The following is a 60,948-nucleotide window of genomic DNA, read 5'->3' as shown; positions in this document are numbered from 1 at the left end:
GCCCGTCGAGCTCCCCCACCCTGTAGCTGCACCCAAGGACCTCTCGCTGTCACTGAAGTGTGCCCAAGGCTTGAGTTGGGACTCTGGCCTCTGCGGTGCAGGAAGACAGGGAAACAGTCTCCGAGGGTGCAGACACTCTCCGGTTCCTCCTCAGCGCCGGCCCTGTCCGCCTCGGAGCCCTCGCAGCGGTGCCGCCTGTGCACCCCGGGACGCCCCCAGTCCTAGCGCGGAGCAGCCCCGGTTTCTCTCGCCTTTCAGTACAGGCTGTACGGGCGTTGCTATGGCGCTTCGATCCCGGTAGCAGAGTTATGCACTGCGGTGTAGGTACCACGCAGTGCCCTTGCTGGCTTGGGTGGGTGGTGCTGGAGGCCATTTCTGGTGAGGTCAGCCCAGGCACAGTGCTTCTTACCAGTGCCTGCTGTGTGCTTCGGAAAGGGCCTTATGCAGTCATTTCGTGATTCACTTCTACCCCCTGAGCGAGGGTTGTTTTTTGGTCTGATAATGGTTTGGGGGTTTTTAAACTCTTTACTGGCTTCTTTGTATCTCTCTTTACACCTGATTCTTAATTAAAAACCTTGGCTCTAAACAACAGAATTACTAAATTGAGCAGATCCTGCCGCAGAAACTAATAATGAGCTGATAGCACTCTCATAAAAAGACTGCTGAATTATATCGACTTTCTGGCTGCCTGATACCCTTATAGCCTGCCCCTGCTGTGGCCTGCTGCCACCTCCTCTAGGCAGAAGTAAAGCTGGTTGCATGGTTTCTATAGTGGTAAGCAAGAGGAGTGGGCTGTGCCTGTCACTAACAGAGCACCTGCTGAGGGACAGGCACTGCATAGGGATTGTCTCTGGTTATCTCCTTAGACTGGAGAAAAGGGGAGTCCAAATGCTGTCTTGATTTGCAGTCTGCCATGTGCTGAAGGGAGTCTTTCTCCCTGCATACCTGAAGAGAGATGAATAGAGCACTACTATGAAAGACCTGAAAGAGGATCTTCACATATCTCTTTCCTAGAGGCTTGATATCCATGAAAATATGCACATTTTATTTGTTGGGAGAATTAAAAAACAAAACCAATAACTGACAGTAATTTACAGACATCTAGTGCAAATCTGACCTGTAGAATTTTATTTCAGAAAAATGTGATATTATTTGTATTTTCCATTCGGTCTGCTTGTATTCCTTAGAAGCACCTTTGATTTATTCTTTTTATCTCTGAGAAGCTGTTCTGCATAGCTGAATAGTCCCAAATTCATGAAGGAGTCCTTAAAGGACACATTTACTATAAATGCTGTAGGACTTGCTGCACTGTGTGACATTCATGATGATTCTAGCTTTAATCTGAGCTTTACTTTCTTCATTTTGTTCTACATAGTGCCCACATTTCTTCTTCACCCGTAGTATTTGTTTCATAATTTCTTTGGAAAATGAGCTCCATTAAGTTGTGGGTGCAATTCCATGTTTGTTCTGTTTTCACCTGTGCCACCCTTTCGCAAATGTGTTACCACACAAAGTTTCACATGCATGCTTTCTCAGGCCTGCCTGAAGCTCTGTGAGTCCCCTGTCCCACTAGAGCTGTGGCATGCACAGATTATTCAGCTACCACTAAGAATCATAGAATCAAAGAGTGGTTTGAGTTGCAAGGTACCTTCAAGATGACATCTAGTTCCAACCTCCCTCCCATGAGCAGGGACACCTTCCACTAGGCCAGCTTCCTCAAAGCCCTATCCAGCCTGGCCTTGCACAGTTCCAGGGATGAGGCATCTACAACCTCTCTGGGAAACCTATTTCAGTGTCTCGCCACCCTCACAGTGAAGAATTTCCTCCTTACATGGATGAGTCTGAACTGCTAATCCTGCAAGTCTGTAGTTAGTTGGTGATGGTTTTCCCCACATGAGTAAAAGTGACAGGCACAAGTGTAGCTAACCTTCAAAACAGCAAAAATCATTATTGAAGTATTTTATCAATGGTTCTTTTCTCTAGAGATCTTCAAAGCCTGCCTGGACACCTTCCTGTGTGACCTGTCCTGCATGGTCCTGCTTTGCAGGGGGTTTAGACTTGATGTTCTCTGGAGGACCCTTCCAACCCCTAGCATTCTGTGATTCTATGATTCTAGTTGCAATGGAATGGCTCAGGTGCTTTTCTAGTCCAATATTGGCATTGCTGTGAAGGTCCCTGTGCTTTGGTGTCATACAATCTAATTGCTCTTACATTCAGTTGATGACAGCAGCTGTGGTGGTTGCCTCCACTGCCTCAAGGAAAAGAACCTGCAGACGAGCAAAAGCTGACTTGCCACTTCTTTTCTTGCAGTTTTTCAGCCGTGGGCCAAATGTGCTGTGTCAAGACAGCAGTGCACCGCAAGCCATGTTCTTTTCACCTCTTCAAAAAGTGATGTTGTCACCAAATAGTTTTCAAGGGAAAGTGGCCTTGGTAACTGGTGGAGGTACTGGGATTGGCAAAGCAATGACGACAACTTTGTCCAGCTTAGGTGCCACGTGTATTATAGCAAGCCGGTAAATATTAGTGGAGTAGCTTCAAGACTTTCATTTAGTACTGAATGCTGACCAGATCTGTTTTCTTCTTCATAATGGAGCCTGCTTTCTTCACCATAAAATGGATACATTTATTGTATTTACTCCATTCCAATGCACTTTTAAATTGTAATGTCATATTGTAAATACCAGAAACTTTCAGATCCATCTGCAAGCATCTAATGGTTTATCCAGAGATAAACTAGAGTCATTACCATGAAATGCAGCATCAAAATAAACAATCCAGAATATTAGACAGCAATTCAGCTAAAGCCTAAAAGAGAACACAGAATTGGAATGGCCATTGCTGAACTTTTTGAATGCATTATCACAGTTGTTGCCGATACAGATTTGAATTGCAGTAAAGAATTAAAGTTGTTCCTCTTAATTCTTACAACTTTAAAGCCTTGATTTTCCCTTGATGAGGATGGTCTTTATACAGCTCTCTTCAGTAGCACTACAGTGAAGATTAGAAAAATAATCTCCTTTTTAATCAAACAAAAGTGTTGTGACATTCTCCCAAGTAGTGGTTTAGGTATTTATGTTTATATCTGAATTTATGTGTCCCTTCTAAAATACTCACAGTAATATCTAGAACTTCAGTTTGTGATGATTATGTGCTCACAATGAAAATATTTTTTGTAGCTTACTGTATTTGGTTAGCTTAAAATGGCCTTTTCTTGTAGCAACTTCTGAGTTGCTTTGAAGTGGTAGTGACCAGAAATTACCTTGATTAAATATTTTCTTTTAGAAAGTTAGTGGCTAAATACAGGTTTTGTCTTAAAGCTCAGTTTTTGTGAAAATCAGAAACACACATGCACACACACATACAAAATGATGTTTTAAGGTTTAGCTGATACTTGCTCAGAAAAAAAAAATCCCTAGGTTTTATTAATCTGAATTGTAATTGCATTTAATTGAAATGTAGTGACATTGTGTACTTATTTCTAGAAAACTTGATGTACTGAAAGGAACTGCGGAAGAAATTTCTTCTAAAACAGGGAATAAGGTAAATTTACACAGAATTGTGAATGTGGTGGTGTACTGTAAATGATTGTAGGTGCTTCTGTGGGCTTCTTTAATTTATGAGTGGTTCTAAACTCTTACAGCTGCTTTTCCATCATTTTATAGGTTCACGCGCTCCAGTGTGATGTGAGAGATCCAGATTCAGTTAAGAATGTTGTTGCTAAAGCAATCCAAGTGGCAGGACATCCTAATGTAAGTGTTACAGTGAAAAGGATTTCAGTCTTCAGTACTGAGAGAGGGCTAGAGAAAGTTAATGAAATCTGAAGAGACCCTAGAGAAGTGGCTGTATTTCAAGATGAAGCTGACATTCACAGTTACACTGCTTACTCTTTTCCTGTGGTTCTTAAAATACTTAGCAGCTGAATAGACAAAACATTGTTGTCCTTATTGAAAGGACTAATAGTCCCTTTGTAAACAGTGGGCTAATTCTGATGGGATTCTTTGTGAACAGAATATTGCCCTTAAATCTTCCTAAGAAGGTGACTTAGCTTACTGGTACTGTTGCTTGTTAACAGAGTGTTTCACAGCTTAGAAATAGAAGTAATCATAAACATCATCTTTGGCCCTTGCTTAGCTTATTAAAATACACAAAGAAGGTTCCTACTCGATTACTAAATTCTTATAAAGTCAAAAAAGAAAGACCCTTAGTCAAGCTAAGCATATGCTCTGTAATAGTTTGTCACTTCTACAGAGCTAAAATAAATACACTGAAATACAGCGCTCTTCACATCAGACTTGCTTTGAGGAGGATGGTCTGGTGGAGTCTGAGCAATGATAGGCACCAAAATGATCTGATCATGAGAGAACTCAGATTCTGCTAACTGATAGAAAGTGATAAGGGTATTACCATTGATGTGAAGGGCAGTCAATGAGATTTAAACTGGTTACTGTGGATTTAAAACTGTCATCCCTGTAGTGTAGACACTTTGCATTCACCAATAACTTCCTATGCACATGGAACTGAATTTTGAAATTTGGTACTATGTTACTGAATTCTAGATGTGCTAAGAACTGGAGGAACTATTTCTCACAGCTATATGCTGTAACAGTGCTATAAAATAAGACACCTCACTGTCCTGATTTGTAGACAGCATACTTGGGGTATTATTTTGACTACTAGTTACTGCAGTTTTGGGCCAGAGCACATCTTCTGGTTTTATGTGTCTGCACAGAGAAGAGGCTTCTTCCTATGTATTATTATATTTTAAGTGCATCAGTAATTTTCTGAGTAAATATTACCTATGACTTGTTCTTTACAAGCATTTCCTTTCTATTTAATTCCACGTAGTATGTTTAATTAAGAGAGACTGCAGAGTCTGAATACTCAGTTATTTTTGTCTAGTTTTTCTCACAGTGACAGACATGACACGTGAGTTTATGAATACTGCAAGCCAGAATGTGACTGCCACTGTGATTGTGAGGTGAGGTTTGGAAGACTGACATTAATGACAGCATCATATTCCTTCTAACTTTATTCTGTCCATTCTGTCCCCAAGACTGTTACTCCCAATTAGGAAGCAGTCGTTTTTTTGTTATATGGATTGTTTTGGCAGTCATGTATATCTACATACCTTAAAGATTGTGTCATGCATGCCTTAGTGCACTAGTTCTATTGCTATGTCTTGGCTGTATTTATTCAGTGATTCAAGTAACCTCCTTACTATCTCGAGCTGTTTGGATTTTACTTTATTTTTTAATTCAAATTGTAGGGAGGTCTTTAAATTGTATTTGCCATCTGTAATTTGTCTGTTGCATTTTGTTTTACATTCCTGCAATATGTACTGTGTTCTGTTATTAAAAATTCTGATGTCTTAATTTAGCTCAAAAGTTCTTCAGGACAAAGGCTTTGTTTTATTTGCAAACCTACTTAAATGTAGTTGCTATTCCATAAGTAACTCTCCATTTTACTGCTTTAGCGTGTTATATTATTATTAAATACACAGGATCCATCAACATAAGTTTTGTCTTAAAGGCTTTTTATGTGATGCTTAGTCCCCTTAGAAAATGTATCTAATTTGCTAGCTTCAAGGGCCAAGCAGATGATCTATCAAAAGTACCCTCTGCCTAATTATTGTTTGTAGAAAGGCAATAAATGACAGATCTGTTCCAATAAAGTCTGGTGCCAGTTGCTTGTAGTCCACTAAATCATGATATTCTCTTTGTCAGGACTGATTTGACATCCTGTTATGCAACAGTCAGATAATCCAGACTATAGTCATCAGGTTACTTGAACTACTTTTGGTTTTATTGCTGTGCATCCATTACATTGGAACTTGGTGGGAACAAACTTTTTTGTTAGGATGCACTCGAGACACTAGGGACAATAGTAACTTAAGTCTCCCTCTGCATTTGCCGTCCTCAGTACTTTTAACCACAGCAGTTTGGAAGTACAGCTCATTTTGTTACTGATATGTATCTGTGCTGCAGATGTTAAAATTTCTGATGGATTATTTCCTCCCTGTCTCTCTCTGCCCTAGCCCCATGCCTCATTTGATGAGGGTGTTTTTACTTTTCTGCTTGGAAACACTTAAGAAGTTCCATGTAAATTCTTTGCTTTTGTGTCAGGAAGAGTTTTTAGTTAACTGTTAGATTTTCCTCCATGTGTTTCAGGTTGTGATAAACAACGCAGCTGGAAACTTTGTTTCCCCTTCTGAACGACTTTCTCCAAATGCATGGAAAACAATAACTGATATTGTGCTTAACGGTACTGCTTTTGTAACTCTGGAAGTTGGAAAGGAGCTCATTAAAGCACAAAAAGGTATCTTAAGATAAATGACAACTAAACATTGTGACATAATATTACTACTTACTTTCCTTGCCTTACTGTTTTTGTAGCTAGTTTTGAGAGCTTGAAAAGAAACACAGGTTTTTACAAATCCTACATCTTTTCTAGGAAGAAACTTCATTTTCATAAAGCTGTACTTAAATATCACACAGTGGAACTGGCTAGCAATTATTTCATTGTAGAATCTGCTGTTAAATTGGACTCAAAGGCCATGAGGCTGAGAATAAAAATGTGATTGCAGAGCTTGTACTAGTTATAAAGTGTTTCTAAAATGTGAAAAATAAGGGTTATTTAAAGCACAGACTTTGAGTCTTCTATATCTGTGTCGGTTTCACTGAGCAACTGAACATGTGGCATTTGTTTAAATGAACAGCAGGTCAGATATTACTTTGAATTTTCCTTCCACACTTAAATAAAATTCACACCTGTAGTATTTGACTACGAGCAGTAGAGAATATTATCTTTGAGATAATTTGAAAGATCATTTTGAAACTTAAATCAGGATTAGGCTTTGTTTTCCCAAGTATAAGTCTTAGTAGTAGTTCTTTGATATACTATTTAGCCAAAGATTTACTTAACCAGATTATTGTCTTTAAGGGAAAGATAATTTTTACCCTTCTATGTCATGTCATAAATTATATACAAAGAACTGCTTTTATTTTACATTATCCTCTAGTTATGAACTGAAAAACAGTGAGCTTAGTTTTAGATCAGAATAATATAATGTCAAATAGCATTTAAAAACAGTGAGGTGTTGTATAGTTTTCTGTGTGCCCTCACTTGTGAATTCTGTTTTGTAGGTACAGGCACTGTTAAAATAAAACACTGTATTTTTCCAACTCCTGAATTAGCTGAATCTCATCAGAACTTCTCTCCAAAAAGTACTGAGTGGATTTGTACCATTTAATGATAACAATATAAAGTTAATGTTGTTTCACTAAGTGCATATAGGTTTTGGTCAGTTGACAAAGTATTTCCCACATATTTTTTATCTCCACAGGAAAAAATAATTTCCACCATTCTAGTGCTAATATTCCCTCATTAAAAACCCATCCTCAGCTCTGATTTACTGTATTGTTATAGCAAACCAGGGTAACAGTTTGCTTTATGGCCTTTCAGAAGCATGCAATATCTCCCTGGAGTAATATGAATACGACTTTAAAATGCCTTTGTCTCTGCTGCTTTTGAATGAAAAACTGTTTTCCTTGCTTCCACCTTCAAACTCAGAAAAATCCAGTAGTCATTTACCTTAATGTTGTCTCTTCCTTTCACTTCTAAGCTTCCCAAACACATTAATTTCTTTTGCTATTGCTTGCCTTCTTTCCAGGGAACTCTATCTGTAAGTAAAGACTTATTTATTTAAGGCTTACTTTAAGACATGTTTTTGCAAGTAAATCAAGTGCACTGGGTGGTTGTCCTCTCCTTCCCCAACTTTACTTTCTTTTCATTTGCTTGGATTTTTCCATTTGAGCAGACACCTTAGCTTCCAAAATGATGGAGATGCTGCCCAGTGCAGGTATTCTAGAACAATCTGTGAGGATGATATACATCTGACAATTACTAGAACCCTGGCAGATGTTTTAGGTCTGCAGCATGACCTACATTAAACCTAATTTAGTAAATAATAAAAATGCTGTGATTTTAGGCTCTGAAGTTTGTACTGGTATTTAAAAGGCATTTCTAATCTGCTAGCACATTATTTATTTGTGCACTAAAATTTTACAAAATAAGAAGATTTCATTGTTTAGATACTATCCATTTGAATAGAGTCTTTAGACATAAAAACAGTGTGACCTGCAGTGTACTTTAAACTTAAAAGCTGTGAATTTTGAGTCATTCATGTTACTGTGTTAGGTTCACCCAACTCACCTGTATTTTAAAAATTCTGTGGTTTAATTCTGCAGAGTGTTTAATGAACAATCATCTCTAGATAATTTCAGAGTTGCTTTGTGTTTTGACCTCTGATACTTCTTTTCAAAGTGCTTCTCACTACAGACTCCTTTTTTTGTAAACAGGGTCTGTGGTTTCTGAATATCTGTTGACATTTCTCTCAAGCCTTGTTTGTGGTTCTCTTCAGTTTCTCTTGTGTAACATTACTGTGATTTTTTTAACTGAGTCTCTAGTTCAGCATCACGTACATTCTGCCAGTAATGTATATTGTTGTAGAAATATCCCTTGGGTAACTATTCCAATTAAATTATGTTTAAAATACAGTAAGTAGCACAGTTATTTTAGTTACTGTGGCGTAAGTAGTGAAACTGTGAGCCTTTGTCCTCCATTTCCCACTTGAAGTAAGTTCATGCTAGTCATTGGTCAGACAATCAGAATTTCCAGGCTTCTATAAAAGAAAGATGAAGCAAACAGTTGCACTTTCCATTGTTTTCCATAATGTTTTTGCCAAATCTGTCATGAAATACAACATAGTGAAAGAAAGTCATCTTTCTATAATACAGTTTGTTGTGATGAAAGTTACAAAGGTTAACTTTGTCACAAGCTCTGCTGCAGAAAAACCTTCTGAAAATTTCTTTTAAAAACTCCTTTCTGCATAAACATTAACTCAAGGCCTAAACTGTGTCATTTTAAGGTTATGTCAAACCTAATTGTTAAAGTTGATTTTTTTCTTTTAGATTTTTCTTTTTAGCCAAGAATTGATGAAATCAAGGCAAATTACCTGGCTTCTGAAAAGACAATAAGATCTTAGCCTTCAGTCCAGTTAGACTGATCTGTGCATAGAAATCCATTATCAGTAGAAGTCAGAGGATTTAGACCTTTGGAGCCTAATCAATAGCTATTTACATTTATATGGACAACCCTTAACATTCATGGGAAAGAGGGAATAAAAATAAAAAGACTTGAAAGCAGAGCTTCCAAGACTAGATTTTTAAAATACCTTTTTACATCCAGGAGGAAATGGCATCCTTAGCACTTGAGCTGCAAACTTTTCTACCCTGAGGTTGCTTTTTCCTTAAATTCAGAGTTTGATCTTCATGCATTTTATGTTTGTTTAGTGTGGTTTGTTTGGTTTTTTGTTTAATGTTTTTGCAACTTCCAGGAGCAGCATTCCTGGCTATAACAACAGTTTATGCAGAGAGTGGTTCAGGATTTGTGTGTCCGAGTGCCGCTGCAAAAGCTGGTGTAGAAGCAATGAGCAAGTGAGTAATATAGCAAAATATGTTACTGCTTTTCACATCCTTGAGATAGGCTAGCTGGGCTATAAAAATGGAGCTAGTTTGTATAGTCTTCCTGTATAATAAGAGAACCTTCCTGCCTCCAGTATCCTAGCAAATAAAATGTCAGTTATAGAGTGCTGATAATCAGAGATGCTCTTGCATTCTCCTAGGCAAGCCAGCTCTTGAAGACAGTTGTTCAGGGAACTGTGTGAGGTCTGTAGTGCCTTCCACTTTTGTGTCAGGAAGGCAGGCTTGTATTTGAGTATACTGTTGCTTCACTTATCTATTTTTATAAAGAAATGTGTTTCTTACCACTGTTTTAAATTAAGATCTGCAGTTACACTTAATTGAGAACATTATCATGTGATGTATCCCTGTTACTCGACAAAAAGTTGTCTATCATCATTACTGTAGTACAGTCCTTAATAGCAAACAGATCCTCCCCTTCACTTTGGCAGAAGGAATTGAATAGCTTGGCAGCCACTTAGCAACCAGAATTCTTTATCCAGAAAAAGATGAGGGAATGAGTGATGGCCTTGATTTCTGTTCCATAGAGCTGTAACTGAAGTGTGCACTTTTGAGAGACTTCATGGCCCAGCTAATTCTTTCGCTGTAGCAGATGATCTATCTGAAGTGTAGCTTATGCAGAGCAAATGCTGCCATAAAGCAAAAATTATTCTTCTGGTCCCATTTTAGAATATAACCTGTTCCGTGTTATCTCAAAGCATCTGATGTGAGAGCTATGTTGAAAATGTTAGAGGTGTTTACTTGTGAGATAGTCTGAATTACCAGAGAGAAAGGGAGGCCCAACAGCTCTTTGTCAATGAGTTTAGGTGCTCAAATCATCTGCAAGATATGCAAGGGAGAAAGAATTGCTCCTGAATGTAGCTTTATCCATGATGCATCCTTTAAATCAGTATTCCATGGTTTGTGAGTGTGATTTTTTTTTCTTCTCTGGAATATTTTTGTTAAGAAAAAAAAAAAAACCTAAACCCTTAAGCAGAAATACCAGTTTCAGGAAGGCTCTAGCATTTACACCTTTGATTCAGTTTGAAATATTATTTTTGCTGATTAGCATGATTAAAATATTGTATTTAAAATGCTGATGCATTCTGTTAATGAAATTTTAGGTCTCTTGCGGCCGAATGGGGTAAATATGGCATGAGATTCAATGTGATTCAACCAGGTCCAATAAAAACAAAGGTACATAGCATGAAGTGAAACAACCTTGAAAATGCTTTGTAGTGCTGACTTGACTTGAAGATGGTCTAACCTTTCCTGTAACTGGTAACTTTAGGTATGATTTTCTTGGTAGTCAAGACTTTGCTGGAATATTGAACACACTGCCTCTTAGTTCTTCTGTAAAACAGAATTTACCCACTTCTGAAGCCTGCCACTGCCTCTTCCATTACACTAATACTAATGAAACTTCTTTTAGTGTTTCAAAGAAATGATATATCAAAATATTTAATGTTGATGGTTATCAACTGCATGTGCCTAGTTTGTCAAGTGAAGTGAGTTCTTACACTTGGTGGAGTGGAAGTGCCTGTTTCTACCTGATTTTCTGACTTTTAAATAAAGTATCTCATCAATCCCAAAACTTCAGAATCTCTTTTAGGTATATGAAAACAGAATCTCACTAGTTTTGTTGAAAATCACACAACTAAAAAGAGAAAAACTAAGTCACCAAGGAAATGTGAAGGTTTGATATGAATAAAAAGGAGGATTGGAGGGTTTGAAGGAAGTAATCCAGACCAGCTGGACCAGGAAGAAAAAATAAAGCAGTCCTGCAAGAAGAAAGAGGAGGATCCATTTCACATTGAATCAAAATATTACAATTATGAGCACTAACAGCTAATAATGGTAATACTACTACCTATAAAACATTTAGCAGTTGGTTTTGCTGTTTTTTTGGGGTAGGAATGTAGTTTTACTTTTTTTAACTGTAAGGAGAGCTAAGTGGCAGTATTGGCAGGGTTATAAAATTGTTGAAGCAATGTTACTGGATCAGTCCAGAAGTCTTCCATGTTTTGTGTGTGGCAAGAGTAGAAGGAAAACGTTTAGTGACATTTCTTCTTTACATCTCCAGCCCCCAGCAGCCTGTGGCCCGGATGGTTTGATACAGTTGCTATCTCTTCATGTTGTAATCTTAACAGATTGGTTTTCTTCCATTAATTTGTCCTATTGCTTTTTGAACCCACATAAACTTTTGGCATGCACTGTATGATGTCCTGGTATCACTGACTTACAGATTCTTACAATTTTGGGCATGTTAGGTGCTTTAAACATTAATACTGCTACCCATTAATGGTTTTAATTTCAACTAATAATGTATTTCCCACTTGAGACACTCTGTTCTTAATAAGCAGCTACTTAGAACTTCCCTGAAAGCATCCAAATGCAGACTTGCCTTTACTTAGCATATAGCAAAATTTGGGCTTCCTGCCTTATGTGCTGCATTCCTGTCTTCAAAGAGCCCTCTTGTGAGTCATGATAGGAAAAGGAAAACATGTAACAAGTGCAATGCTGTACCCAGGACATAATCTTATAAACTGGCATGAAAAAACATGGCAGTAGAGGACTTAACTATCATAATTTCATTAACATAACAGAAATGTTCCTAACACATTTCTGGTTTTGCCTTAGAAGGTTGTTTCCTTGTGGAAGAGCCAGGAAGAACAAAAAAAACCCATGCCATTCTAAACTATTCAAGTACTAAAACTTCCAGTGACTGACTTTAGTTCTAGCCATTGCTGCAATTAACTGAGCTTGATTTCTTTTTAAGTTTTACTTACTCTTCATGTAATTTATTTCTGTCCTTTTCCCACTTTTCCCTTCTTGTTTTTTCTCCCTTGTTTCTGCTGCAGTTAACGCAGCAATTTTGAGTCTTGCTTATTTCTTCAAATATTTGTCAAAGGCACTTGGGAAACAAAAGATTGTTAAACCCTTCTTTTTTCATGGATAGATGGTAGGTGACTCTCCCAGAGGTGTTAAATTCCAGCATTCCATGCTCAGTAGATGCCTATCAGTGCAACAGGGATAAATTATTTTGTTTCCTACTTTCTTTTTTCATCTTACTGACAGTCAGGGTGTAAACAGTTTACTCACAAATGTTAACTTCCATAATGTTTATGATTAATAACATCTCTGTAGCACTTTAATTTCTGATGTAGTTATTTTTAAATATATTTATTTTTCTATGTTTCTCTTAATTCTCAGGGTGCCTTTAGCCGCCTTGACCCCACAGGTGCATTTGAGAAGGAAATGATTGGGAGGATTCCCTGTGGACGTTTGGGAACTGTAGAAGAAATTGCAAATCTTGCTGCCTATCTCTGCAGTGACTATGCAAGCTGGGTTAATGGAGCAGTGAGTTTTGGCTGATCTTGTTTGTACAGTTACCCTGCTGATGTTTTTTAAGCCCTAGTTTCAGAAAGGAAACAAAACTTGCTACTTAGAAATTCCTCCCAAGCAGTCTGGAGCATTCTGGGTTCAGAAGATGATGGAAGGCTGGAGCACTTCCCCTTTGGGGACAGGCTGAGAGAGATAGAGCTTCTGGGAGTCCTTATAGCAGCCTGTCAGTACCTGAAAGGGGGCTACAAGAAAGCTGGAAAGGGACTTTCTACAAGGGATAGGATGAGAAGGAATGGATTGAAGCTTGAGGAGGGCAGCTTTAGACTGGAGATGAGAAAGAAATTCTTACAATGAGGGTCCTGAGACACTGGAAGAGGTTGCCCAAGAAGGTCATGGATGCCTCCTCCCTGGAGGTGTTCAAAGCCAGATTGGATGAGGCCTTGAGCAACCTGGTCTAATGGAAAGTGTCCCTGCCAATGGCAGGAGGTTGGAACTAGATGATCTTCAAGGTCCCTTCCATCCCAAACCATTCTGTGAATCTATGGATTATTTACCTTTTAATTATAGTGATTAGTACCTTTAAAAATAGCTCTGGGATGTGATTGATTTTTTTTTTTTCTAATCCAGATTGATAAAAACTACTTTCACAGTTCATAAACAAGGGAGTGCTACAGAACCCTCCCTATTATTAAATGCCTTGCTTATGCTTTTTTCTAGGTTGTCAGAATGGATGGTGGAGAATTTGTTTCTATGGCAGGAGAATTTAATGATTTGAGGAAGGTATGAAATTCCTTGCTTACTACTTTACATTCAAACAAAGATGTGTAATTATTATATGAAATTTTAATAAAACTGGTTTTGTTTTTTATTTCCTTTTATTAGGTTACCAAGGAGCAGTGGGATATAATGGAGGCAATGATTAGAAAAACAAAAGGCTCTTAACACTGTGAAAACTGTGTAACTGTACAGTGGAGATTTGTGGAAATGAACCACTACTTCTTCATCAATATTTAGAAATAACCAATTGAGAAATAGCCTTCAAAATCTTTTGTATGCTGATTTCAATAAAATACTTTGAAATTACCATACTTTGAATAAAGCATCTGTGTTTTTCCCATCTACAGTATAATCTGTTGCTCGTAGTGAAAAACAGTTGTACCCTGGTATTGTTACTGGTCTTTAGCTTATGTCTCATAGCCATGATGTGGTCTACAGTTTGTTTTATTTTAGTCTTTTATATTTCAGAGGATTTTTGTGTTTCTTATTATCTCACTGTTGTAAATCCAGTAGCAATTGAGGGCTGTCATATTTAAATATAATTGTTAATCTGAGGGAAAACTATCAAGTCCTAAATTTCACACTTCAGAAATCAATCTTAAACCTGCAAATAACAAAGCTTCAGGTTATCAGCAGGACTGCATGCACTGAGATGGGAAGTAATTCCTCTGGTTACTTACAGAATCTTGAAATAACCTCACTATCATAGTCTCATCTTTGGCTGACATTTTCAATCTGTTAATTATTTTATGCTGAACTTTAAAACTGGCATTTAAGGACCAGCAATGCTTTTCTAAGGAGCTTGCTCTTTGTCATGATTAAGTCAATGTTCTTGCAAATTAGGATCTGTGGTTCTATGATTCTAAAAATCATTTGCTATGCTAGTCTGTGTGACTAGGGGAGTCTTCATAGACCAGTGAAGGACATCAGTAAATCTGGATTGAAAACTATGAAACCTCATTGAGTGAGATTGACAGGAATCCCTAGGTTTCATTTGTGTTCACAGGCTGATACTAAAGAAGCTTCAAAAAGACATTACCTCTGAATCTAGTCAGTTTATCCATCCCAAATAAGCAGGTGATTGAAAAACAAACCACCAGACAAACAGTATTTATTGCTGTCCTTCTTTTAGTTGTACGTTTTCCAGATTAGGGAGTTGCCAGTTGTTTTTCCCTCCTCCTTCAAACAATGTAGGCACTTTTAGGGAGCTGGGCTAGATCACCTTTAGAGGTCTCTTCCAATCCAGTGCATTGTATGATTCTATGATTCTGCAAAGAAACAGCCAGGCAGATACACCTGGCAGCATTCCCCTGGGATCTGGTCATCTGAAGCAGCAAGACTAGCACATCCTTTTAGCTCACAAAATACAGGTCCTGGGTGGAGTGCAGGTGGAAAAGGTTAAGAAAAAAGGCACATTCCAATCTCAACATTAATTTAGGATTGATTTTATAGTTTTAATAGTCCTGCCTGCATCATGTATTTTTAGGTATGGAAAGCAGGGACACTTTTTTGCTGGGAGCAAGGTGAGATGGAAAGATGGGGGGAGGGAAGAGAAAAGGGAGGTAAGCCTAGCTCTGTTAAATTATTTTTTTCCAGCAATAGTTACCATGGTACTTGGGTGTAAGGTCTACTGACATAGTGAAAGCCAGAAATCCACAGTATCCACATTGAGGACACTCTCTTATGCTGATTTTCCCTGAGATTGTTGCACTCCTGGTGCTACCTCAGACTGCCAGTGAGCCACAAGGTAAATGGGAACATGAAAAAGGTATTGCTTTGAGTCATAATAGTCTCACAGAGGTGAAATTGAAGGAACAAGAAAGCAGAGGAATGGGTCAGTGTACAGGTGTGCATGGAAAGCATGGAAGAAGTCTCAGGGTTGCAGAGGCAGTTTAATTTTCATCGATGATGAGGAAAATCTTCCTGGAATCCAAATACCTTTTTTAAAATGACATTTGTATGACCCATCAGTCAAAGATGTTATCACTCGACTTAGAGGCACTCACAAAGGAGGATTCATTGTCTGTTTGCAGCTAAAAAGTACATCTTGTCTGCTCGATTAAGCCTTGACATTACTCTTTGTATTTCAGGTGATGATTTACTGTCTTTGAACCTGTCTGTTACAACTTCTTTGATTAATTCCATGCTGTAGAAGTGGTATTGTATTATAATACAGGCTTATAAACAAGTTATGGAAATCATAATTTGAGGTTGCAAATAGAGAGATCAGTTGTATTACCTCTTTGCTATGATACCAGAACTGCTGCCAATCTTTGCTTCTCCTATTTCTGGGTATTCCCTCTCCCTGAATATATCACTTACTGTTAAAAATATTGCTAGTATTTACCAATTCAAGAGTCTGCTTTACAAACAGAAAATGACACTGTTTGAGGGAAATCTGGGTTCCTGCCTGTCCATACTGACTTCCAAATTTATTGGCATGTGAACTGCTCATTTATCTTTTTTTTTTCCATCTGCTGGTAACACACAAGTAAAACCACTGAATTGCAAGGAAATTTGTACCTTTGTCTAACTCCATGGAGTTGTGTTGCTGCTAAACATGTAACCCCACTTTAACCAAGGTAAAACCACCAGGTTTCTTATGTGCTAATTTAATATGCAGTAAAATTCATGGGTTCACAGATTGCATTGGGTTGGAAGGGACTCTCAAAGGTCTTGTCCAATCCCCCTGCAGTCAGCAGGGGCACCTCCAAATAGATCAAGGCTGCACAGGGCCACATCAAGTCTGATCTTGAGTGTCTCCAGGGACAGGGCCTCAACCACATCCCTGGACAACCTGTGCCACTATTTTACCACTCTCATTGTGAAGAACTTTAATTGGTGCAAACAGCTCCAGCTGATTTCAGTGGGATTTAGAGGTGCTCAGCACTTCAGAAATCAGGCCACATATATTTGGGTGCCTAAACACGGATGCTGAGTCTCCTCGTAGACACAGCAAGTAGATGTGGATTTTGCTCTGCCTCTGCAGCCTGTGATTATAACCATGATTATGATGAGAGCTTAGCATGAATGCACAAGATGTCAGGTGGAGTTCAGCAGCAGCCTCTGCCTATTTTGTGAGACCAGGTTTGTCTGACACAGAAGCACTGCTGTGTCTCAGCATTTGACACGTGCACAAGGAATGTGCTGGTTAGGAATTGCGTGAGCTCGTGTGGGTCAGCTTTTCAGAGATGCGTAAGTTGTAAACAGGGGAGATTAGACCAGAGCAATGATACTGGGCATCCATTGCTCAGGATAGAGCAGAGCAGCAGTGAGTGAAAGCCAAATCACTCACTTCAAGACCTGTGTGCAATCCTGACTAAATTGCCCATGAGAACGAGCCTGGTGTTCTCCATAACGTGCAGTGGTTTGTGTACTGCTCAGGTTTATGTGTCAGCAAACACTGCATTTATAGTGTCATAGCTTTTTGAAGGGCCTCATACTTACCCTACTTTATTTTTTCATTATTTTGTGCTTTAAAATTAATAGGAAAATCACCTTCTTTGATTTGAATACCAAGCAGTGTGTTGATTTTTAATTTTCAGATTCACAGGTTGCATCAGGTTGGAAGGGACCCTCAAAGGTCATCTTGTCCAACCCCCTGCAGTCAGCAGGGACACCTCCAACTAGATCAGGCTGCCCAGGGACACACTGAGTCTGATTTGAATGTCTCCAGGGATGGGCCCTCAGTCACATCCCTGGGCAACCTGTTTCAGTGTTTCACTAACTCCCATTGTAAAGAACTTCCTCTTTATGTCCAGTTTAAATCTACTCTGCTCCAGTTTCAAGCCATTGCCCCTCGTCTTATCACTATAAGCCCTTCTAAAAAGTCCTGCACCAGCCTTCCTCTAAGTCCTCTCCAAATACCAAAAATTCAAATTTGTACACATTTAAGCTAAAATGGGCTAAAACTTTTTACAGCACACCAATTTCTGGTTTGTAGGACAGAGTTTTGGAGTATTTGCTGTCTTGAGTGCTTATTTGAATATTTATTTTAATAAAATATGTACAGTAAAATGGTTCACAGCCTCAATAAAGTGGATCCTAGGTAGTTAGGTGTCAGTCAGTTTCTCTCTTCAGCAGGAATATGGCATAGCTGCACTACCTCATACAATTATTTTTTGTGAATGCTACAATATTACTTTGAATTTTTGCTTTGGGTACCAGATGTCTACTAGAAGAAAGAAACCTGCAGCCTTCCCTATCATCTCTTTCATTACTCCAAGCCTCATTCTGCCCCAGCCTTGACACTATGTAAGAGCTCTGCCCAGGATTATTTTAGGGACTTTGAAACCTGGAGTTTCCACAGCAGTTTTGACCCATAGCTGCTACACTTTGCTCTGCACTGCCATAGCTTACACCTTTGCTAGAACTGGGGGTTTAAGTTGCTGTCTTTTAATCCAAGTTTTATTTATGAGAAACCATTCTGCCTGTGGGTGACTGAGACCTGCTTTCTGTGTTTTGCTGCACAGTAGAGCCAGCTGGTGGGCAGCAGCAGTAGTAGCAGGGTGGCTTCAGAACAGATCTGTGACAGGCTAACTTTAGTCATGTCCAGGAAGACAGATTCCAGCTTCTCTAGTGACTTTTTGTCTAAACCCTTCAAACTCTTTGTCTTCCACTCTAATTATTTTAGCAAACAGTCATATCATATTTTTACATACAAGCTGGGGATTTTTTTTTTCCTTTCTCTTTACACTTTTATAATGTTAAAATAAGGCAAAATCCAGGGTTTCAAGTGCATGGTATGAACAATATCAGTCATTTATTGTACTGATAGGCAGATTTGCTGTTCCTTCACTTAACATACACAATTGTATTTCACATTGCATAGAGAAAAGAGGAGACCAAGCAGGTGAGAAGCTAAGTCACTGTGCATGGAGTGGGAGTAAAGTGCTGAGAATGAGTTAGATTAATCTTTCATTTATGTGATTTTTTTTTCCTTTTTAGCAAGACCTCATCTGGCCCCATCTACTCCTTATTTTTCCAAGGCTCACATTGGAGAGATCCCAAGGCCATTAGGCCATTCCCGAAATGGTACTGAGTTCACCTGAGGAATTCAAGGATTCAGTGGGAGTTCGGTGACTATAATTTGGAAGGATCTGAGCCTCATTGTTTGAGGCACATTCAAATAAAATGCATTTGCTTCTGCTTGTTAAAAAAGACACAGAGATGCATCTGAGAAGTTGCATACAGCTAATAAGCTAACCTGGAACTGCTTCTGAAATGGTTGTAAATGGAGGCAACATAGGTTTATTGGCTTGAAGACACAGCCCAGTTTCCTTCCCACACCAGTACATCGTGGGAGCAATAGCCTGGATGTTCTTGGAGTTGTCTGGCATAAAACTGCTGTAAAGTAAAAAGGGAACCAGGCTCAAAATATTAAGCTGAAAAAGGACAGGGCTGTTTCCATAGGATAGATCCCATTTAAAAAAAGACACCTCTGTAGCATAGTAAAAAGCAGAACCCACATGTAAACTGAATTACTACACTGGTATAAAATCTGTATTAGATTTTTCTCTTTGTTTAGTGTTAAATTTTCATGTTAATGTTATAGACAGTAATCCTCTGTAAGATCCAAGGAGGCACATTTTGCTTAAATAGTTGTTTGGGTTTTTTTTTCCTTTACATGGTACAGAGAAAAAAAAAAAAACAGAATTCAGGAGATAGACAAACTAGACACCAACAATCTTAGGATATTAAATTTAATTATAGATTACACAGAATATGATGTAAAAACAGCAATTTACTAGAATAATTATAACCTGCAAAATGTGAAAATAGTTTAGAAAATGGATTGTCATATTCTCTGACACAGCAATAGTCATGAAAGGTACACTTATAATATCATATGTTAATCTGTGTATTAACTATACTACCTGTCATTTAGCCAAGATTCCAAGACAGATTAAAGGCATTTATTTCTGAAGTGCCTATGTTTAAATTCAATAAAGTTAAACAGCTAGACTGAAAACACTACATTTTTGTCAGCTACTGTGTGGAGATCTAGCCCAGATAAATGCTTTGTCTATATGCTATGAGTTCATAAAGAGAAGAGTAATTGAAAAACTTCAGAGAGCACAGACCTGTAAGTGGATGGTTTGACAACTGAAAATGTTTCTTATTGCCTCGTTCAGTTTTGGAAATCAGACATGCCAACGTCTCTTTCCTCTTCCAGACCTAGATGGTGTTTAATCTGAATTCATGGTTTGTATTTAAACTGAATTCATGGCTTGCATTTAATCTGAATTCATGGTTTGCATTTAAAAAAATAAAATAAAATTAGTTGCAATAGGGAAAGGTGCCTGTAGACCTTTTTGTTATGAACAAGAAACGTTGCAAGTGTCAAAGGATATGATGACCACAGCAATGTCAGCAGGTTTAATTTTTTTTTCCAGCTGTGTTTATGAAAGAAAAAAAAAAAACAAAACCAAACCAGAACCAAAACCAACCCCAACACATTTTAGTTTCTTTTTGAATATACAGACTGGCCCAAACATAGACATTCTCTTTATCAATCTTATTGTTACAAAAACTGTACATTACAAACAGTATAGAAACAAACTGAAAGGAATGTGCCACACGTCCTGGCTAATTTTCTATATGCAATTTAAAAATACAGCCTACTCCCTTATAGTGCACAGTTATTGTGTAGATAGAGTACATCACTAGTTAAGTGGACATGAGAGGAGAGTTCTAGTTTTCCTCAGCACAGAGAATAAGAGCCAGCTCTGCTCGGTAAAGCTTTCCTCCGTCAGACAAGGCCATGATGTTTTTCTTATATGTTGCAAGGTTGTTAATGTCTAATTCCTATTTAAAGAACAGATAATGCTTTATAATCCTCTTTAGTTACCAGCAGGAGCAAGTTTACCTCCAACAGCAGAAAAGCAGGAAAAAAAAAAAAAAACAAACCACAAAACCAAACAGAAACAACCAAAAGGGGATTCTCAGCCTGTCCAACAGTGACACACTGCAAATCTTGTTCACCTCTTTGCATGTTGTCCGTATTATTACAGCCTTGTTAGACTGCTGACAGCTGATGTCTCAGAAGCAAGCTTTTGGCAGTGTCACTATGTAATCACAGCCCCACCTCGTTCAGAATTTACACTGCTCTCACTTCTGACAAGATTTTTAGTTGTACTTAGACTTCAGGATTTATGCCTTAGAAGCCCTCTATATTTATATAAATTGGATGGATTAAAGTGTCCTTCAAATCCAAATTAAATCTAATCTCTAGTGGGGAAAAAAGCCTTCTAGGATTACCTTTTTGTTCTTTTCACAGAGATCCTTCAGTAGTGCATCGAGTTCATTTTCATCTATATAGCCATTGCCATCCTGAAAAAGAACATTAAAGATAAACTTTTATTTTTCACATCAGAGGTTTCCCACAAATTCAGAAAATAAGTGCCATCAAACCATGCAATTAATAAAACGTTTCTTGAAGACTTACTTGGTCATACATCTCAAAGGCTTTATTGAATTCTTTTGCACACATTTTGACACCCTAAATGCCACAAGGGAAAAAAAACCCTCCATTAATGATAGCAGTTCTGTGTGATGGTAGTAAGTTACCTTAAGAATGTGAATATTCATACCTGAAATTTAATAAGAAAATTTTCCTGTACAGGGAGTAGTCTTTGGACAGAAAAAAAAAAACAACAAACAACAAAAAAACAACCAAAGGTCAAAATGTTTAACTGTTTCTGTAATAGCAACTGCTACATGATATTTGTTGTGAAAAGAGACAGAAAACATACCTGGCCAGTTCAGTAAGCTCCAGCTTTCCATCATTGTTTGCATCAAACATTCTGAGCTGAAAGAATATGTAATTCTTGCATTACTAATCACAATTACTCAAGGTAATGAAGAAATCACTTTGTTGGAATACTTAAATACAGCGACATTTGGCTTTGGTTTCATGCTGAAATGGTGGCTCCAGGTTTTCATCTGCCACATTTGCTGTGTGGTACACTTACTGAAAGTGCTGAAGAAGGAAGTTATAGTAATTAATTCTGCTGCAAAAACCTGGTAAGAAACCAGAAGAACAATTATGATTAACCTACTGCAAGGTAGGTCTTAACCTGCTAGAGTGATGAATGTCCCATATGAGAACTGTGCATATAATTATTTGTGAGAGGAGGGTTGGCATGATAATGTTTTATTTTTTACTTCCTATCATGATCTATTTCTACCCAATACCCTGGTTTCTTTTAACACTTCCTTTCCTCGTGTGAAAGCATCTGCCTTGCCCACATCATTGTCCTCTATTCATAAAGGTGAAACAACAGTGGGATAAAGTTCAAATGAATCCAAGGCTTTCAGTTCCTTAGAAAAATAACAGATGTTTCATTCAGTTGGCTGCAAGGTCTAAATATTTAAGTTAATGATCAAATTCTCTTTCTGTGATCTATTTCAAGACAAGAGTGAAGAGATCCCATTTTCTTGATGGTATGAAAAGGGGAAAGTAAATATCTTCAAATAATTATAATTAAATTATAGGAATAAATACAGTAATGCAATCTGACAAAATAAGTGAATGCTACATCTAATAATTTTCAATCACCCCATTGCAGCAAAGTGTTTTCCTTTGAGGCCTTGAAAGGATGAGCTCCTGCTGCTTGTGAGGCATGAGCTTGTATTCATTATTAGAAGTAGATGGAGATATTGCACCTGCATGAGACTTCCTCCCCTAGTTTTTATGGATGTATGTATAGTCCCGTTTTTCTTCTTTCAAGTGTTATTTTGCCTTTGCTGTATGAAAGAGGCACAAAGGCAGCTGACTGTACAAAACATTGTTAGGCATTGTACTGAAAACACAACCACCCACTCTCCATCCCATCTCCTTCAATCACAGTAATTTTGGATGTAATTTTTAGATAAAAGGAAAAGACATCCTGTACTAAGTGTATATACTTTTAAGGACAGAATTAATGCCATGAAAAAAAAAAAACCAAGACCTAATTTCAATTGGTTAATACATAACAAATGTCAAAGGAGACCAGAAAAGAGACCTATTCTGTAGGCATTGATTTCTCCCTAACACCCTGGTTCCTTTCAACACTTCCTTTTCTTGTGTGAGAGTATCTGCCTTGCCTGCTTCTCTCATGTGAGGAGCTTTGCATTTAGGGGGGGTAAGCAGTGGCAGCTGTGAAATCAACATATTTTGTATTTTGATGGGTTGTTAGTCACTGGCTCTGCCTGCCTACAGCTGCTCAGGCCTGGATGTCTTCTAGCAGTCTTCTTTTCTTCTTCCTGTGGAGATTATGGGAAAGCTGGCCTTGGGTTTTATTTTTTCTTATTGCTGTTCATTTTTTAACACTCTACAGTGATAAAAAAATATCTCTGTCTCTCTACAGAGGCCAGAACTTAAGAGGACACTTTAAGATGAAGGTCTAAAAGCTCTCTGAAGGGAGAAAAAAAAAGAATACAGTTTATCTTCACTACTGAATAAACAGTGGCAATTATAGCTTAGTGGTTTATACTGATACAATAAACTAGTCAATTTTTCCCAGGAGAAAGAGCCATTCTCAAGCCAGTGTGAGGGATAATAGGTTTACCTAGCACATTTTTGGTTGCTAAAATTATTTTAGGATAAAACCAAGCTGGTAAAACAAACAACCAACCAAACAAATTATATATTTTCCATTATATATTTTACTATATATATTTTCCATTATATATTTCCTACAGATAAGGATTCTGAGATTTTTTTTTTTTCTCTTGGAATGTCCACTCAGAAGCCAATCCTGGTCCTTATCACGGAGCAGAATAGTGGTAGGATGGAAGGAGTGCTCCAGGGCTGGGCTGATTTAAGGCCAGGGAACAACAGCTTTGTTCTAGTGTTTATCCACAACATCAGTTTCTCCTTCTTGAAGAAGGGGACAAGGAAAGTCTAAAATGTTTGTACACCTCATAAGCCACCAAGCAGTGATGGCTTTTAAGGCAAGAGACAGACACTACAGCACTATAAGAATGCAGAGCATACAAAGTAACCCCAAATTAAGTTGATCTAAACATAACAGTGTGCTAATGACAGGTCCAATATTTTCTGCTATGAACTGTGAAGACTTGAAACTAATAGCACAACGAAGAAGAAGAGGGGAAAATACTACGTTATGGTTTAATAGCATACAAATATTACACAAATACCAAGAACATACTGAATTCCTGAGTTTTTGGTTGTTTGTTTTCTTAAGCAGCACTGAAAACTGCCCACAAACCTCTGTAGCAGCAGCAGTGCTTGCAGTGCTAGATACCAGAGTTGTCTCTCTGTGGAAATGTTAGCCTGATTAGGAGCTGGTGGGGCTCCAAGTCGTTTGGAACCTTCCATTGCCTAAAGATAAACAGAGTTTGAGTTAATTCAGTCTTGATGAAGTATGTTTGTAAATAATCTTACCATTATTTCTGTGTATTCTGTTAACTTTGAGTCTTCAATCTGCTTATTTGCTTTCTGTAATAAATCTTTCAAGAAGCTCTGTTAAATAAACAGAAGAGTAATAGGTGAATTTTTATCTCCAGGACAAAATACTTGACTTACTTAAGATTAAAGTAATAGGGAAATGCTGTTTTCCATCCACTTTGCTATTTACTGCTGAAGTTCCAAATAAGTACAAAAAGAAGTCATCATCCACAACTAAGAATTAAACAGTTTCTTTTGATAGGTTCAGGTGTACTGCACAATTTTATTGGGGGGGGGGGGAAATTACTCAAAAAATTTTATTGGGAAAAAAATTACTCAAAAAATTCTATTTGGGAAAAAAAATGACTGTGTTGTATGCCATTTGTTGTGAATTTGTAGAAAAGTGGTTTGGTTTTCTAGTATACGGCTTCCTAACCTGCTCCATCCCTGAACTAAACTAATTAATCTTGAGTCTCCTTGAAAGCTTGGTTGCTTTATCACTTCTTGCAGAAAAGACCAATGATTAATCATGTTTTATCCATGTTTATGGCAGCACCTGATGATAGAATTGAATGCTAACCTAAGTTGCTCCTCCCTAGCTTGCATTTTAAATGCATGCAGCCAGTTTCATTTCATTTTCTTGAATGAGAATTGGATGTGGTATTGTGACTTGACACATCAGCTTTTAGTTTAAAAAAGAAGGTGGTTTTTTACTCATTCAGTAGTTTAAACCTCTGTACTAGCTCTATGACATTTAAAAAAAAAAAAGAGAGAGAGAGAAAGATATCAATTTATTTAACAAAGGCATTGCAAGACCCACAATGTCAGCATGCCTGTCAGTGCTCAATGAAGCACCTAATTACTGTCACCACTTTGAGTGCCATTATCTTGGTGAAATTTTGTGCCACATTTCAAGAGAGAAAACAGGATAGCTCATAGGAAAATCTATTTGTACAAAGATGACATCCTTGACCTTGAATGCAACCATGCCTATAGCCATATCACCAATACCCACTGCAGTTCTTCTAGTCTGACACCCTCTGGGAGTGGGACACCAGCTGGAGGACCTTCCTGGTAGCTTGTATAGAAAGACCATGATTCCAATGGACATTACAGAGACATGCTTAATCTTCTGTTCTTTGATGGAAAATAGAACTGGAAAGGACTCTGAAAGGCTATCCAGCCCATCTCCATGTCTCAGTAAAGGATTATCTGAATCTAAACATCCTGAGCTATTGTCTGATCTGAGCTATTGCCAAACCTTTCCTAAATACAAGCAGTGATGGAGAGTCTGCCTCCCCCTTGGACAACGTATTCCACTGCTGATGCTATTGTTAGAAAGTTTTCCTGATTTCCAGCTTAAATTTCTCTTATAAAGTTGTTAGTGGGTGTGCTCCTCGCATAACAAATACTTAAAATGTTTGAGCTTGTCAAGAAGTGCTGCACTAAAATTAGAACTGGACATTTCTGTCTTATTTTAAACACATTAAAGCTTGTTTCTCTGAGGCAGGCAAAGCCTTGCAGCACAAGGGAGATTGGGACCATCAGGGATCCAGTTAAAATGTCTTCATTCTTCAGCTGGTCCTCGATCATCCCTGCCTTTTTAAATCTACATTGTAGCAGCCATCAACTCTCCTTAAGGCACTGGAGAGTACTCAAGTGCTACATGCAGTGTGGCCTCTTCCTAGTCCTACCAAATGACCTGCTGCTACCAACCAGCAGAAGAATGGCTTTGTCTGCCTGAGGGTCACCCTGAGGTGGGATCCTGGCAAATGTCACACAGATATCAAACTCGAGGAGGAAGGGAAAAGGAAAAAAAGGTGTGAACAGTCTGATGTAGATTCCTCTTCTGAACAGAAGAGCTGTAAGGATTTCAGACAGTTTGATCTCTGAGGGCTTTAGTTAATAAAGCTTATGTAGTCCTTTAGAATACCACATATGGGAAAAATAGTCCAAATCAGATGGATAAACACTACTAACTCTTTCTTCTGCTGTGAAGAGTTTTGGTATCTCTGAATTTGAAGCTACAGTAATGTATCAGGTGCAACTGAACTGTGGAAAATGCACCTTTCTCCTCAGAGTGTCTCTCCCACAAGGAAAGGCTGAGAGATCTGGGACTACTCAGCCCAGAGAGGAGGGGGGCTCAGGAGGTATCTCAACATATATAAATATTGCAACGGAGAGCACAAACTGGATGGAGTCAGGCAGGTGTCCAGTGACAGGACCAGAGGCAGAGGACACAAACCAAAACACAGGAGGTTCCCTTTCAACATCAGAAAATCTGCTTTTACTGTGAAGATGACCTATCAGTGGCACAGACTGTCCAGGAAGGTTGTGGAGTCTTCATCCTTGAAGATACTCAAAAGCAATCTGGATACAGCCCTGGGAAACTCGCTCTAGGAGGCCCTGCTTGAGCAGGGACAAGATGACCTCCAGAGGTCCCTTCCAACCCCTCTGTGACTCTACAGCTCTGTGACTCATCACCTACAAACCTCTGTTAGTGTTACAACTAGGGAACTAAATCCCTCTAATTTTAAGAGTTGTTAACTCTGCAAGGCTGAGATGGCTAACAGAGTAATCTAGATTGTGCCCTTAGTTGTGCATATTAAAATTGATACCAAAATACCAGCAAGAGAACCAGTGAGGGGCAACACAATTCCATTTGTGTTAGCCTGACAGGATTTGAGTGGAACCTGTAGAGTTACTTGATGCTTGGGAGAGCATGATCTCTAATTAATGCAAGAGGCTGCCCTAGGAAAAAAAACAGCAGAACAGCCCTCATCCATAACATACCAAAAAAAAGAAGAACCATGTAGCTTTCAGAGGCCTATCTTGATTTCTGAATGTTTCTTACTCCTAAGCTAAGCACCTGCTACCCTGAGTCACTTGAGACAGACATTGATCTGAACTAAAACGTGTTTTAGAAAAGCAATGCTCAGATTAGAGTTTCACTTTAAATAATTTACTGATGATAAAAATATCAGCTAATCATATTGCTTTTTTTGGTGGTGTTTGGAATGCAAAAGCATGCAGGAATGGGTATCTGAAGAAACAGAGAGCAGCACCAGCTGTACTCCAGTGCCTGCTCTCACCTCGTGCCCACCCACAGACAGTGGTTTACCTTGAGTTCCTCAGAATCAATGAAGCCGCTGTGGTCGCTGTCGTATTTTCTCCATGTCTGAAATCAGAACATGAATGCTTCAAGGATATATTTATGGTGAGCAAGTCTTGGATGATTTTACAAAAGGCGCTTTTCATACTGTACCTGCATGAAGTCTTCACTTGACTTTAGCTGCTGGCATCTGAAGAACAAGAGGAAGTTCTCTTCTGTTGGTAATATCTGAGCAAGCTGTAACAGAATTTAAGAAAGATTGAACTTTGATTCTTCATTAGCCTGTTAAAGGGCATGAAACTTGTTAAAAGATTATCAAGTTCTTTGTGGTTATATTGCTCTATTGTGACCCCAGAGGAAGCCTCATCCTGTTAGCTGAAATGTTTGGAAGATGCCTCTGAAAGGCTTACAGTTTTGCCGTGTTCATCAAGGTCAAAGAGAACTGCAGTCTGCAAGAAAGGAGTGAGACAGCACTTTACTGAAGAGGTAGCTGCAGGAAAAAAAAGGGGGTGGGGGGAATTCAGCCATGCAGAGTTAGTATCTGTGGTGAAAACCTGAAACTGGGACAAAAGGAAAACATAACTCAAGGATGTACAGAGGCTAAGCGTGAAGGTCTGTGAGTTGTGAGAGTGAAGGAAATAGACTACTCACAGATACTGAGGAAGAGGAAGGAGAGGAACACTGACATGAAGAACACGTGTGTCAAGTAAACAGAAAAATACTTCAAAAAGCCAGGAAAAAAAAGGAAAGTAGGGAGAATAAGGGGATGGCAAGCAGTGATCATTTGCACAGAGATGTGTTCAAGAAGAGCTATAAATACCAGAAAGAAATCAAAAGGGTTTTTAGCCCTGCAAAACCAGGGGTGGTTCTTCCAATGGCTCTGCTCTACAAAAGGCTTTTTTAAAATCAGACATGATTGTACTGATTATTGAAACTGTTCATTTACTATAACTCAATTTTGGCAAGTGACAAATGTGGGAGATGGAGAGTATGCTGTATAATTTAATGTAAAATCATGATTTGTTTTTAACAAAAGCCTAATGTTTTTTTCTGTCTTCGCAATGTATGAAATGTGTTTTGATTAAAGAAAACTTTACTTGAAGAATAGACCAGCTGTGCTTACTAGGAAGAGAGAATGGAGCAAGACAGATTTCTTAGCTTCATTCTTTTATAAAAAAAAATGACATCTGCAGACTTCATGGAGCCCTATCTTAAAATTTTGAATCAAATTTTTCGTTTTTTCACATTCATTTGATATCCTCAGGTCCCTCATTCTGTCTGCTTCAGTGCTGTTGCCTAATTGCTCAGACTTTTTAATTGGGCTCCAGTAGCACCATAGGTGAGTCCAGGTCTCCTTCTTACCCTACCCTACAGGCACGACAAGTTCTCTCTTTTTTCCCTAAAATTATCTGTGCAAGGAATCCGTTGTATTCTTTAAGTGCTGGTAACTGAAAAGACAGCTCAGAGCACTCTCCTTACAGACCTGGTGCAGCTGATGACAGGCTGTCAGAGCAGTCTGAGTGCTTTTGCTAACTGGCTGAACACTAATCCAAATCAACTTAAACAATGTATTTTTGTCAGCAGCTTTGGAAACCTACTCCATGAGAAATGGCACACACACACGTGGGGGTAAGTGCACGTTCGTGGGTGCCTGACAGCTCACTGTGTGTACCACAGGGCTGGCTTATGGGAACTCTTCTGTATTCCTCTGTGATGGTTTGAAACTGGCTCTTTAATTTTTCTTCTCAAAGTCCAAGCAGAGAAAGAAAAAGAGTGTAAATAAGTCACTATTGGGTGTAAGAAAGCAAAATAATGATTGTTCTGGACACTTCCATTGGATAGATAGAAATGTTTAAGAACTACTGCTCAAAAGAAAGTGGGGCAGTTTGCAGTCAGGGCTTCCTTGCTGGGGTGTCTGGCTGCTGTTTCTTCTCCTCTTCTGGCTGAAGATAACACACTGACCTTGGTGAGCTAAGTTAACAGCCTCTTTACTTTTACCTAACTCCTTTCTGCCAGGGGGGTCTGGGAGAGAGGCCCCTTGGGAAAGGTCCCCTTTGGGGAGAAGCAAAGGGAGCTTGGTTGTGCTTTTCTGTCGATTGTATATATTTGTAAATGTTGTGAATTTTGTATATTTGTACATATCCATTGCATTTCATCGTAGATTGTAGATCTGCTTGTAAATACAGCTTTCATTCACTTCCAGACTGAGCTAGCCTGGTTATTGTTGGTGTGGGGGAATTTCAGCTCACACTGACACATCCTCCCAGGAGAGGTGAGCTTTGATTTTCAGAGCAAATTGTCATTCCTACTTGTATCAGTGTGAGAGCTGAAATCTCCCTCCCCACCAATAACCAGGCTAGCTCAGTCTGGAAGCAAATGAAAGCTGTATTTACAAGCAAAATCTACAATCTATGATGAAATGCAATGGATATGTACAAATGTACAAAATTCACAACATTTACAAATATATACAACCAACAGAAAAGCACAACCAAGCTCCCTTTGCTTCTCCCCAAAGGGGACCTTTCCCAAGGGACCTCTCTCCCTGGGGCCTCCTCCCCCCAGATGAGAGAGTTAAAAGCAGAGAGGCTGTTAACTTAGCTCTCCAAGGTCAGTGATATCTTCGGCCAGAAGAGAAGAAGAAGCAGCAGCCAGACAGCCCAGCAAGGAAGCCCAGAGCTCAGACTCTGACTGCCCCTACTTTGTTTTGAGTAGTGGTTCTTAAACATTTCTATCTATCCAGTGGAAGTGTTTAGAACAATCAGTATTTTGCTTTCTTACACCCAGTAGTGACTTGTTTATATTCTTTAGCTTTCCCTGCTTGAACTTTGAGAAGAAAAATTAAAAAGACAGTTTTGAACCATCACACTCCTCAACAACAAATGCTGACTGGAAGAGCGTATTATAGTAATAAGCAGAGTTTGGGTTGAAGAGACTATGACAATGGGAAAGGGTTCACATATATGGAAATGATGAGCTCTTACTTGTGGGATCTCCACAGCTAACTGGGGAATTTTGCAAGGGCACTGTAGAGTAGTACAAGGTGCAAGGGCAGGTGTAAAATAGTAATCTTCCAAAGAATCATGAACAGCTTACTAGCAGTATCAAACTAAGCTATACGTCTCAACCTTTGTTAAGTCTTGGGGGAAAGCACAGGCTTTCACATTACAAAGATATCCAATATCCAGATCAATATCCAGTATTAGCTCAGGTTTCTGCCAAAAAATTACTTTTGTCTTTTCTTTCTCTTGTACCCTTCAGCATCACAAAATCAAAATAGCTAAAGGAAAGTCCAGTTCTCCAAGCTCATGCCTGAAATAGCATTAAATTGGGGGTTTTGGGTGGAAAATTCTGTATTATTAAGGGGTGAGAAGATCACAAGGAAACTCACCCAACTTCCCAGTCCCAGTTATACCACTACAGAGAGAAAATATGGAAAACGTGGTGCTATTTCTAATGACTTCTTTGTGAAGATAAGCATAGGGAGACTCTGTGAATGTGTCTGAGGAAGAGTGCAGCCCCTTATGCATTGGTGTGTGGCAGCAGCAGCAGTTAGTGAGCATTTGTGTGAGCTGGGTGCTGCTCTTAGGGTGAACATCAACTATTTCTGTATCATGAGCAGCAGGGAAGAAACACAAAGACTCAGTCTGGCTGGACTCCTCTGCTCAGCTTCAGGCTGATGTATGTCTCATTAGGTTACCTTACAGAAAAAAAATGCTCACAGGATTTAAAACAATATCAGAACTGTTTTCCAGAAATCATTCTCTAAGTGAATTCTGTTGGTAATTGATGTTATTTAAAATTCCCTCCATCTCATGCAGTGAATTTGCTTTTAAAAATCCTATAATAGAGACCAGGGGTACAAAGAATATTTTAGGCTAATAAGTAGCTATTTTTATGGCAGCAGTAAGCTTCAAATAATTTGAATGTGGAATTACTGCAGTCCTCAGCTTCCAGACCTCAGGCTTTACACCCACATTTTGGTGAAAGCATTGACCTGAATGAGTACAAAAGGTGAATAAAAGGTCCCTTACACAATGACGAGCAAGAGGACAGGTCAGGCTCTGCCTTTAGCTGGAGAGCACTGGATAAAAGCTAGTGAGCTAACTGCAGTGTGCTTGTAAAGACAGAATCCACACTTGGTCTCAGTTGGGGGAAAAAAAAAAAGCCATCCAGGCCTCCTCTTTATCTCAATCAATAGACCTTTCCTGAAAACTCATTATTTCCTATGACTTTTTCTGTCAAATGCCAAGCTATTGATAATGATGGCTGGGAGTCTGAGTGGCTTTACAAAAGTTTTTGGTTTTTTTTTAACAGCATTCATACCCTTTCATAGAAAAAAAACTATTTGATGCACTACTGGAATTACTGGACATTTTTTATTTATAAGGAAAGAGAATCAAGTCCAAATACTAACTTTAATATCATCCTGCTCTGCATGTGCAACACATTTCTTCTGAGTCCCATCAGCATTTTCCAAATCAAGCTGCATGCTGATGTAAGTGAAACAAAATATAGCTATTCAGTTAGGAAACTGCTATATTAAGGGAGAAAGTCCCTTCAGTCACTGAACTGAGTGCTGTCACTATTCAATGGCTTCTGTGGATGCTGAGCATGCTTGGTACTTCACTGGAGGTGGGGAGCACTGTGCCATATGAGACCCTATCAAATTTGTTCATCTTTACCCATTAAGTCAATTGCAGAATCAGGAACAGAATTTGAAAGATACAACTCTCCAATATTTGTCCTAAGCAAAAAAATTATTTGGGTTTTTTTTAAGGCATTATCTATACATTCTGCATTCAGTGCTTGCTATTGCATATATTCAAAAAGAATAAATTAAATAGGCTTCTTCAATACCAAATTAATAAACATTTGTTATTCCAATCCCCCCAAAATTAGTCTAGATAAGCAATAGGTCTTTTCAGGTGCAGAACTATTAGATCAATGCTAAATATTATCAAAAGATACAATAAGAAAACTAATGATAGCTGTAAGTGAAACTATTTGTGCTTCTGTGGTAGCTTGTTGTAATTACATATGCATATATGTGCACTTTAAATAAGTATATGCAATGCAGACACATGACAGAGGAGAAAAACACTCTGAAATGATTGATTATAGCAACAGTGATATTTCTTATTGACTTTTACAGATTCCATTCAGCCCTGTATTTTAAAATTAGCTACTGACCCAAAGTTGGTCACTGCAGACATTTTGCAGACCTGGCTTGTTTCCAACTCTTTCTTAATTAGCTCTCCAGGTCAGATTTCTTATTATCAGGGGGAAAAAAAAATAAATTTTAAAAATATGTAATAGCATTTAATAATAAAACTGCAGTCTCTGTGCACTCAGAGTGACATAAAGGAGTCATTGATTTAGGCTTTGAAAAGTGACTTTTCAAGCTGTAACCCAGCGAATTCTCCTCTTTGGCTTGCAGCACCGAATAGTGAAATTGAGAGAAAACACAAAGGTTTATCCCTTCCCAGTATGTTGTCTGAATTTTGCAATAGCTGAGCAGGTGTGTGCAAAAAAGGTTGGTTCCCTTTGCCCTCTTTAGAAACCAATAGGGATTTTTTTCTGCCTGAAGCTCTGCTAAAGTTCAAGAAAGGAATCAGTAAGAAGACCTCATCTTTCACAAGGTAGATCACAACTACTATTAACATTTTGTTTAAATTTAACATGATTAGGTTGCTCTCTAAGGTGACCTTATTGTGGCTTTCCAGTATCTGAAGGGGGCCTACAAGAAAGCTGGGGAGGGACTTTTTAGGCTATCAGGTAGTGACAGGACTTGGGGGAATGGAATAAAGCTGGAAGTGGGGAGATTCAGGCTGGAAGTGAGGAAGAAGTTCTTCATCATGAGAGTGGTGAGAGCCTGGAACGGGTTGTCCAGGGAGGTGGTTGAGGCCCCATCCCTGGAGGTGTTTGCAGCCAGGCTGGATGAGGCTCTGGCCAGCCTGCTGTAGTGTGAGGTGTCCCTGCCCATGGCAGGGGTGTTGGAACTGGATGATCCTTGTGGTCCCTTCCAACCCTGACTGATTCTATGATTCTATGATTCTGTGATTCTATGATTCTTACCTTATATATGTATATATTTTTTTTTAGAATAGCCTACATACAGGGATCACCCAGTTGTGTTCACTTGTGCATTATCCTTGCTATAGGACTGCTGTTGGAGCATTAGGTCAAAACCATTGGTAGAAATAAATTCTATTGCCTTTCACAATTCCAATGCTAAAACAGAGCTCTTCTTTGCTTTGCAGGAAAACTAAATTGATGGTGGTCCTTATTTTACTGGACAAAGTGTGCAAAGTTGAGTGAAGTGCAGTGACATGTCTGCAGAGACATAAGGAATACCTTTGGTGGAAAAAAAGAATGTTAGTGAGAAAAACACTGAAGACCTTAAGACAGATGAAGACATTTTCAGTGGAACTAAAAATCCTAAGTGTTTACGTGTTATGCAGGTGCTTTCCTGTGCTGAATGTATTTTCTACTAGTAAGCATGCCAGTCTTTTTTTATAAAGTAACAATCTTACCTCAACTATTCCTATTTTTCCATCAGGAGTCTTCCCATATTGGTCCACAAAAGCTTTCATTTCAGGTGTTAAATCCTACAAAGTTAAAAGGGGAGAACCATCACTTTGCGATACAGAGACACTCACGTCAACTTGCTTGAACATTCTACTAGTTGCCAAATAATATACTACATTTACTGAAGTACTCACACTTACTGCAGCTGGATTCCTCGAGTTTAAATGAAAGGAGAGCTTTTTTTTTTTTTTTTTAATCATGAGTAGTGTCATTGTGATAAGTTTTACTTCCCAAGGAATTATAATCAATGTGAATGATTGGCATCTAAATAGTTAGAGCTCCTATTTACAGCATGAAAAAAAATGTAAGGACAGATGTGTTGGAAGATGTGTATAACAGCTCCTTTGTTTAAGAGGATGACAGTGAATTTCCTAGGCAATTATTAGTCAATTTTCTCCATTTTCATTTTTAAATTAGTAACTTGAAGGCAGTCGAAAATCTTTCAAAATAAAGAACATTTCACTGCAATACATCTGAACACCAAAATAGCCTTTCCACATCTTTGAGTGGATTTTTCCTGAACAATGGGTGCTATTTTAGCCTGAAAAGAGCTCATCATGCTATCATATTTTTCACTGTTTAGTATTTGGTTATCATAGAAACAGAGTCAAAATGTCACTGCTGAAATGTGGAGAGGTAGATTTAAGAGGGAGAAAACTTTGAGCGTTACCTTAAATCTAACAGAGTAAAGCCAGAATAATCATTCTTCATATAAATCATGGTCCCTGCTATAGATCTGTTCTCTACAGGCTATCCTCACTCTAGGCTTTGGCGAAAGTGCCAGCCTCAGGGTGAATATCTAAATATTTGATTTCACACTTCAACTTGCCTTGCCTTGCTTTGATATGAGCTGCCATCAACCTTCAATACTGAGGAAACTTTTCACTTTCTTTGCATTTCTTACAGGTGTGAGCTGGTAAAACAATGCAACAAGAATCAGGACGATCGTTGTGTTAACCCAACGGACACTCCTGTGGTTATAGATGAAGACACAGCAGTCTCTGGAAATTAAAGCCTTAGTTGCTGTAATAGATCTGAATATATAGAACCTAAGTGATCCTCTCACTGCAGACACAGGGAATCTCAGCTGTACAAAGTCTGTCGTAGTTTGTCCCAAATTTCAACTACCAAAGCTAACTCAAATGTCAGCTCCTTGTAGCTGATACAATCATGGCCCAGTATCCTATTTCTGTCAAAGTCATCCATGGCAGGTTAGTAATTTGCCATGGCTTTAATTAGAGATGTGGTTATTAATACAAACCACTTCAATGTCACCTTTCATCTAATGATCCCAAAGTGGGGACAAGTTTGCTTAGCAGAAAGAACAGAGAATTCAGACACCTGGATTTTAATTAGTCTGGTTAAATATTTTACCATTCTTCCTAACAGCAGCTCTGCAGGGCCAGAGAGTGTCCAGCTGTTGAAGGAGCACAGCTATTTACAGGTTAATACAAACTGGATGCTTGTCCTCCAGCACACTAAGCAGAAAGGGGTCTTTGGTGCTCACTTCACCCACAATTGAGCTGCCCAATGAGTTATCCAAGTTATGTTGTTCAAATAAATGTTTTCAGTCACAAAACAAAACTTGCCTAAATTTAACCAAGTCTAGTCCTGACTTTGATGCAGAAGCAGTGCTCTGTGCTGGAAATCAAGATACCAGCCCTTCATAGTGCTCAGTGTTTGAAATTAAAGAACTAGCCCTTCATGCCTCAGTCTCCCCTGATGAAACTTGAGACACTTATCCCACCAATATGATTTAAAAATATATGGATAGCTGGCACCACTTACATCTCTGTATTCATAGATATCTATTAAATCACAAACTTCTGTGGAGAAATATTGTCATCATCTATATATGCAGAGGAAGTAAGAAACAAGACGTGGAACAGCTCTGCCAAGATTCAGCTATTGACCCTTTGTCAATCTCTGGGTTAGTCACTTATACCCCACAGCTTGTTTTTGCAATTGGCATACCTAAATAGAGAAGACATTGCATAAATGTGGGGCACAATAACTGGAAGCTACGCTTTTGTGATGACAGAGGTTTTACCTTTTTAAAAAGAGGCAGTTCTTTCAATATGTCTGCAATTATATCAGATCAATTCACTATCTACCATAAAGCATGGTCAAAAAGACATAGTGTTAGCCAATGAAAAGCCCAAGCTCTAAAACATCCAAGTACACATCCACCCTTTGGGGCTACCATGAATCAGGCTGCACGCTACTGCTCCACCTGAGAAAAAGCAGCTGTGAAAGTACAGGCTTACTGAGTGGATTAATAAAAGGATTAGAATTAGAACATAATTAGAACAGTTCTGTAGTTGGGAAGAATATAGGGAAATATTAAACCGTCCTATCTGATGACAGAGTCAGTGTGATTCTTTAATGCACACGGCATGACTGATGTAGAATCCAGCTATGAAGAATGCATAATTGAATATTTCAAAAATAGTGAGCAGGAGGGTGACCTGAAATACCGAAGTTAATGATGACAAAGAAGCTTTGGGGCGTTCAAAGAAGGACAGCCGAGGAAATGACATATAACCTACACTGGTTTCTCAATGTGTCCCTTCTGGCAAAAGAACAGAAATTCAAAGCTACTGAATTAGTATCCCGTGAGACAAGACACGAACTAATGAGATGCTTGTTTGGCAAATGAGCCTTCAAATTCAAGAATCAGCATAGATTGGAAGCCTCAGATGACATATATCCATACTCAGGAGCAAACAGAGCAAGCACTGAATTTGCTGTTGCTACAGCAGATCGCTCTTTTCAGCAGAGCACTCCAAAGAGGTTTCAATCAGAGAAAAGGGAAAGGCGAACTTAATTAAACACCTGAGCAATTCTAAAACATATTGTGAGTGGCTACTTTCTTTAAATAAAAGATTTTAAAAGGCATAAATAATGGCATTTGTAGCAGACAAGAATAATCCTGCAAGACTTTTCTGTGTTACTTTCAGCATCCTCTATTTTTAAGGTGACGTCACATTGCTTTGAGAGAGAAGAGAATCCAACCTTAAAATGGTAATTTTTTTTCATCAAGCTTCTAATTAATTTTTAAACTACTGAATAATGCATCAGTATATCTACTAAGAATGTCATTCATACTAGCTATACACAGGCTTGAATAGCTTCTTTCTAATGGACATACTTAAGTTTCCTGCACTTCAATACCGAAAAGAGGTTTGATCTGTTGCAATACATGAAGACTATTGAAGTTTTGCCTAATTATTTTTTGTGTGTGTGAAAAAAATATAAAAAATTGCACTTCTTCCTGCTAAAAACCTCATTCCTTTTCCAATCTTCTGGAAGTATTTGATTTTCTTGGTTTGTTTTTGTTGGTTTGTTGGTTTTATTTTTATTTGGTGGGGTGGCATTTGTCTTGGGTTTGGTTTTCTTTGTTGTTGTTTCATTTTGGTTTGTTTGTTTTTAATTTGGGTTTAAACTTACACTCCAGAAAACTAATTTGTACACCAACATCTCTATGAAGAATTAACTGGTACCTAGATTGCCGCAACATTAGAGGTATTGCTGCTTTACACTCATACAAATAGTAAGATAGCATTTCCCACAAAATAAATTGATTTGTTTTAATTTAATAGCTTTGCATTTGTTTCTGAAATATACTGCAACTTTTAAGGCAAAGTTAATTATGGAAAAACTATTCCTTAATTTGGAGTTATTCTTCTATGAAGTATTAATCTATTTCTCTATGCACACATATCATGCAGTTAAATTATAATTGTATTTTCTATTACTTCAGAAGGTTTTAGCATAGGTTCACTTAAAGTAATTCATCAGATTATATACTGGAGTCTGATGCTAGGTAGCCTCTTTATTTTAAGGGCAATTTATTTGTTTAAAGGTTCACTTCTATCTTAACTCAAACCTTTACATGGAATCTTTCATTTCTTTCTTTTTTTCTTTCTCTGTTTGTTCAGCACAGCAGTATAGTTTGGAAGAAATTAGTAATTAGCTTTAATAACTCCAACACAATTGCTTTGAGAACATTATCAAAAACTGTGCTGTCCCTCTGAACAATTTAAACTGGATTTGGTAATCATCCTCCTGGTGGAGAACACTAATGAAGGGCAAAAAGTGGTTAGGAGTCCTCTGCAGATCTATTTACTGACCACCAAGGGGCAGAAACGCATTTCAGCCCAAACTGCCCATTAGGAATGAAATTAAAAGAATCAAACTACCTCGAAGTGATGGGGTTTGGTTTTTTTCCTTTTTTTTTTTTTTTTTTTTTTAAAGTGTCAGTACAGATCTGGATCAGGTAAGATTAATTGCAAAGGGATAACGTCCCGTCCGGACAAAAAGATAACGTCCATGTAATTCTTGACTTTTCTTTCTGAGCTCTGTAAGATGCACCACTTCGCAGCCTGGAAAGATGTGAGAGGGATCAGCCCTCCCGGGAAGCGCACCCTGGCCTTCCCTTTTCCATAGCAGACTCACAGACGATTTATTTCATTTGCAATCTGCTGATTTCTAACCGAGCTACTTTCCTTTGCCTGGTGAGATAAGTGCACGAGCGGTGTGATGGCAACAGAGAACAGAAGGAACCGGGACACTGGAGTTTGCTCAGGAAAACTCTTCTTTCCCGGAGAAGATGAAAAAGTGGGGTGAAACGTTAACCTACCAAGCCCGCCTTCTTCCGCGCCTGCTGCAGCTCCTGAATGAAGTTTTGTAGCTCCTTCCCATCCATGTACCCATTGCCTACAACAGAAAGAGTTACGGTTGCGGTCACCGCTCGCTCCGAACTTGCTCCGCTCTCCAGCGCCGGCAGGGACGTCTCCGACCCGTCTGCTCCATCCCAGCGCAGCCGTTCCCTGCGCGCCGACCCCGACCCCGATCCCGACCCCGGCCCCTGACGGCTCCAGGGCTGTGCCCCGAGGCTGCGGGACGGCGGGCGCGGAGCGGGACCTGGACTAGGGCCGGGGCTGCTTGCTGGCGGGGAGCATTGAAGTCCCCCCAAGTCTCCCCCGGGACTGCCCCCCGCCGCCCCCCGCGCCCCGCCGCCCCGGGGGGCGAAAGGAGTCACCGTCGGAGTCGTAGTGGTGCCAGATCTCGAAGAACTGCGCGGCCGAGATCTCCACGCCTTGCAGGTGGGTCTCCGCCGTCATGGTGGGGCGCAGAGGGGAGCGGAGGGGTGAGGAGAGGCTCGGGGTCGCGACGGGGCGCTGTCCGCGGTGCTGACTCTGCCCGCGGCCGGAGCGGCGACGGTGGCGACGGCTGCGGCGACGGCTCCTCCCGCCACCGCCCCGCCGAGGGCTATTTATGGGGCCGTCCCGGCCGGGCCACTCCCCCCGGCGCTGCCCTCCCTCTCCGCGGGCCCCGCCGCGGCCTCCCCTCACTGCGTGGGGGGGCAGGGGTCTCCCGCCGGCGGCAACAAGGCTGTGGCCGGCCCGACGGCAGCCCCCACGGTTCAGACCACTGGGGACAGTCACCCCGAGACATGAGGGGTGTGCTGGTGCCAGGTGGACGTCTCCGAGCAGAGGGAACGGCGCTGGGTGACCCAGTGGTTACTGTGGGTCCCTCGCTGTGGAAGAGTGTGCCCAAGAGGTGTGGGGGGTGGAGGACGAGCACAGTCTCCCAGTTTAGCCATCGGGTTTCCATCTGGGTAAGGGTCCTGCGTGTCAGAGCATGGCTAAGAGCATTGCAGGATGTCCTGGTACTACAAAGCCATGTGAGACACTATGTAGGGTGAAAGGAATCAGTTTTGGTGACACCATTTTTAACTGCTCCATCCCCAAAACAAACCTGCGGGTAGCTCCACAGAGACTTAATCTTTGAAGTGCTGCAATGCTTTAAGCCAACATTTGCACTGAGGTGTCATGGGGTATTGAGATATCCATACTGAGATAGAATGGATCAAGCATTGTAAATGTAAATTTCATTCCAGCAGTTACATATGGAAGACTTCATTAGTAAGTTCTTTCTTTCCTGGTATGGGGGCGTGTCAGACACTACTACAGTCACTTCTGACTGAGCTACCACTTTTTTTGGTTGACCAGCTTTGGAGACTTGCTCTCCTCTAGCAATGGGTATGTGGGAAGGATGAGAGCAGCTTGCCAAAGATCTTCCTTTCATCATGGGGTAACATGGTGTTATCTAGTAATAATGATTAGGTACCTTTTGGGATGATTAATTTTTGACATTGGGATTATCTGAGTCCTTTGGAGCACTGAAACTGTCTTTCTTCTTCCAGCAATATCCCTCACATGTTATGTTGAGTTAACATGACTTGATGACCAAGATAATCAGCTGACAGGACATTGCCACATGCAGTAGGTAGTACAGTAAGGATGGGGGATGAGAGCAGCTAGGAAACCTAAGAATCTTCCTGTGCTAAACATGAGCATCAATAGAACAATCGTATGCTAATATCCACATATACCGTGAGGATAAATATAAAGACGGGATAATGCAGAGGTGAAGACAACAAAATGCCAGGGGGTCTGGATAAACCACCAGGATGAGAGGTGGATCCTTAGTTAAAGGTTGACACATCCCGGGATTCCAGCAGACTGGGTGGCTGAAATCTTGTATGCATTATGGAACGAGATGTAGACATAGCGATTAAGTAATCATGAGGCCTTATACTTGATTCCCTCCATCTTTCCATTCTCCTGTTTCTCCACCTGTGATGTGCAGCTTTCTCTCATTCTGTTGCTGCTGCTTGGCTGTGAGTTCTTCAAGAGATATATCACATTGATGTGCATTTTGTGAGCTGCTGAACAAAACACCAGTGAAGAGGAAAGACCGAAGAATTGGATCATCAATTCCTTCAGTTCAAAATATTTGTAAATATTATTGAAAAATGTTCAGAATAGTTTTACACCCACAAATGCCATTCTACCCTTTCAAAGGAAATGAAATAACATTAAATATTTCCTTACAATCAGGCTTGTGTTTTGCCATCTAATACTGAAATTTTAAAAATCATGGTTGGATCAATTTCCCATCTAGGAACAGGGGTTTGGGCATTGCTTTCTCTGAGTAGTGGACTTCAGTAGTAGTCAGATCCTGAAACTTCTGTAACCTGCCTATATTTTGTCTTGAAAATAAAAATCTGAAACTAATGCATTTCCATGAAGAAGCAGTGATGACAAGAAAGAAGAGCGTTAGCAGGGGGCATTTTAACCAGGAGCAAGGACGTGGCAGAGCTCTGGCCTTGCCAAGCAGAAGCCTGGAGCCTGGGATTATCCTTTGTACTTGCAAAAGACAACAGGGTGCCAGTGACGCAAGGGCGCTGGAAGGAGACAAAGGTGGAACTGGCATTTCCATCATTTTTAGATAGAAGAGGTCTGTGCCAGTGAGGCAACTTCTGTTTGCCAAGCATATTGAATTACCCCGCTCAGTGCAGAATTTCAGCTTCCAGCAAGCCTGCACGAATGGAAACTGAGTACTGAACCAGTTTCAACAGCCCTCCGACTTGCATCTTACGCTGATTTCCTCCTTGCTCCCTACCATTCTCCAACGGCACGCCAAATCTTGTGCTTGTTACTTTCCCCTGACTCAGAAATCTGTAGTTGAATGAGAGAGAAAAATTCAGCATTGTTTGGGGGCAGCCCAACATTGCTCATCTGGCTGCTTAGACTTTTAAATGAACACGAGCTGTAATGTTTACAGTTTCAAAAGTTCTCAGAATAAAATATTTTTACATAGGTCATATGTGGCCAGGAGGGTTTGAAGAAAGGCTCAGAGGAACTATGCTGCTTCTCCACACCAGGAGCATGTGGCATCACAGGATACTTGGACCTGCTGACCCCTCATTATGCTGACTCCCTCAGAATCAGTATTATCTACAAGGCATGTATGTTTCTCTGGAGAATAGTAGATGAGGGTGAATGGGTTTGTATGTTCTCTCTGCTCCACTTGAAGTGATCCTGCCTGGACATAAAAGTAGCAGACATTTCCATGCAGAAACAGTCACTTATATAACTAACTGCACACCATATTTTCATGATGAATGAATTACCAAGCCACCATCCATATTTATCCCCTGCTTCTTATGCAAAAAATAAATGGGAAACTGGTCATTTCAATTCCAAGAAGTTATTAATTTCCATTGAAAGAGAATGCACTGGAAATGAGTTAAAAATGTAGATATATACAAGATATGAACCATAACCCAATGAAGTCCATGCAAATTTTCCCAGCGACTCTAGAGAACTTTATAAAATGACAAATTCTTCATATTTTAAGGAATTATCTGTATGGTGATATGCATATATGCACATTGATTAATGCATTACCTCACTGAGAAGCCTAAGCCTCCTCCTTCATTTTAGCTATTGCTACTTGAAGTTCTCCTTACAAAATATGAGCCAGATCCGTATCTGGCAGAAGTCAGAAATGCTACACTGAAGCCAGCTGGGAACTTGACCCAGAATCTAAGTGGCTATTTGTTTCTGAAAACAGTTGTTCATAGCTGTTCTTCAGATGCTTTTCATAGAATCATAGAATACACTGGGTTGGAAAGGACTTTTTCACGGAATCCCAGAATCACACTAAATCACAGCATGTTAGGGGTTGGAAGGGACCTCAAAAGATCACCTAGACCAGAGAAAGAAAGGGAAGGGACCTTGAAAGATCACCCCCCTGCCAGAGTCGGATCACCTAGAGTAGGTCATACAGGAACATATCCAGGCAGGTTTGGAATATCTTCAGAGAAGGAGACTCCACAACATATCTGGGCAGCCTGTTCCAGTGCTCTGTCACCCTTATAGTGAAATTTTTTTCCTTATGTTCGTGTGGAAGCTCCTCTGCTCAGCTTGCACCCATTGCCCCTTATCCTATCATTGGATATCACTGAGCAGAGCCTGGCTCCGTCCTCCTAACACTCACCCTTCACATATTTATAAACACAAATGAGGTCCTCCCTTAGTCTCCTCTTTTCCAAGCTAAACAGACCCAGCTCCCTCAGCCTTTCCTCAGAAGGAAGATGTTCCACTTCCTTCAGTATTTTTGTGGCTCAGCAATGGACTTGTGCAAACAGTTCCCTGAGGGGCCCAGAACTGGACACAATATTCCAGATATGGCCCCACCAGGGCAGAGTAGAGGGGGAGGAAAACCTCTCTCTATCTACTAACCACAGCCCCTCTAATACACCCCAGGATACCATAGCCCTTCTTGGTCACAAGGGCGCATTGCTGGCTCATGGTCATCTTGTTGTCCACCAGGACCTCCCAGTCCCTTTCCCCTACACTGCTCTCCAACTGGTGAGCCCCCAACCTATACTGGTCCATGGGGTTGTTCTTTCCCAGATACAAGACTCTACACTTGTCCTTGTGGTATTTCGTTCAATTTCTCCCCACTCAACTCTCCAGCCTGTCCAGGTCTTACTGAATGACAGCACAGCTTTCAGGTGTGGCATTAATAATTTTTTGTATTTCTGAGACTTCCTAGGTCTGAGTACCAGATTCCTGTCTTCACTCTGAAGAGCGTCCAATTGTAATATCCCAAGAATTTCTCAAGATGGATGGAAATGAAATATGCCAATTTTGACAGCAATCTAACCAAAAATATCCCCCAAACAGAAGATCGAAATAGCACAATAAGTAATTCTCACCCAGAAAGCACCAATATTGCAGCATCATATGAAGCATTGCAAACTTGAATTTTGATGAGCAGAGACAAGAGGCACAAATGCAAGAACTTTCAAATGAGAAACTTGAACAACACAAATGGTCCAGAGGGATAACAGAAGTTCTTTACTCAGTTATTCTTGGTCCACCATTAGAAGATACATCAAAGGCAGGGACTACTGTGTCACCTCTGTTCTGAAAGGACAAATCCCTGTGTGATCATGAGGTGTGGCTGGATTTCCCTTATTGACATCTGCTTCCCCATCTGATGCTTAATGATGGGTAGCAGCACAGTCAGGCTTGAAAAACGTAGAAGGAAATTCTGCTCCTTGGCTATTATTCCTTGCTACAGTCCTGCCTTCCCATAGAAAATCATCACAGTAAGAAGCACTTTGAAAGAAGTGATGTTCTAGATTCATGATTATATGGTACAGAAAAAGTCTCTCTCTTGCACCTTTAAACACTGGCACGTTTAACCACGCATCTGAGAAACATCATAGCGGGAAGGGGGAATGCAGCTTTTAAAACTGGAATGGTGTTGAGCTGCCAATTGGTGAAATTTGCAGAGGTACCACTGGGCTCTAGAGGGCAGCTTCAAGTTGTGTGCAGCTGCCAGCAAGCATGGCTGGCCATGGTGGAGGAGCAAGTGGTTGCAAAATATTTAGATCACAGAATGGCTTGAGTTGAAAGGGACCTTAAAGATCATATGGTTCCAATCCCCCTGCAATGGGCAGGGACTCTTTCCACTAGGCTGGGTTGTTTAAAGCCTCATCCAGTTTGATCTTAAACATGTTCAAGGATGAGGAATCTGCAACTTGTCTGCACAACCCAGAGATGTGCTTCAATGTTACAAAACAACTAGGAAACTTGGAAGAATAAGAGCAAAATCATGCAGCATTCTTGTATAATGCTTAACTGTTTTTTTCTTGTATTTGTAGGCAAATACTTGCTTAACTATGAGATGTATAGAATCACAGAGTCATTTGGGTTGGAAAAGACCTTTCAGATCATCAAATCCAACCATTATCTAGCTCTACCAAGTCTGGTGCTAAACCATGACCCTCAGCACTACATCTCTGCCTCTTTTCAACACCTTCAGGGACGGGGATTCAACCACCTCCCTGGGGAGCCTGTTCTGGTGTTTGAGAACCCTTTCAGTAAGAATTTTCTTCTAAAATCCAACCTAAACCTCTCCTGATGCAACTTGAGGCCATTTCTTAGGGAGAAGAGACCAACACCCACCTGACTCCAACCTCCTTTCAGGGAGTTGTGAAGAGCTGGAAGGCCTCCTCCCAGCCTCTTTTCCTCCATGCTGAACATCCCTATTTCCCTCAGCTGCTCCTCACAAAACCTCTTCTCCAGACCCCTCACCATCTTTCTTCCCTTTCTCTGGACCTGCTCCAACACCTCAATGTTTTTCTTGTAGTGATATCCCCAAATCTGAACCCAGTACTCAAAAGGTGTGGCCCCTTCAGTGCTGAGTACAGGGGGACAAGAAAAGCTTTAGGTATTAGCCAGCTCACATCAGGAGAAAGCAGTCTGGGCATGACCTAACTCATGCCAGGAGAAAGGATCTCCTCTATAATCCCATAACCCTTTCACAGTGGTGGGATATGAGGCACTGTGAAGCTACCATTAACACCAAAGCCATCTCTGGCTTGAGGAACTTGTTGGCTGTTGCCTTGAGCTCTCTGCATAGCATGGGCTGAGAGAGGATGGACTGCAGCTGGCTGGACCCAGTGCTTTCTCTGAGAGTATGCTCCAATGTTAATCAAGAGCAGTGCTTGTCTTTTTCCTGACTTCCAGTGACTTTTGGTGGGATTTTTGGTGGCTTGTGTTGCTAGATTTTGGACCAAGTTTTTATGATGTTTTTTACTGCTTGGGTAATATGTATTTTCATGCAATTCTAAGCAAATTCAGCACAGTTTTAATAGCTTAGCAAGTCATTAACTGGAATGTCAGTGCCACTGGTGGTGCTGATGGTTGGTTACTGAAGCTTCCAGAGACCCATATTATGAGACATCTTACTGGGAGACTACTGGAAATTTGGATCCTGATTTAGGAGGATCCTCTCTCTCTTTGGAGGATTTTAGGGCTCCTTTTGACACTCGGGCTTTATGTTACCCACTCTGCCTATGTCCAGCTTACAAAGCTTGCATGCTTTGGCTGAGCATCAGCTCCACAACAGGAGAGCTGTCAGTGGTCCCTCTTCCCAGAGTCCTTGCTTCCTGAGTGCTGAGTTGGCTTTTTGTTGAAAGAAATGTGAGCTGACAGCTGAAAGGAAACTCCAGAGTACACCCACAGACATCACAGTCTGGGTGAGCAGGGGACCAGGGCTGCAGGGTGCACCCTGTGGAATGCCTGCTCTGCAACCCAGGAGCATCCATGGGGCATTACTTAAAAAACCTATCACTGATGGTGTGACCAACACTTGGGGTTGCAGTTTGGGGGTGTGTTAAGTGTGATGGGATTGAAATGAAATGGTGCTGTGGGACCACAGCGAAATGCTGCCCTGCCTTCTCCATGCACCTTCTTAACTGAACTTAATGCTCTTTAAGAAGAGCATGAATCAGGAGAAACAAAACCTGCATCCCAGAGCAGTTATGCAGGGTGAAAACACACTGTTAATTTGTAACTAGGAAATGCAGTGTTCCTCAGAAAGGTTAAATTAGAAAATTTAACTGGAGGTTTTTCTTGTTTGAGCTCACAGCACAACCCTAACCTGTCCAGTCTGTGTGCTGCAAGGCTCTACCACAACATAGCAGCTCCTTGAAAAAGTGTTCATTTTAGTGAAGTTATGGAATCTGGAGGTGTTTAATAAGTAGCCCCAGCCTCCTGTAAGTAATGGAAAAACTTGTGTTATCTCGTTCCAAATTCTTTTATTACAGTTATAGGTCAACCCACACAACTTCAAAGCCATAAAATCACATGGTGAGAGTCTCAAAGTGTAATATGGAAAAACAATAAATAAAGCAAACGATATTATAAGGTGACCAGGTTCATCTTTCTGATCTGCTGAGCCCCAAACCAGCTCAGCAAAAATGACGTAAATGCCTTTGTAATAAAGATCTCAGTCCCTTCGTGCTGCTGCACAGCAGTCTGAGTGCTAGGGATGGGCTGAAACCTCTGTGATGATCACTGCAGCTGGAAGTCTACAGAAGTAGGCATGTAGCTCTGTTTACTTTTCTGTGCAAAATGCCAATGACTGTAGCTCAGCTGTAAGGTCACTTATTCTGCACAGCTCTCACTGAAGATCTATGGCTGGTAATCTTGCATATCAAAGGGGGAGTAACTCTTCTATGTGCTTTTTATCTCCCAAAGGATATAAGATCTAGTCACATAGACTGCTGCGTTCTTCTATTTTTTTTTTTTTAATTTTTAGCATTTCTACCAGCTGATCTCTTTTCTTATCCACAGACTGAAAAAGTATATGTGATTTTATCAGGAAAACAAAACATTACATTGGGAAGTCAGACTTGCTAACAGTATATTCCATCCCTCTGATCTATTTTAAAAATAAGTTTAATGTTTTTTAAACTTTAGATGATTTACTTTATAGACAAGTTCAAGGTCAGAAAAGAGAAACTTAGTAAGGAATCCCTTTATTAATTCTGCCACGAGAAGATGGAGAGCTTGCTTTCTTCTGAAGAGCCTTGACAGCTACTTCTAAGTATCTCCTGGAAACGATTTCAGCATCTGATAAGCACAGTGGCTTCTTGGAAGCTTGTAAATGATACAACAAAAAGCATTTATTGTGCTTTATTTCAAAATTCGATCCAGTCTGTGGACTAGCACGAGCCTGTGCTAGTGTTCAAGATTAAAAGCTTTCCTTCCAACAATTCAGAACATAGCCACTTATCAAAATTGTCCAAGCTCTGCAGTAAAATTATGATGAGCAGGTTTGATATGAGAGCTCGACCCTTTCCTGAGCAAAGATCAGGGCCTGGCCTCGTGATTGTGGAAAGAAGTGACATTTACAACAGCCAGAGAATGGAAAATGTTAGCAAGTTAAAGCAAACAGAAGCTAAACATTAGGCTTTCACAACACAACAGTGCAGTGTGTCCAGCCTGTTATCAGTTTACAACTTTAGCCTCTCAGCCCTCCTTCCAAACTCACAAAGTTCTTTGTTACTTCTTGATTGAGGTCAACCTGGATTGCAAGGCTGTTCCCACCGTGCCTTGTGTGATACTGGTGTCTGTGGGAGCAAGAGGAAACCTAAGAGCTCTGCAGCCCAACCTGCTGCATTATTTCTTGTCAGTGAGTGGGAGCATTTAGTACCTGCCATGAGAAGATGGGGAGCTTTCTTCCTTTCCTCATCTATGGACTAGAAGTAACCACCAGTGGGGCCAAACAGTTTGACCAGATGGAAGCAATGTAAATTGGGAAAACTTAATCTGATGTTTAAACAGCTATGTGCTAGGCAAAGCAATAACATGAGAAGGTACATGCTACATCCATAGCAGCTGATCAGGTTTTACACTCAACCACAGAGGAGGAATGCGTCATCAATACTTCAAATTACCTCTGTCTTGTCAGGACACAGAGTTGCCCAGATGCTTTTCTTGCAGCCTCACCTGATTGCAACACAAGACTAACCTCGGCTCTGGGTTTTCAGTCCTGTCTGTTTGTGAGAAAACTACAGGAACACTCTCAGAAAGCCTCTTGTCTTCCACAGTCCCACCAACAGGAATATTGCACAGGTTTTCCTTGTGATCCAGCATTAGCTGCTCTTCATCTGGAACACGGGAATCCCACATATTCGGGTGCCTGGGCTGGCCACCGGGTGCCAGTTTGTCTGTAGTGAGCCTATCCCAGGTTCACTGGAAATGAGAATAACAACCAGAGCTTTCCCACAAATTTTCAGCAACGCTTTGCTGGCTATATTCAGTCATTCAGTTTCAGAACAACTACTTTGAAATGTCTGCCCCTCTGCTTCTCATCACATCCCTGCTCTTCCTACAACCTGGAAGAAGGTAAGGAAAAACTTGTCTCCCTGCCATGGCAGGCAAAAGTGTCAGATAAAATATGTCCCCTCAAAATTAGATCCCCTGCAGCATGAAACAGTATGCATCCATGTGGCCAGAATGTGCAGGGGAATATCTCCCAGAAAGGCACAAAGAACTGAATAAACCAAATAATAAATAGTAGAACATGTGAGCTTAACCCCAGGAGCACTGCAGGCTGACAGAGCCTGTATCACGTCTGAAGGAGGCCCCAGGAGGAGATTAACCTTCTCCTTCCACCTGTGTGGGGGTGACTTTTTTCCAGGCATATATATGAAGGCAAACTACTTCTATTTCAATGCAGACAGAGCTCCAGTAACTCACTCTTGAAGTTATTCTGCAGACTGAAGGACAGACATGCCACAAAGTAAATATCTGTGCTGTCACTGAGTCCGTTCAAGTCCTGCATTTGCCCTATAGACCTGTGTTTGGCTAACCAAAAGCTTTCTCTGTGGGTACCTCACTCTGATTTTCCACTCAAAATTCCACTGTTCTCTTTCTTTCAGGAATATCTACATGCCTTTTGGGCTGACTCTTCCCCTCTGTGATTTTATCTAGGGTGAAGGAATTAGGAGTGTTTTGCATGGCTGCTCTCAAGATTCTGAAACACTAAGAGCCTTCACCTTTGAGAAGAGTTTGCTAACTTCAGCAAGCCTTCCCAGCACTTACAACAATCTTTTTCACCACACATTTTCCATTGATGAGCCAAGTTCACAGAGCATGATTAAAGATTAATCTTTATAATTAATCTTCCAAGTAATCTGAAGATGTATTATTACATTATTACAGCCACATTTCTTCCCTGGATGCCAGGGCATGCCTTCTTTGAACTTTCAGAGTGACAATGAACATACTTATGTCTGGCTTGTTGATGCTTTGCACATTGGTATAAAAGTCATAGTACAAAAGTCTTCTCCAGTTTCTCACACAAGACTCATATTCTCCCCTTTTGCTAGCCATAAATCTTCAAGGCCATCTGTTCCTAAAACTAATGTCCAAAGCAGAAGCTATTCAAGAAAGTGGGAGGAGGCTTTGATTTCACAGGATGGCGTAGTGGGCAGGCTGGATTCTTTAGGCTTCGGCGGAAGCTTTCTTCATGGTGACTTCTTCAAGAGGAGATCACCAGTAATGATGGTTCATGATCTCCTCTCTCCACAGAGTTAAAAAGCAGTAAGGCACAAGTAAGCAGCAACAGCATGCTCCTAAAATGTTCATAACCAGAAAGTACCTGGGGCTTGCCTGGGAAAATTCCTGCCTAGCCCAGGAAATCCCACCAGAGGTGACCCCCATCAGGGAGCCTACATGCAAGCAGAAGTTTTGCACTTACCCTTAGTGCAGACCATAGAAGAGAGGTGCTTCAGTCCGGGAGGGGTCTGCAAACAGCATTGAATGTTGTATAAATGTCTTTAAACTTTGAGAAAATGCCTTTTTCATTAATTGTAATGTAATGTACCTAGACCCATGGGTGCTGGGGCCTTATTCAGCCTCTCCCTGTCACAATGGTCACAAAGTACATCTGTAAAAAAAGAAAGACATACTTTGGGGAGGAGGAACAAAGAATTCACTTGATCAGATTCACCTACTTGCTGGTTTTACAGGCAAGGAGCACATACCACTGGTGTGTGCAGCAACCTGTACAGATGGCCATTTGTGTCCTGTGCCAAGGACGAGCTGTCTGGGCCACTGATGGTAGAAGCTGAAAGGACCAAGTTATATTCACTTCCTCCTATCCAGTGAGGAGTATTGCTGATGAAAGCCTATTTTGTTTCATGAGAAAAACTAAAGAGCATGGAACTTCATTTTTAAAAGTTTGTTTAAAGAAGAAAGAGGCCAAAGCTTGCTTATATCACAAAGAAATATCTTAAAATTCTCCTGGACAAGCTACGTTTTCTGTCTGAAATCCAGCAAAGTAAAAACCTCATTTCTTTGATATTTGAAATTTCTTAGAGAGGAAAAGTTTTGGGCTTCTGAGTCCTGATGCTGTGATGCAGAAACCTTTGAAGGTCTCTTGAGGTTGAGTAATTTTATTAACAATGTAAACTAAACAAATACCCAATATGATTTTCTGTGCTTCAAACATTTCTTAACAAATGCTAGAAAACAAGTGAAAAGGTAGCACTTTGCAGCTCAGTTTTTCACACACATCTTTCTTCTACCTAAGAGCAGGAAGGTCTGGCAATAAAAAAAAAAAAGAATATTGTTTGGTCAGATTGCCTAATATTCTCCAATTCAGAGATTTATATCGGGCTCTGAAGTCTCTTTCTAGGCACCCGTGAGCTGTATGACTTTCCGAAACTTAAATGCACACAAATCCTATTAAAGTAATGGAAGCTGCAGATATTCACTGTCACTCCATGAAGTCTTTTTCCTGCAGGCAGAAAAGTTTATCATCATCATCAGTCTTGTGACCTTTTACAGTGTGTATTGTAGCTCAAGCTGGGAGAAGGTGAATTTCTTCCTAAACCTCCTAAACGGAAGAAAACAATTTTTTGGTGGGGACCATAGCTAATTTATGATTTCAGCTGCAAGGGCCACCAAAACATGCACATAACTGAGCCTGAAGAGCCTTCCAATTTAGGTGCCTGACGTTTCCTTTAATGACACTGAGCTCAAGGTATTAGTTCCCTGTCTCTACAATTCAATGCAGGCTGCATAACGCTCAAGACATTACACCAAATTAGAGTCAAATCTTCCCAACATCCAAAGAGAGTAGATGAAATGAAACGAATAGTCTAAGATAAAACTAGTTGGATCAGACATGGTTAACTTGAATTGCTGGTGAAGATCTATTTTAAACTTAAGATTAACAAGTTGGTATTGCTGGGGGCATCACACTATCAGACTGGTTAACGCCAGTTGCTCTCCCGGACATGCTCTCCAGATTAACCAGGCATGAAGTAACAGACCCTAAATATAGGTTTCTATTTTTGTTAGCAGGTGTTATCCTCACCAGGTAAAAAAAAAAAAAAAATCTTAATTCCTTCCCTTGGTAGCACACAAGGTGTTCATACAGGCAGTGGCTTTAAAACAAAGGCATCAGAGAGTGGTCAATTGTGGGTTTCACACTGGCAAATAACAGTATTTGGAGCTGTCAACAGGAATGTGGTGCAATTGTTTTAGTAGCTCTTCCTGACAATGCTGAAGTCTTTCTAATGTCTTTAAGCACATGACATTTATAAAATTGTGAGTTAAATCACTGCTCATGCAATGCTGTTAGCTGTCAGGGAGTGCTAGCTGGGGAGCTGTACCTCTGCTTCAGTCTCCATTATCAGCTTTTCTGTTTGGTTTTTTTTTTTCACCTCCTTTTGGATCTAGGTTCTTTTCTAAGCAAATATTTGTGTATAATTCAGAATATTCTAGGTTTAGAAGGAGAATTTGTTTATTTTTGTTTTAGTTTGTGGAAAAAACACCCTCAAACAGAACCCTTAGAGTGTGTCAGGTTCTGTGATTGTTAGAAAGGAAAATTAATTACACCCTGAGTTTTTTTGTTTGTTTGTTTTAGTTAGGAGGAGGTTAAGGTCTTTCAAGCTTTTAGCAGGAAATACCCTTGTTTTATCAGCTCCTGCAGCCTTGCCTCAGGAAGGCACATTGTTGCCAGTACCAGGTCGCCGTGCCCAAGAAATCTCACACCACTGGAAGGAGTCCCAAATGCCATTGCCCTAGCACTCCCCCAGCTTGGCTCTGTATCATCCACACAAAGCAGCTTAACTGGCTGCCAGATGATCCTCAGCTTGAGGAGATCCACAGGCTGAGCAAATCAGTATGAAAACTACCATAGCATCTCTGGGGACAAAGGTGGCTGGGTTAGGTGAGCAATCACTCTCAGTAATTAGAGAAACCCTTCAGCAGCAATAATGCCTGCTAGGACAAGGAGAGGAGGCTAGGAAAATGTTGAACCTCCAGGTTAGGGGGACAGAAAAGTCACCTAAGTGCCCTCTCATTAAAGCAATCAGCAGTGCCTGGAGGTCTCTGACTTACTTTGTGTAAGTGGCTTGAAATTGAGATTTGTTATTGCATGGTAGTCTGCATTTGCTGTGGGATTAGAGACTAACCTGCTTGTAAATGGATTGGCCAGTTCAAGGTTCCCACGTGTGCAAAAAAAACATGTGGATCTGGGAAGAAAGAACTGCTCCTGCACAGCAATGATAGTAATGCAAGAAAGGGAATTCAGAAATAGAGATGAGTGGTTATTACTTCTGCCCTAGTTGCTATTATTTGCAATTTCCTGGCACTTAGAGATTCAAGATCTGTAGAATCAGTATTCAGGAGTTTGGCACCTGTGGTAAATATGCCTCCAAAACTGGTGTGTGTACCCCATTTCCCACAAACCCCAGGTTTCTTCATTTGTATGCAGACAAACCTTAGAAAGACTTTGTTTTAAATTTGGCAGTACAACCGCTGCCTCCAAAGGAAGAGTCTAACCTGGAAGGAAAGATTCATGTTTTGTCCAGAAGGTTTTGAGTAAAACCTGAAATGCATTTGTATGGTGGATGGTGGTGTGCAGATTTGTCTCGGTGTTTCCACAGGTATCTCTTAAAGCCACCCAAAACAGTATTTCATACTTTACACACCTGAATAACATGAAATTCAAGAAAAAAATGAATCAGCTTTCTGTGCTACGTGACATAAAATTCATAATTTACATTGTAGATAGAAATAGTTCCAATATATTTGCTTAATACAGGGTTAAATTAAATTGTTATTTTAAAAGTAAGCCTCTTGCTGGTGATCTGCATCTAATGAAGGACACTACAGCTCTTGCCACACTGGTTTGGCCTGCTCCTAAACCTGTTACCAGTGATGCAGGGAGACCACAGATTCTTATTATCCACAGGAATCTCTTGTCTTTCATTTCTTCTGCATAACCAAAGAATCTACAAGTCACTTGGGTCTATGACTCACATTTAAAAATAAGACTAAAAAGAGAAAAGGTAATTTTTTTCAAGGAATATTCCCCATTCACATGGGTGATTCAGAGTTAAATAACCAAGGAAGAGCAAAGATTTTATTGATAGCTAGAGTGGACCATAAGGCAGCCATCAAGCTGAGGGCATGTGAGTTATCTGCCTTGAGACCCCCATCTCCAGAGGCTGAACGCTGGATCTCAGACCCCAGGCTCAGGAAATCTTCTACTGCAGCCCTAGATGCCACTGTTCCTTGCTTCTGTCTCACTCAAATCCCTCTTTCTTTGGTGAGGGGTATACTGAGCTGGGAAGAAGAGAATGATTCCCAGACGAACTCCAGTTGCTCTGGACTCCAGGGAATCCAATCGCTGTGGACTCTCATGAAGCATCTATCTTATTCCAAGATTTGTACCTCTCCCTGTGCTCTTCCTGCAACTCCAAATGTGGCAGAAGCATGTTTGCCCTCTGCTTTCTGCTCATGTACTGAGTTGCAGGGGTGAATGCTCTGTCAGCAGGCGTGGGGTACCGCAGGCTGGGGCACTGCTTCATCACCCCCTTGCAGCTGTTTGACACTGCATTGAGTAGCTGCATGTTCCTTCAACCAAAGAGGAGAATCATCCCACCAGCTAGGCACTCACCTGAGCAAGAGGAGAAAGCAGGAGAAGACAGACCTGCTTTTCTGTCCTTGCTTCACTGTTGTTCAGGCAGTAACAGGAGGCAGGACCAAAACGCAGGTGTCCTGTTGCCCAAAGGAGCATTTAGAAAGCAATGCTTATCTCTGGCCAATTAATATTTTATGATCCTAATATAAAATGACTAACTCCAAAGGGAAATACTGCAAGTGGGATTTCTTCCTCCCTTCCACCCCCAGGAACACGTGACACTTTGGAAGTGAGAGCTTTCCTCCCCTGAAAAGCGTGAGGCACCACAGATTTAAATCCTCGTGGGCAGACCTGGAGGATATGATCCCAGCTCCCACACCCCAGTGAATATTTCGCACAAGCTGTTGAGTGAACACCAGGCTGTGGGATCTTCCCTTTCTCTGGAATCGGGTGTCTGGCTTGCTTTGTATTGCAACAATCCTTGATAAATCTTGCAGGTTTATTTGAAAACCTCTATTTTCTTGTGGCTGCTTGCTTCTTAAGTCTTCCTTACATTCCATGAATGCTCTGAGGAGAAATGCTTTAAAGTGCCCCATCATCGTATATACATACAGCCAGGTCCTAAGGCCTGTGGTGTAAAGCCCCTTGGGATCAGGGTGGTCCCCATTAGACCAAGCACTTTGAAAATTTCCACTTGGATTGTAAGAACCTCGTGTCCCTGCCTTTTGGCCAGCTCCACGTTGTGGGAACAAGGGTCAGAACACATGGCCAGAGTATTTGCTCACACAGTGGCTTTTTTTCCCACGAGGTCTGTGCTAAGGACTATGTACTAGCCCATTAAAACTTGTTACTTGTAGACTGGAAAGCTTAGAGATTTGCCATTTCAAAGTATTCTGCTGCCTAAGTGGTAGGATGATAAGACTCATTGTTTACTATTATGGCCAATAAAGTAAAACCTGTTCTCAGGTGCAATACTCTTAAGTGGCTGCCAATTGCTAACATGAGACTTTAGACTGATTTTATCCTTCTGAAGTTCAATGGAACAAATATCCCCAGAGTTTGTAGATAAGGATCACTCCAAGATCAGTTTCAGTTTGACACAGTTGTTTCAAAATTCACCTTGGGGTATATTTTTTCCTTTCCACTTTATCTAAAAAACTAATCTGCCTGGTTAATGAATTAAAGGGTTCAAAGGAATCAATGGTCTTTATTTGCATCCATTCAAATGACTATGTACCTGTTTTATTGAATAAGGAGCTACAGCTCTGGTATTCCTAAACACCTGACACTGAATGAGCATCATTCAGTAAAAATGTTCTGGTTTTCCTGTTGTGAATTATCATACACTGAATATAAATATTTTTATGATTAAAGAGATTTATCATGGTAAAGTGATCTCTGGACAGGTAAAATGGTGCTATTGAAAGGAAGGATGATTGAATCGCTGAGGTCCTGCTGTTAGACTTAGGAGGTCTGGGCTCAGTGCTCCCTGAACTGTCTCCTTGAATGGCTCTGAGACACCTTTGGATCTCTTGTGCTTCAGTTTCCCACTCATGAATTTTCTTTCTTAGAGTAGTTTGGTGAAAATGAATACTTTAGAAGCTAAGGATGTCAGTTGTGCAATATGGTAAGAATAGAAGAGCAATACAAAAGAAAAAAAAAAAGGCAGTCTATTGTAAACAGAATAAAGAAATGTAGTGGGAAAACTGGAGGGGCTGACAAAGCTTTTTTTGTTCAAGTCCATCCTGTTTCTCCCTGACGTGCCAAGCTAGGTCTGGCTGTAACATGGATGGATACAAGCAAACTGATTTGGAAGGGGTTTGGGGTGTTTTAAACTCCCTGCAGTCCCTAATCTGGAAAACTGCACTACATTCATCTCAAGATTGTTGTATGAATTGGAGATAACAGAGCTATTTGTCCAACTATAAGATACAGTCAAAAGACTCCTGACTGTTCCTCTAGTTATTTGCTCAGAATTAAAATACTCTGCACTGTCATCACGTGGGCACTGTATGTCATCTGGCAGGACTTTATCAGTGTGGGTGAGATGGCTCAGGTGGGAAACAAAACTCTTGAGAGCAGTCCCCTTTCTGAAGCAGTAGTGGCTGTGTCAGTGTCATACAGTTCCACGCTGTATGGAGAAACCTATGATGTTTCTGCTGTTCCCACTGGGACCTCAGAAGCTGGTCCAGTTACTCCAGCCAGTGTGGAATGCTGCACAGGCATGGCCCTGTTGAGACAAAGTGATCTCCTTTGCAGTAGCTACCCAATGTGAAACTATTTCAGCAACTCACTTTAATTCCTAAACAGTTATAAAAATGTACTCCTCGTTGTCTGTGGTAGTCTTTTATTGAAAATTACTTAATACAAACCTCATAACCAGTTGCACTCAGGTGTCTTCTGTCTCAGGGGAGCATCCTCAATCACTAGCCAGAGAAAGTGTTTGTCCTCCTCTTCCATGCAGAAATGAATAGATTTTATGGCAAGAAGACACCTTTTTTGCAGCCCATAAAGGAGACTATTAACGCCCAGACAGAGTCTTCTCATGCTCAGAGTTCTACCCCATTAGGACAAAAGCAGGAGCTGAATGCAGATCTCTGCATCTCCCATAGCTGCAGATACCAACAGGGGAAGTAGATCCCTATCATAGCTTTGAACGAAAGGGCTGTTTCACCATCAGTTCAGGAAGCAAACAAACTCAGAACACGATTCAGGAATCTTGTGGCACCAGCTCAGCATTAATCAGCACCCAGTGTAACACCTAGAGTCAAAAGAGGAAGGCCTGGTCCAAAACCTCTGCCTGAAAAGTCACCTTCATTTCCCTGAGGATTTCAGTGCTTACCTCTATGGGAAAAAAGATTTTGAGCTGAGTTGCAAATAGGGAGAACTGTAAGACACCTTTTGGTGACTCAGATGCCTTTCCCCTAGAGTACCCAGGTTTTGCATTTCTCTTTCAGAAATGATGCACTGGCTCCAGCCTATGTAAGCCAGGCAGCTTCCTGACCCCAGGCCACAGCTGGAGGACTGCTATCTAAGATCTGTTGTGTATCTAAGCCCCTCTTAGTGTTAATAACAATAGTTCAAAAGTGAAGGTATTAAGATCTTGTCTGTGTGTACTGAAATAAAGACACAAGAAATATTTTTCAGAACTCCAAGAGATTCCTATTAGCTTTCTGTGTGATTCTTGCCTTTAAATTTCTTCCTTCTTAATTGGTGAAGATTTAAGGACAAGACTCCTCAAGCTCTTTTTATCTCTGTAACAAGTTGTGGTTTTAACAGAAGTCATTTTGGGGGTACTGGAGAAGGAAGGAACATTGGGCTCCAGGGACACATTTCCATAGGGTAATGCTATTGAGCTGCTTGATTTGTGCACATCATTGTGCCTCGGGATGAAAGCCAGGGAGGTGTTTGGAAAGCTACCTACTCACTCAAGTTATTTGATCGAAGTTTGCCATTACCTGCATGTGCACACAAAGCACTCATTTGTGTTTATAACTGCTCTGTGCAGGTTTTTTTTTTTTTTTTTTTTGGCAGATGTTGTGCTGTTACCCTGAAATATGGCTCTTTGTTCTCCTTAATGAGCAAGAGCTGTTAATACCGTGCTGTGTTCCTGATGTCTTTCTGCTGGTCAGTACTTACTGCCCTCTTTGCTCCAGCAAAAGCAGGAATAGAAGCAGTGACAGCAGGTCACCACATCTTCCACTTGCCTGGTGTTAATAGACTGGCAAAGTGAGGAGATCTCTGAGTGGAAGAGCCATTTTAACTGGTAAATCACCCTCATCAATCTTTGCTCAGCAGCTGAGTGAAACTTGTGAGCAGGTTTTTGAGCAGACCAGGCTTAGCTGAAACCAAGTGAAAGGAAAATCATATTCTGTGCAAACCCACTGAAAAATTAAGCAGGTGGCAAGCTGTGGAGGGAATGAGAGTGCTCTTGTAAATAAGGATCATAAATCCCTTCTGAAACCTGGAAATGCAGAGTGCACATTGGACTCTTTCGTTTCCCCCTCAAGATAAGTGAATAAAGAAGCCTTCTTATGATAGCACCTGGCAGTACTGCAGTGAACACTACTCTGTATAGTAGCAGCCAAGTTTAACTATGTAGTACCAGCTTGTCATAGTGTTGTTACCAGTGCAGCTATTTCCACTGAAGGATCCAGCACCTGTAGCTGATGTCTATCAAAACACTGATGCTGTCTTCCTCACCACAATACCCCTTAAAATGAAGGAGTGCTCAGATGCAGTGCAGAAAGAAATCCCCCACTTAAACTCTTTTTTTTTTCCTGGGGAAAAAAAAAATGCAAAGCTACTCGATAGCTGCTTCTTTCCTTGCAATAAACCCCATCTGTTCATCTGACTAAAAGAAAGATGTCTCCTGCTCAGAAGTCAAACTAGCTAGGTGTTCTGAGAATGGTCACCAAAAGATGTGTGTCATTAAAAGAAGCACAGTCAAAATCTTGGATTGGCAATGCCTTTGTATGCTAAGCAAGCATGATTCAGACTCAAGTTCATCATACTGGAGCCCCAGATTACCTGCTGGAAAAAGTAATTCCCATAAGTTCTCTGTGGAAGAGCTGCTGTATGTTCCCTAGCTTTGATTCATGGGTGACAAGACATAAAACCCTGGTCACTTTTTAACTTCAGGAGGACTTTTTATGGCTCTGGAATGAAGAAGCCTTCTTGGACCTCAGATTACCAGTCCTCCTGCAAGTGTGTGCTAGGATTTTAATGGGGACCTGATGTAAACCAATACGTAACCTTTGCTAGAGGGTAATTATTCTCAGAACAGTAGATTCTCAAAAAATACAGCTTTTGTCTTAAAACAAAAAAATACTGTGCAGCCACCAAGGTGTACAGTTAATGAACAGCATATTAATCAAAGCATTCTTTTGATAATGTGTGTGTCTTCAACTTGCATAAGCATTACTTTCAGCAAAGAATCTGCAAATTGGTTTCCTGCCACATGAGCACTTATTCAACAGAGAAAAATGAGAGATGCACAGAGAGAACTGGGTGAGAGTGTGATGATTTTAATTCATCAGAGCTATTCAGATGCAGTCCTCTTCTGAGCAGCTCCAGTGGGAAGCAGTCTCTTCTATACACTAGAAATCTGCTTTATACAGTTTTACCTACTTTAGTGCTTTACTTCGGATCAGAAGTGTGTTTTGAAAAAAATGTCCCTAGCTCACTCTTGTTATACTTTGGTTCCCATTGTGGAACACTTTCTGAAGCCATGAACTGTATCCCTTTTGCATGAAACTAAGGTGCAAAAACTCTCACTGGCAGCATACCTAGTGCACTGCAGCCACAAGCAGGTCTTCAGTCCCTGGGCTCAATGAGAGCTGTTCCGAAGCAAAACTCAAACCAAACCCCTGGGACGGATGCTGTGTGGAGGTTGGGTTCTCAGACTCCTTCACATCAGTGATCTGCTCCTGCTGATGCACTCTCTGAGATAACATAGATGTAGGCAGCATCAGCAGGGCCATATCTCCTAAAGGGAATGACAGTGTGTTGCTTCTACCCTTGCTGAACCAAGCTAGCAAAGCTGCTGCTTGTTCTGGTGTCCCTTTGCATGTTTCCTTCTAATCCAGTCATGTTCTAGGCCTTTCCTTAATCAACAGACTTGCTTACTGAGATGCAAAGCATAACATCTGCCAGTCCCACTGAGGTTCAAAAGTGTTGCAAGGGTGTCACTGCAGACTACTTGAAATGCTGGTGAGTTCTCACACAGCAACCTTATTTGACCTTGATGCCTTGTTAATGCTGGTGACACGTGAGTAGGAATAACATTGTCAGTCCTGATCCCATGCTGAGTTCTCCAGGCTCTGAAGCATGTTCCTTATTTGTGTAGATAAGATGGTACAGAGGAATGCTTTTAGACAGGAGAAATGGACTTGACATAAGGAGGCTAGAGATGGATATTGATGTGCAATTAAAAGACTACATTCGAAATAATAATAAAATCATAGAATGTCTTAGGTTGGAAGGGACCTCAGAGATCATCTTCTCCAACCTCCCCGCCATGGGCAGGGATGCCTCTCAAGTAGACTCAGCTGCTCAGGGTCTCATTCAGCCTGGACTTGAACACTCCCAGGGAGGAGGCATCCACAGCCTCCTTGGCCAGCCTGTTCCAGAGTCTCACCACCCTTGTACTGGAGAATTTCTTACTAAGATCCAGTAACCTACTCTTCCTCAGCTTAAAACCACTCCCTCTTGTCCTGTTGCCAGACACTCTTATGAAAATTCCCTCTCCAGCCCTCCTGTAGGATCCCTTCAGGTATTGGAAGGCAGCTATAAGGTCCCCCTGGAAACTTCTCTTTCCTAGGCTGAACAATCCCAGCTCCCTCAGCCCATCCTCATAGCAGAGGAGTTCCACCCCATCCAGTTACTCAAGTTCTGTACTCATTCTCTGCGTTAGCTCCTAATGTGTGGGTCAAACAGTTTGTCTATTGGGGTTGAAAAAAATATTGTCTGATGTCAGAAGGACACAGCCAGGGCCTGTTAGAAATGAAGAGCTCCTCTGGCATGCTTCTACTGTTGTGTGCTGAAACTCTGATGGCTGGGTGGAAATAATACACAACTCTATTTGTATAGCTGTGTTTCTGTACATGAAGTAGAGATTTCAGTGATATCAGTGCCATGGCCATTTATCATTTATCATTTATCAGTGAAGTCCTAACAGTGTGTAAGTCTAGGAAAGGAAAACTCTTCAGACTTTCTGTGGGATAGGCTTTGGCTAACAACCCTCTGCAGTGTAGTTCCATGCCTTAGAAAACAGCTCAGGTTTTCAAAGTGCAGATGGAGCTGAAACAAGTGTCTCTTTTTGAGGTAATTTCACTTCCAAGCCATCTCAGTAATGCTACTAATGAATTTCTGTCTCTATGTATATGACATTTCTGAATGTCTATCACCAGGGTATCTAAATGTCATTATAAATTTAATGAACAGCTGCTGCCCATTAAAAGTAAGTGTAACTTCTATTGCTTAAATTAAACTAGTTTAAAGTAAAATGAGCATTTAGGTTAGGCAGGTGTTGCTGCTATTTATAGCCAAAAGTCAAATTTCTTCTAGACTGAGGGCTAGTTTCAAAACTGCACTTTTTCTGCCAC

The 60,948-nt window shown here is 40.5% G+C and overlaps 2 protein-coding genes across 2 annotated transcripts; one reads left to right on the top strand and one right to left on the bottom strand.

Moving 5' to 3' along the window:
- The first annotated feature begins 2,314 nt into the window (after positions 1-2,314).
- DECR1 (2,4-dienoyl-CoA reductase 1) lies at positions 2,315-13,895 on the top strand. The gene is made up of 9 exons (XM_054385444.1): positions 2,315-2,513; positions 3,483-3,540; positions 3,663-3,749; positions 6,168-6,315; positions 9,395-9,494; positions 10,643-10,715; positions 12,732-12,878; positions 13,581-13,643; positions 13,746-13,895. The coding sequence occupies exons 1-9, from the start codon at positions 2,365-2,367 to the stop codon at positions 13,803-13,805; spliced, it is 885 nt and encodes a 294-aa protein (XP_054241419.1). The 5' UTR covers positions 2,315-2,364; the 3' UTR covers positions 13,806-13,895.
- A 6,438-nt stretch (positions 13,896-20,333) lies between these two features.
- On the bottom strand, positions 20,334-38,865 carry CALB1 (calbindin 1). The gene is made up of 11 exons (XM_054385465.1): positions 38,784-38,865; positions 38,382-38,458; positions 33,685-33,759; positions 27,302-27,385; positions 27,158-27,214; positions 24,034-24,111; positions 21,395-21,450; positions 21,233-21,272; positions 21,088-21,141; positions 20,901-20,972; positions 20,334-20,447 (listed from the first exon to the last, which is right to left on the bottom strand). The coding sequence occupies exons 1-11, from the start codon at positions 38,863-38,865 to the stop codon at positions 20,334-20,336; spliced, it is 789 nt and encodes a 262-aa protein (XP_054241440.1).
- Positions 38,866-60,948: the final 22,083 nt, after the last annotated feature.

This window comes from Indicator indicator, chromosome 12, assembly GCF_027791375.1.
Source record: "Indicator indicator isolate 239-I01 chromosome 12, UM_Iind_1.1, whole genome shotgun sequence".
Lineage (NCBI taxonomy): Eukaryota > Metazoa > Chordata > Aves > Piciformes > Indicatoridae > Indicator > Indicator indicator.
This window is presented reverse-complemented; position numbering and strand designations above follow the sequence as displayed.

What these genes read in the sequence shown, in the direction of transcription:
- DECR1 (XM_054385444.1), top strand. Translation starts at nt 2,365, where the DNA reads ATGTTCTTTTCACCTCTTCAAAAAGTGATGTTGTCACCAAATAGTTTT. An exon ending in CAGGTCCAATAAAAACAAAG is followed by an intron (nt 10,716 to 12,731) that starts GTACATAGCATG and finishes CTTAATTCTCAG; the next exon opens with GGTGCCTTTAGCCGCCTTGA. An exon ending in CAAGCTGGGTTAATGGAGCA is followed by an intron (nt 12,879 to 13,580) that starts GTGAGTTTTGGC and finishes GCTTTTTTCTAG; the next exon opens with GTTGTCAGAATGGATGGTGG.
- CALB1 (XM_054385465.1), bottom strand. Translation starts at nt 38,865, where the DNA reads ATGACGGCGGAGACCCACCTGCAAGGCGTGGAGATCTCGGCCGCGCAG. An exon ending in GAAAAATAGGAATAGTTGAG is followed by an intron (nt 27,386 to 33,684) that starts GTAAGATTGTTA and finishes ATTCTGTTACAG; the next exon opens with CTTGCTCAGATATTACCAAC. An exon ending in CAGAATACACAGAAATAATG is followed by an intron (nt 21,451 to 24,033) that starts GTAAGATTATTT and finishes ATATTCTTTCAG; the next exon opens with CTCAGAATGTTTGATGCAAA.